General features: G+C 43.8%; 3 protein-coding genes across 3 annotated transcripts; 1 reads left to right on the top strand and 2 right to left on the bottom strand.

The window, feature by feature from the left end:
- Window positions 1–15,000: 15,000 nt before the first annotated feature.
- Window positions 15,001–17,386, bottom strand: LOC100284984 (pectinesterase-1). Its single transcript, NM_001157879.1, is given in 6 exon segments — window positions 15,001–15,389; window positions 15,526–15,699; window positions 15,880–16,067; window positions 16,166–16,243; window positions 16,342–16,446; window positions 16,846–17,386. Coding segments are annotated over 6 exon segments (975 nt in total). The 5' UTR covers window positions 17,113–17,386; the 3' UTR covers window positions 15,001–15,226.
- A 2,736-nt stretch (window positions 17,387–20,122) lies between these two features.
- On the top strand, window positions 20,123–21,152 carry LOC109942150 (uncharacterized). Its single transcript, XM_020543701.1, has 4 exons — window positions 20,123–20,270; window positions 20,347–20,654; window positions 20,753–20,830; window positions 21,042–21,152. Exons 1-4 carry the CDS (start codon window positions 20,132–20,134, stop codon window positions 21,150–21,152), a joined length of 636 nt encoding a protein of 211 aa, XP_020399290.1. The 5' UTR covers window positions 20,123–20,131.
- A 33,273-nt stretch (window positions 21,153–54,425) lies between these two features.
- Window positions 54,426–57,932, bottom strand: LOC100193397 (uncharacterized). The gene is made up of 2 exons (NM_001138522.2): window positions 57,694–57,932; window positions 54,426–56,244 (listed from the first exon to the last, which is right to left on the bottom strand). Exons 1-2 carry the CDS (start codon window positions 57,754–57,756, stop codon window positions 54,994–54,996), a joined length of 1,314 nt encoding a protein of 437 aa, NP_001131994.2. The 5' UTR covers window positions 57,757–57,932; the 3' UTR covers window positions 54,426–54,993.
- Window positions 57,933–72,089: the final 14,157 nt, after the last annotated feature.

The following is a 72,089-nucleotide window of genomic DNA, read 5'->3' as shown; positions in this document are numbered from 1 at the left end:
GCTAGGCTTGAGTCAATTCGTATATTACTTGCCTATGCTACTTACCATGGCTTCAAGCTTTATCAAATGGACGTGAAAAGTGCCTTCCTCAATGGACCAATCAAGGAGGAGGTCTATGTTGAGCAACCTCCCGGCTTTGAAGATAGTGAGTACCCTAACCATTTGTATAAACTCTCTAAGGCGCTTTATGGGCTCAAGCAAGCCCCAAGAGCATGGTATGAATGCCTAAGAGACTTTCTTATCGCTAATGGCTTCAAAGTCGGAAAAGTCGATCCTACTCTCTTTACTAAAACAATTGCTAATGATTTGTTTGTATGCCAAATTTATGTTATTGATATTATATTTGGGTCTACTACCAAATCTACTTGTGAAGAGTTTAGTAGGATAATGGTTCAAAAATTCGAGATGTCAATGATGGGGGAGTTGAAGTATTTCTTAGGATTTCAAGTCAAGCAACTCCAAGAGGGCACCTTCATTAGCCAAACGAAGTACATTCAAGATATTCTTGCCAAGTTTGGGATGAAGGATGCCAAGCCCATCAAGACACCCATGGGAACCAATGGGCATCTCGACCTTGACACGGTAGGTAAATCCGTAGATCAAAAGGTATACCGGTCGATGATAGGATCTCTACTCTATTTATGTGCATCTCGACCGGATATTATGCTTTCCGTATGCATGTATGCAAGATTCCAAGCCGATCCTAAGGAAGTTCACCTTAGGGCCGTAAAACGAATCTTGAGATATTTAGTTTATACTCCTAAGTTTGGCCTTTGGTACCCCAGGGGATCCACATTTGATTTAATTGGTTATTCAGATGCTGATTGGGCAGGGTGTAAGATTGATAGAAAGAGCACATCAGGGACTTGCCAGTTCTTGGGAAGATCTCTGGTGTCTTGGGCTTCTAAGAAACAAAAAAGGGCTTATATTTCACTCACAAGTATCCATTTTTGGTGATTCATGACAAAGGGGGAGAAAGTATTAGCCCAAAGCAAAAGGACTGCACCACCATCAATTTCAAAAATGAAGTCTTTCAAATTTGTGTTAAGAGAAGATTTTTCAATTGGTATCTTATTTTTGATAAAATTTTCAAATTGGTATACCCTCTTCAAAATTAATAACTAAAAACCCTCTTGAACACTAAGAGGAGTATTTCATTGAGGGGGAGTTTTGTTTAGTCAAAGGAAAAGCATTTGAAATAGGGGGAGAAAATTTTATACCTTGAAAATGCTTCTCAAAATCTTATTCATATACCTTTGACTATTTTGCAAAAGACTTTGAAAAGAATTTCCAAAACATTTGCAAAACAAAACAAATGGTGCAAGAGTGGTCCAAAATTTTAAATAAGAAGAAAAACCATCCATGCATATCTTATGAAATAAATATTGGTTTAATTCCAAGAAATCTTTGCACTTACCTTATGCAAACTAGTTCAATTCTGCACTTTTATATTTGCTTTGGTTTGTGTTGGCATCAATCACCAAAAAGGGGGAGATTGAAAGGGAAATAGGGTCAAACCTTTTCCTATATGAATTTTGGTGGTTGAATTGCCCAACACAAATTAATTGGACTAACTAGTTTGCTCTAGATTATGAGTTACACAGGTGCCAAAGGTTCAACACAAACCAATAAAAGTCCAAGAAAGGGTTCAAATAAAAAGAGCAAAAGACAACCCAAAGACAGCCCTGGTCTGGCGCACCGGACTGTCCGGTGTGCCACCGGACAGTGTCCGGTGCACCAGGGAACCCAACTCCAAACTTGCCACCTTCGAGAATTCTGTGAGCCGCTCCGCTATAATTCACCGGACTGTATGGTGTGACAGCGGAGTAACGGCTACACAGCGCCAACGGTCGTCTGCAATGGAACAGTAAAAGTGAACAGTGCGCGCCTGCGCGCGCAGAAGTCAGAGCAGCGCCAGAAGGCGCACCGGACAGTGAATAGTGACTGTCCGGTGGCCCAGTTGTGATAAACCCAATGGGTAGAAGGGTGCCCGATCTTTCGATGAGAGATGATGGAGGTGGAAAACTTGTTGGAGAACGACGTTGGCTACCCGACTACCACAACCAAGATGGTGTGGCGCCTTGAGCGATAGGTACATCGTCTCCTGATAACTACGATTTGGGGTGGAGGTCGACGTTGTGCTATCCGACTACAACAACCACAAGGGTGTTCGCCTTAGCGATAGTTACACCGGCTCCTGTTGTTGTTGCTCTTGCCGTGCCAAGAACAGCCTTGAACCTGTAAGCAATCGAGAACAAGCAAGAATAAGATAAAACGCAGACGCTCACAGATCTGATAGAGTTGAGGTTCTGTTTCAAGTATCTGGGTGGTCTAGCCGACACACGCGTTTACAAGGAAGTAGCAAAGGCTAAACTTACATCAAACAAAAACCCAAGTTCTTTGGTGGCTGCTAGTTGCTTAAATAGAGGAATAGAAAGGAGTTCTAATGGAGAACGAAACTCTCTCGGCAGTTTCTGGACGCCTCGTTTGGTTTCTGTCATTGATTCTTCATGCACCTGAAAGTAGACAAAGAGAGCTTTCCAACAAGTAGTTATTTGCACTAAACAACCTTGGGAGTGGAAAGTTATGCTCCATTTAATTTGGTGCATGCTGCAGTTACGAAATTGACTTGGGTAGAGGAGGAGTTCACTCAGCAGTTTCTGGATGCTTAATGTCTGATCTCTCATTGATTCTTGATCCATTAGAAAGTAGATGAAAATACCTTTCCAACAAGTTCTTATTTGCTTTAAACAACCTTGGGAGTTGAAAGATATGCTCCATTTAATTTAGTGCTTGCAGTTACGAAATCACTCGGGCTGGTGGAGTCATGAAGTTGTCTCGGTCGTTCCTGGACGCCTTCGATGCGTTCTCTCCTTGACTCTTGATCTACTAGAAAGTAGACAAATAGACATTTCCAACAAGTGCTTATTTGCATTAAACAACCTTGGGAGCTGAAAGATATGCCCTCTTAAACTTGCACTTGTTGTAGTTTCGAAATCCCCTCAAGTGGAGCAGCTTTTATTGCCTTGTTGCCTTCTCAAATTCTAGATGGTTCACCTCCCAAACACCTTAGCATAAGAAAGTAATCACAAGGTATTTGTACCTCAATTAAGGAATGATTAGCTTCAACAACAAGGAACGAGTTCACCTGATAATTAAATTTACGTGCACGGACTCGTTTCACTAGTCCATGATTAAATGGTGAAGGGGGTCACTAGTGTGGTGTATTGATGGCAGTGATGTCCTCATCATCCTCCCCTTCTTGTAATAGAGTCGTCCTCGACTCTAGTGTATGCTCCTCACCCAAGTATATCTTTAAATTTGATTATGTGCTTGCTTTGTTGGAAATGTTTGAAATATCATTACTTGGTCCCCAATCAACTTCTTTGTTCCTCAATGTCTTTGTAGCAGGAGCCATTAACATGGTCATATCTGTGCGGGTTATGTTCTCATCATTACCCAATGGGTAGAAGGGTGCTCGATCTTTCGATGAGAGATGATGGAGGTGGAAAACTTGTTGGAGAACAACGTTGGCTGCCCGACTACCACAACCAAGATGGTGTGGCACCTTGAGCGACAGGTACACCGTCTCCTGATAACTACGATTTGGGGTGGAGGTCGACGTTGTGCTATCCGACTACAACAACCACGAGGGTGATGCGCCTTAGCGATAGTTACACCGGCTCCTGTTGTTGCTGCTCTTGCCGTGCCAAGAACAGCCTTGAACCTGCAAGCAATCGAGAACAAGCAAGAACAAGATAAAACGCAGACGCTCACAGATCTGATAGAGTTGGGGTTCTGTTTCAAGTATCCGGTGGTCTAGTCGACACACGCGTTTACAAGGAAGTAGCAAAGTCTAAACTTACATCAAACAAAAACCCAAGTTCTTTGGTGGTTGTTAGTTGCTTAAATAGAGGAATAGAAAGGAGTTCTAATGGAGAACGAAACTCTCTCGGCAGTTTCTGGATGCCTCGTTTGGTTTCTGTCATTGATTCTTGATGCACCTGAAAGTAGACGAAGAGAGCTTTCCAACAAGTAGTTATTTGCATTAAACAACCTTGAGAGTGGAAAGTTACGCTCCATTTAATTTGGTGCATGCTGCAGTTACGAAATTGACTTGGGTAAAGCAGGAGTTCACTCGGCAGTTTCTAGACGCTTAGTGTCTGATCTCTCGTTGATTCTTGATCCACTAGAAATTAGACGAAAAGACCTTTCCAACAAGTGCTTATTTGCTTTAAACAACCTTGGGAGTTGAAAGATATGCTCCATTTAATTTAGTGCTTGCAGTTATGAAATCACTCGGGCTGGTGGAGTCATGAAGTTGTCTCGGTCATTCCTGGATGCCTTGGATGCATTCTCTCCTTGACTCTTGATCTACTAGAAAGTAGACAAAGAGATATTTCCAACAAGTGCTTATTTGCATTAAACAACCTTGGGAGCTGAAAGATATGCCCTCTTAAACTTGCACTTGTTGTAGTTTCGAAATCCCCTCAAGTGGAGCAGCTTTTATTGCCTTGTTGCCTTCTCAAATTCTAGATGGTTCACCTCCCAAACACCTTAGCATAATACAGTAATCACAAGGTATTAGTACCTCATTTAAGGAATGATTAGCTTCAACAACAAGGAACGAGTTCACCTGATAATTAAATTTACGTGCACGGACTCGTTTCACTGGTCCATGATTAAATGGTGAAGGGGGTCGCTGGTGTGGTGTATTGATGGCAGTGATGTCCTCATCATCCTCCCCTTCTTGTAATAGAGTCGTCCTCGACTCTAGTGTATGCTCCTCACCCAAGTATATCTTTAAATTTGATTAAGTGCTTGCTTTGTTGGAAATGTTGGAAATATCATTACTTGATCCCCAATCAACTACTTTATTCCTCAATGTCTTTGTAGCATGAGCCATTAACATGGTCATATTTGTGCGGGTTATGTTCTCATCATTCTCCCCTTCTTGACAGCAAACCGTCCTCGGTTTTGCATCATGATTGATGTTGATGACTAAGCTTTTATTAATGTCTTTCAAATATAAACCTGAAACTTCTACTAAAGTACATGGAAACAAGAGATTCTTTTCTTCTTGAGAACATATCAATATCTTATTTGCACAAAGTGAAGAAACAACATATCTATATGAAATAGAAATTCTATGCACAAGAAATTGTCCTATGTTGTTGTACTTGCCAGCAATATAAAATATAACATGAGAAGGACAAGGTATAGTTGATCTAGCAAATAAAATATTTTCCAAATTACCGAGCTCAAAAAGATCATCAAACTCAATATAGCCCCAAGCATTTAAAGAAGAGAGCAAATTTATTTCTTCAGTTTCGTTTGCAATAAAAATTACATGTTCCTTTTTAGCCAAAATGTTTGGTTCGATAACAGATGTAACATGTTCATTTACTAGTTGTTGCCTTAGTACATGTGAATCATTATCCCACAAATCTTCACTATCACAAGTGTCAGCAATCAATTCTTCTTGTGATGATGGAAAAACAACAACTGGTTTCATTATTTTGTGTTCTTGATCAGCATGTAGAGCAGATGCAAAAGAGGAACTATGGCTGACATGTTCAGTGCTTGTATAATTGTATAATAGAATCTCATTTTTAGCTTTACATGCAAGCAAAAACAAGTGAGAAATGTGTTTGTATGCTTCATGCATGACTATAGTCTGAATTTCAGAATTGAGTCCTTTCATGAACCTAGTCATTACATCTTCCATTCATTCATCTAAACGAGCAAACATGGTACAAATTTTAAAATCATAATAATAATATTTCACAGTCCTAGCACCCTGCTTTAAGGTGTCTAATTTAGAAAGCAAATGATCAACATAGTATGCAGGAATGAATGCATCTCTAAAATGAAGTTTGAAGTCTTCCCAAGATTGTGGAACTTTGTTGTGCCTACAAATGTATTTCCATTCCATCAATGCGTGCTCAGTTAACAAATTAGAGGCAATATAAATCTTTTGTTTTTGAGATAGATCATGCTTATCAAATTCCTTATCCACCTTTAGCTCCCAATCAATGTATGCATGAGGATCGAATTTACCGGTATATTAAGGCAAGTGTCGAATGATGCCTTGAATATAATGTTCGGCTGGCTCAAAAATCTCCATATCACTTGCCATGTTTAGTAAAGACAAGAAAACAATAAAAATATCTTTGCTCCTATAAACTACTAGGAATCATTGTTGTAATCTCTCATTTTCAAACTGGTTAAGCAAGTTCTTACAAATTCTCACCACGCAATACAGAAGGTGCCGACAAACAGCAAGAACAACAACAACGGTGGCAGCTAGCACAACCTGGTGGTGTTGTAGAAAATTTTATGGATTTATAGGTAGCTGCAATTTCAATAGTTCCAAGGAATAGCTAGTACCACGTTAGCCACAACAAGTTAAATAAACGTCCTATAATGGTGTTGTGTTGGTCCTAGTCCAAACCGTAATAGAGACGTGAGCCGTTACACAAATAGTATCACCAAAAGCTCAGAACAGCAATCGGATTTCTGAAACTATAAAAAGAAGGCACACAAACTGCCTTTTGTTTTGTCGCACTTACAAATTTTATCTACCAAAATTCAGAACTGGTTTTTCTCTCTCTCTCTCTCTTTTTTTTGCACGTGTCTTTTTTTGTTTTGCTGATTAGTGCGGCTTTTTTTATGCACTCGCCTTTTGCTTTCTCTTCTTTTTTGGTTGAATTGCAGCAAGAGTTCTAAATAGGTGATTGAAAACAAGGTGGCGCGAACTCGAAACTCTAGCGGTAAGAAAACTTTAGACCAGCAACTCGACCCAAATGCAGCAACCGTGAATTCAATAAGTCGAAACTAAGTAGTAAAGCAAAGCTTAAACTGTTTTTAGGTGAATTTCTGCTCTAAATATATCTTTGGGCAAAAGTGGACTGTAGGTAAATAAAACAAGGAAGATTGAGATCTCTCACCGAGCAACCTGAAATTTGATACCACTTGATAAACCCAATGGGTAGAAGGGTGCCCGATCTTTCGATGAGAGATGATGGAGGTGGAAAACTTGTTGGAGAACGACGTTGGCTGCCCGACTACCACAACCAAGATGGTGTGGCGCCTTGAGCGACAGGTACACCGTCTCCTGATAACTACAATTTAGGGTGGAGGTCGACGTTGTGCTATCCGACTACAACAACCACAAGGGTGCTGCGCCTTAGCGATAGTTACACCGGCTCCTGTTGTTGCTGCTCTTGCCGTGCCAAGAACAGCCTTGAACCTGCAAGCAATCTAGAACAAGATAAAACGCAGACGCTCATGGATCTGATAGAGTTGGGGTTCTGTTTCAAGTATCCGGGTGGTCTAGCCGACACACGCGTTCACAAGGAAGTAGCAAAGGCTAAACTTACATCAAACAAAAACCCAAGTTCTTTGGTGGCTGCTAGTTGCTTAAATAGAGGAATAGAAAGGAGTTCTAATGGAGAACGAAACTCTCTCGGCAGTTTCTGGACGCCTCGTTTGGTTTCTGTCATTGATTCTTGATGCACCTGAAAGTAGACGAAGAGAGCTTTCCAACAAGTAGTTATTTGCACTAAACAACCTTGGGAGTGGAAAGTTATGCTCCATTTAATTTGGTGCATGCTGCAGTTACGAAATTGACTCGGGTAGAGCAGGAGTTCACTCGGCAGTTTCTGGACGCTTAGTGTCTGATCTCTCGTTGATTCTTGATCCACTAGAAAGTAGACGAAAAGACCTTTCCAACAAGTGCTTATTTGCTTTAAACAACCTTTGGAGTTGAAAGATATGCTCCATTTAATTTAGTGCTTGCAGTTACAAAATCACTTGGGCTGGTGGAGTCATGAAGTTGTCTCGGCCGTTCCTGGACGCCTTGGATGCGTTCTCTCCTTGACTCTTGATCTACTAGAAAGTAGACAAAGAGACATTTCCAACAAGTGCTTATTTGCATTAAACAACCTTGGGAGCTGAAAGATATGCCCTCTTAAACTTGCACTTGTTGTAGTTTCGAAATCCCCTCAAGTGGAGCAGCTTTTATTGCCTTGTTGCCTTCTCAAATTCTAGATGGTTCACCTCCCAAACACCACAGCATAATAAAGTAATCACAAGGTATTAGTACCTCATTTAAGGAATGATTAGCTTCAACAACAAGGAACGAGTTCACCTGATAATTAAATTTACGTGCACGGACTCGTTTCACTAGTCCATGATTAAATGGTGAAGGGGGTCGCTGGTGTGGTGTATTGATGGCAGTGATGTCCTCATCAAGTTGTCAGAAGCTCCAACGGTCAGAACCCAACGGCCTGGTGACGTGGCTGGCGCACCGGACAGTGTCCGGTGGCGCACCGGACTGTCCGGTGTGCCATACGACAGAAGCCCTCACCAACGGTTCTTTTGGTGGTTGGGGCTATAAATACCCCCCAACCACCACACTTAAGTGCATCCAAGTTTTCAGCCATCAAACCTCATACAAGAGCTCTAGACTTCATTCAAAGTCACAAACAAGATATCAAATCCTCTCCCAAGTCCAAAGATCATTCCAATCAAATAGTGACTAGTGAGAGAGACATTTGTGTTTATTTGAGCTCTTGCGCTTGGATTGCTTTTCTTCTTCCTTCTTTCTTGTTTCCAACTCAATTGTAATCAAGGCAAGAGACACCAATTGTGTGGTGGTCCTTGTGGTGACTTAGTGTCCCGATTGATTGAGAAGAGAAGCTCACTCGGTCTAGGTGACCGTTTGAGAGAGGGAAAGGGTTGAAAGAGACCCGGTATTTGCGACCACCTCAACGGGGAGTAGGTTTGAAAGAACCGAACCTCGGTAAAACAAATCACCATGTCATCCGCTCTTATTCGCTTGTGATTTGTTTTCACCCTCTCTTTTGGACTCGTTTATATTTCTAACGCTAACCCCGGCTTGTAGTTGTGCTTAAACTTTATAAATTTCATATTTGCCTATTCACCCCCCTCTAGGCGACTTTCAGCGGTTCCCTTAGCTAAGTCACAGCACTCGACCTTGCATTCGTACGCGTGGCGTATCGTGGTGCCCATGATGATGGTGCCTGTGGGGCCTGACATTTTGAGCTTTAGGTAAGTGTAGTTGGGGATGGCCATGAACTTCACGTAACATGGTCACCCAAGCATGGCATGATAAGTTCCCTGAAACCTGACAACTTCGAAGGTGAGGGTCTCGGTCCTGAAGTTGGTCGGTGTCCCAAATGTGACCGTGAGGTCGATTCGCCCAAGCAGGGTCGCCCGCTTTCCCGGGATGACCCCGTGGAAGGGTCCTTCTGTCAGTCGGAGGTGATCTCGGTCTAAGCCCATGGCGTTGAGCGTAGCAGAGTAAAGGATGTTGAGCCCGCTTCCTCCATCCATCAACACCTTCGTAAGTCGTACCGACCCTACGATGGGACTAACAATGAGCGGGTATCGTCTAGGTTGGGGGATATGCTCTATGTTGTCGGCACGATCATAGGTGATGGTTTGGTTGGACTAGTTGAGGAAAACCGGAGACGCTTATCGAGCCTGGAGTTTTTGCTCTGTTCTAACTTCCGATGTCTTCTTGGCGCATAGTAATCTAACCCCCAAAGATCAGCAGACATCTGATCTCGTCCTTTCGCTCGCCTCCCTTCCTGGGTTTCGCTCCTGCCTCGTGCGGTGTTCCTCCACCCAAGAACCTTCTCAACAGCTCGCAGTCCTTGTAGGCATGTCAGACCAGGTAGCAGTAGTTCAGATATGGGGCTTTGAGTAGCTTCTCGAAAAGGTGAGTGGCTTCCTTGGTCGGCGGTCTCTTTCCCTTCTGTCCCACCGCTTCCACTAGCATTTCGTCATGCCTCTGTCTTTATTTCTTTCTTTTATCGGGCCACCCTCCAGGTCCCCCTTGGGATCCTTGTCGCGCTTGGCCTTCTGCCTGCGATGATGAAAGATCACACCCACTGCGTCTTCTCCTGATGTGTGAGTGGTTGCAATGTCCAAGAGCTCATTTGTGGTTTGTGGGCTCTTGCGTCCCAGCTTATGGACCAGAGTTTCGCTCATGGTTCCCAAAAAGAATGCATTGATGATGTCGTCGTCGGCAAGGTTTGTTAGTTGGTTGCCTTGCCATGAGAAGAGTCGGATGTTGTCCCTCAAGGTCTCGTCAGGTTTTTGTCGGTAGTTCTTCAGGTCCCACGGGTTGCCAGGGCAAACATACGTGTCTTGAAAGTTCCCAACAAAAATCTTTTCAAGGTTGGCCCACTTTTGAATGCAGTCGGGCCTCAAGTTTTCTAACCACGCCCCGCTGAGTCTGTCAGGTACAGGGGAGATTGTGGATTATGAAGTCGTCGTGATCCACTCGTCATGCATGGCACGCTAGTCGAAAATCCCCAGCGAGAGACTAGGGTTCGACTCTCCTCAATATTTTGCGGTATTGATGGGCGCCCTATATCGTTGCGGCATTGATGCTCGATGGATAAGACGACTGAAGGCCCGAGGCTCCAGTGGTGGTGGGCTCAGGCCCCGGCTCCCATCGTGGTCCAAATAGCTTCTGTGGCGCTATTTGCACCGATGGGAGTCACCCGACCCATCACATCCCTCCTCGTCCCATGGCCAAGCGTGCTCCGTGCGCTTTGACCTAGCTTTTGGGGCTGACGAGGTGGGACCCATGCCACACTTCCTTCCAGCTCGAGAGGTTGCCATGACATGGCATCATTACCATTGGCGTAGATGCAGTGTAGCGGTTGGTCTCCGGTTCGTGACGCCGGGACATGGAGCTCTCCGCTTGTTGCTGGATAGCAAGACCGAGGAGGTCCCAGATCTCTTTGTGAGTCTTCCAATCGCTTGGTGTTTCTGCTTCGGGTTGCTTGTTCAGAAGCACCGCAGCAGCTACGGTGTTTTGGCTCATCCGAGGGAAACGCGGCGCTGCGCCCCTACCATAAACCAGGCAATGGCATGCTTTTATCGTCGTGGCGTGGTGTTGCCCCATTGCTTGGCATGGTCACCCCGTCCCCCCACAGGCTTCCTTGTTTGTCGTGGGGTGTTGTTTGCTTCGCGAGAGGTTCGGGCGTAACTACAGCTCCTGGGGAGGCAGATTGAGCTGATGCGAGGTGGACATCACGGTGCGCTCCATGATGCTAAGCGAGTTCTCGCTGGGGCTCCTCATGTGGGGAAAATGATCTCCTATGGTGTTGGTTGTAAGGCATTCTTGACCAGGGTCGCAGCTTGCCTTGCTAGGCAGGGACGTGAGTCCGTCTTCTGACCCTGACGAGAGCATATCCAGGAATGCCCGGACACAGTCTAGTACTCCTAGTACGTCAGTATGATCGGGTGGTGGCAAGCCCTGCGACCCATGGTTCTCTTGAGGTGCGTCGAGTTGAAGGTCGCCGAGACTTCCGGTACGTCCGACAAGTTGCTTGCCAAGGGAGACGGGTCTATCGAGTCCCTCATCATCTCTGCCTCTTTGTTGATGACGAAATCCAGACTCCCAAAATAAATGGGCGTCCCAGGGGTCTAGACCACGCCACTGTTGTTACTAGCCATCCGAAGCTTGGATGATCTCATCGCGGAACACACAAGTCCCCTACATGGTGCGCCAATTGTCGGTGTTTCGTACCTCGCTCCGACAATTAAATTTATTGTACACGTTCAAGGGTGTGCGTTGAGGGCGCAAGATTTATACTAGCTCAGGTAGAATGTCCCTACTTTCAGTCATCGGTGTCTTGCGCTACCAGCACAATCGATGATCAAACTCGTAGTAGGGATTACAAGTAGTCGAGAGAGTGAGGAGAGGCTCTCATATCTCTTATCGGGATGGAACTGGAGCTTAGGAGCTGCAAGGTGGAGTCCTAGCGAAGTCTTGGCTTGGCGGGGCTTCAGCCTCCTGGTCCTCGTCGGCGCTCCTCATGTTCGTCCTTGTGGGTTCATCTCTGTCTGAAGGCGTCCAGTTGTGTCCAAGAGCTCCCCCTTGCCCTGAGGTGAACCTCTCCCTTTTATAGGCCGGGAATTGGGGTCGGCCAGCGGTGGCTTCTCTATAAAGGAGCCATAAGGCAGGGGTAAAACCATTGTTTTACCCTAGGTGAGACCAAGTGTACTTATGGGGCTCTGGGCTGCCTAGCTGTTGTGTATTTATCGTGGTAGATGATGTGGGGCAGTGATGGTCCCAGGTGCCATCATTCAGGCTATGACAACCCTTGGCTTTCATAGCTAGGGGCTCGGCGTAGCCCATCGTGTAGTGCCCTGTGGGAGGTCTGTGCATTCAGGCCTAGTCTGGTAGACCATAAGTGTGCCACAGGTCGAGGGGTATGCGGGCCATTAATGCACCGCAGTCGGAGGGCACGTAGGTCATGAGCGTTATGCGGTCTGAGGGGTCCATCGATGAGTGGGAAGCAGACCGACGCCCATGTTGTGGCTCGGTGCTAGGCGTGGTTAATGCGACCAGTCATTTATGGAGGGTCAGTCCAGGGCTGGGCGCGGGATCCACTTGAGTGGTTCCATTTCGACACGCCCATTCTCCCTTGTCAGGCTCCGCCATGCCCGACCTAGGACTTGTTTGTCGCAGGGTTCGATCGAGGGTGTGTCCTTCCAGGGCTAGCACACCTGCCTCTTCCGACTGACTAACGAACCCCAGCAATCAGTACCTCTTTCCTCGGTGCACTCACTGGCCGGTGGGTCCTAGGGACCGGGGATCATTTCCTCGACACTATTCAACACATGATAACTAAGTTTACATTCATGATATGCATAATTTGATGGGTTACCTATTCAAATACACCTAACCTTTCCAATCTTATTCCTTGATCAAACCTAGGTATTGTACTTTACTTTAGTAGGTATGCTATTGCTACAACTTTATCTTTATGCAGACACTCCTATTTATGATATTATTGTTCCAAAGATCATGTTACTATTATCATTGCTATTGTAGATGCCTCATTGATTAAACAAGATCATATGAGTCAATTGGAACATGGAGTGACCACCTAAGAAAATAGTGCAACCATGAAAACTATCATGGCTCTTGTCTTGGCTAAATAACTAGGGAAGTCTTATATTGGGTGATAGTCTTGGTCGATTGGAATGGGGATCTGCCATGCTCTTATTTTCCAGCTCAGGTAGATTGGATACATGCATAGTTTCCATGCTTTAAGGTTAGGTTACATCAGCTGACTCTATGGAGTAGCCATTTCCAACATTCACATATTGAGAACTCTAGGGAAAAGTCTCATAGTGAGACCCTAGCCACTCACCTCGGAAGTGAATACGGGAGTGGCAAACCCGAGCTAGAAGGGAATCGCGAGTCATGGGTAAAGTTGTGCCACCACTGCAGAGTGGTAAAACTAATATACCAGCCACGCTCACAGTTAAGAGCAGTCTGGACCCTCACATGATAATTGAACTTTAAGATGAAAATAAATCGTGTTCTATTGCGTTCAAGTAGTTGAGCTTCATGTTGATGATATTTTGGTTCAAGTGGTTCTGAGCTTTATGCTGATGGTATATATTTATATATACTGATCAATATTGCTTCTGCTTAATATGGGTTTGGTATATACTTATACTTAGGTGTTGATAATAAAATATTGACCAACTAAAATGCTAACCACATTGAACCTTAGACTTACGTTGTTAACCTAGCATTTTCACCCTATTTGCTGACCTCCACCGTAAGTGAGCTCACCCCTTGCTTAATTTTGATTGGAAGTTTGCACATGAATATTTTGATGGTGAACTCGATGGATGCTAGTCTAGTGATTTCGCTGGTTATCTTCCTGTTGAAGCATGCCCGTGTTCTGTTGTACTTTGATAAATAAAGGTTAAGACATTATATCGATTCAAAGTGTTATATGTTATTATAATCTTTATTTACACTTTCATGCATTGTTCCTTTAATATATTACACTTGTGACGTCAACATATGTGTGGAAATAGATACTGGCACACATATGTTATGCATTTGGTTTTCCCTTAGAACCGAGTGTGACAGCTGAGCATCAGGTGCCAAAAGTCCAGAGGAAAGGTTTTAATTCAATGGTGATTCTTGTGGCTTGGGGGCTCTGGAAACATAGAAACGCCCGTCTTTGATGGAGCATCCCCAAGCACTAACACCATCCTCCAACACATCCAAGAAGATGCAATACTGTGGGGATTGGCAGGGGCCAGAGCCCTTAGAAGTTTATGGCCTTAACTATCTGTCAGGCATGGGAGAAGCAACAGTTGTGGGAAAAGCCTGGAGTTGTGGGCCTCTCCTCTTTCATGCAGTCACCATCCTTTGTCTCTTAGCTACTTGATGTAGTGGTGTTTGTGTTTTTGTTCTGGTTATTTTTCTTATTTCTTTGCTCTGGGCCTCCCTAAGGGAAGCTCTTGTATCCGGGTCCATGTTGGACCATTCTTTTTCTTTTTAATATAATGATGCTCAGCTTAACTGCGCGTTCGAGAAAAAAATTATTAGAGAGAGTTGTCTGGTAGACAAGGACTTTGAATTGTGTGACCATGATGAGAATTATGTTCCTGAAGTTGGTGAGACATCTGTTGTCGGTGTATTTAGTCAAGAAATTGCCGCCGGTCCAGTTGAAGGTGAAGAGGACCGCAGTATGAATCAATTCCGAGAATGGATAGCTGATGGTTTGTTTAGTAGAATGTAAAATGCATTTTGTGTAATAAATTTGTGTACAGCTGTGGACCGTTTTAATGTTTGAAACACATTTCTGTTGCTGTGGTATTTCGAATATTTGAAATACATCTGTGTTACAATACTTTGTGTAATAAATTTTGTGGACTGGTGCCGTGCTATTTCGAATACGTAACGTGTACTCAATAATTATTTGTACTGGAAAATATGGTGGCGCCAGTATTTTGCTGATGGCGGGTACGAAATTGGCGCGAGTAGTATAATGTTGTTGGCGGGTATGAACATGGGAATTTCGGTCTTTGTAACACGCAAAACAATTGGCGCCAGTAGTATAATCTGTGGTACCATATACGCTTATAACACGCAAAAAAAAGAAAGAGAAAGTGCTCGAGTTCTGAATGAAACAAAAAAAGTTCATGCAAAATAAAATCTGCATATATTTCAGCCTAGTGCTGGGGTTCGTTACAAGAGAAGCTCTCTCATTCCCTATCCCCACCGCCCACAGTGAGATGAAAGTGGATACTAATTCACCAAACGTTACAAACTTATGCAAATATAATGCATCCTCCAACTTAGTTTATTTAAATAGGCTAGAAAGGAGGCATGAACCATGCAGGACCTGCGGCTGCCGGGATCAAACTATGCTGAGGCTGGTATTCTTATCGCCATCATCTGGAGGAGCCATGGCCTATCGACGTCTGGGTCGATAAAAGTGTGCGCAAGGAACTGCTCTGCTTCAACATCCAGCAACTGTCTACACCATGTGACCCGGTTCGATGGGAGGGCGCCTGGCCCTGAGCACCTGCAGAAAAAAAAGAAGTATACTAGTGTTAGCAGTCTGTGCTATCTCTACATCATCCATCTACAAAGCAGTCTTCGATTTCCACAATTTCAGGATGATGTCACTAGCTGATAGTTACATGGAATTGTCCGGTTACCTGTACTCATAAAAGCAAGCAGTTCGCTCGTTCTCGGATTTGTCCCAGTTGTGCCACCCAGAAGGCTTGATGCATCGATCCATGAAAGTGTACGCAAAGACAACCCTTCCAAAGGGCCCCCATGGCCGACCTAGGAACATGTATCCAGCTTCTCCATGTCCAGTAATAGTACACCTGAAGTGTCAAAACAAATAATAAATGAGCAAAAAAAAGTCACATTAATAATGCCAAAAGTGACATTTTTAGATGCTTGGATAAAACAAATCGAGCAAATAAACTTTTTTTTTAAAAAAAAAGAAATATTTGAGTGTCTTATTAAACAAACTACTTAACTACATACACCACCAGACTCACCTCAAGAACACATAGCCAGTAGATTCTGATGTGGACTTCCGGCTATGAGCAGTGATGTATCCCGCTGCTTTGCAATGGATATGGCAATGCTCCATAAGGGCGACAGAGTTACCAAAGATGAAGTCACAATGGCCTTCAATATAACAGTCTCTTAAGTACTGTTTCCCGTAGTGTAAGTATAATGTGTCCTGTTAAATTTTGATTAGAATTAGAGTTTCCAAATGTTACTAAAAATTATATCTGTGGTTGTTGTTGAGTCAGGAGCTAAGGAGACAGACGTACGTACTTGCCAACCGAGGAACCGGCAGTTGTAGAAAGCACACCTATCTGCGGTTACCCGGACTGCAACGGCCTGCCCAGAGCCCTGTGATCATGACTAGTTAGCAAGCACACATCAACTTCCGATCCCATGATCATCTGTTTCTGTTTGTGCCAGGAGAACAAGAAGCGTAGAACCAGTACCTGGGGAGCTGAGTTCTCAAACGTGATATTCTCTGCAATGAAATCTTCCCCCTCAATGATGAACGTACCACAGCCGAATGTTCCAGTTCCTATAACCCTGGATGACTTTATGAGAGAAAAAGAAAACAGCAGCAGTTCATCGTTATGAGATATGTAAATAAGAATTAGTCAAAATATTAAGCACATTTCGAGGAATGAAATTGGTGAAACCATGCAGGAACAGTTTCTTGGTTGTCTCTATATATATGCATATGCACCAGCAGTATTGTGTCTGCTTTTAATGTGAAGACACATGCATCTTATGATAAAACTCCAAACATCTGCATGACTTTGATCAAACTATGTGGCGGAAGCTAAGAAAGGTTTACGTTAATCAGCTCAGCTAAAATCCGATCCTTGGGACCTACTAATCATAGCGACCGTAGCACATGCACACAAGCCTGTCGGGCATTTCGTCGAGCTGGACGCAGGCAGGCGGAGAAGGGAGCAGACGCCGCGGCGTACCTGCGAGTGCCTGATGCGCGTGGCGGTGTTGTCCCATGACACGACGGTGGCCTCGGGCGAGGCCCCCGCGACGGTGATGAAGTTCTTGGTCTTGGCGACGTAGACAGGCTCCCTGTAGACCCCCGGCGCGAGGCGGATGACGACGCGCGCCCGGTTGCCCAGCGGCACCGCGTCGACCGCCGCCTGCACCGTGGGGAAGGATTCCCCGTCCCCCTTCCCCGGCGGTGCCACCTTCAGAATCCGCCGCACCGGCTGCTGCTGCGCCATAGCAAGCTAAGCAATGGGAAACGGGCGGGGCGGATCGGTGGAAGACGAATTCGGCTTGGCGCGCGTGGTTGGTTGGTGTAAGAATCAGGCAGGCAGGCAGGTGTTGGAGCCGCGTGGACCAGCGCCGACGGGAGAAGAGAAAACCGGCGGGGCAAGGGCTTAAATAAGCGGCCGGTCAGCGGTTTTGAATCCACACGGCCACACACCAAAGAACAGAGGTGCGCTTCTGTGGGCGGTGGGTGCCGTCAGCCAAACTTTGCGAGGAACATTTTCTTCCAGCCGCTTCGTTCCAACAGCTATTAGTTCAAACAAACCGTTGACGGGATCGGCTGACAAGTGGGTCAAATTTTGTTACGAGGAGATCAGCGTGTGAATTCTCGCTAGCCAACAAAAGTGGGAAGAATCCACAAAACAACACTAGTTTGAGACAGTATTTAGAAAATATCGCTCGTTTTCCAGCAATTCAAAAAATAGTACCAGTTTCATTAAATAAATTTAGAAAACTACACTCCATCTATATTATTCATTCTTTTATTTTCACCTCACTAGCAAATGGACCAAATTGCCCCTATTTTCCACCCTTGTTTTTTTTCTATTTTATCCATAAGAACGACATAAATGTATACAAATATATGAGCTCTATTTCTATATTATTAAGCATGGTGTTAAACATACAAATAAATTAAACATAGATATTCTATAAAGGACAACGTCTAGCTTTAACCGTTGAATTTTAAAACTATATTTTGGGATAGAGGGAGTAATTTTTATAGAACATATAAATTTTTTGAATGATACAAATGATTGATGTTTTTGAAAAAAAAACACGTCAAATAAAAAAAGAATGGAGGGAGTACAGTCGAAGACCTTGCTGTGAACCAAGTATGTTTACTTTTAATAGTTTGATGCTGAAGATACCTGTGTTTGAAGTTCAACGGTTAAATCTAAGCTTCTTCCTTCGTAAAAAAATATGTGCCTATTTGTATGTTTAACACTATAAAAATGGAGCTCATATATTTTATCTATTTATGTTTTTCTTATGAACAGAAGAGGTAAAAAATATGGTTGTGAAATGAATAGGGGTAATTTGGTCCATTTGTATGTGGTGTAAGTAATAAAGGAATGCAAAATATAGATGGAGTGTTGTTTTCGAATTAATTTAGTGAAACATGTGTTGTTCTACAAATTGCTTGAAAATAGATGCTATTTCCTGAGGCCTCGTTCGTTTCCAGAGGATCATCCCATTCCAGGCCTTGTTCCGGGTGGAACGAATGGGCCTGGTTTGAAATTTGGTAGAACTTATTTATATTGTTCGTTTCAGCCCGAATTGGAATGGAAACTGACCCGGATTAAAATTTTCCTTCACCTCACGGCCCGGAACCAACCCTTGTGTGGTACCCTCCGGATCGAAGCCTGGACACACGCGACCGACGCGACGGCGGCTTTGACGCGACCGGCACGGCGGCGACGCACAGCCCCGACGACGACCCTCCCTGCTGCCTTCTCCCCGGTGAGGATCTGCTCTCTTCCTTTCCTCTCCTATCCTCTGCTCTCGCTGCCCCAAACTCTCGCCCTCGATCTCGCTCCTCTCCGCTGTCGCACCGCGTTGGTTTTTGCGTGTTCCATCTCCACTGGGAAGGCGCACTGGTGTACACCTGCGACGACCTCCTCACCAAGTGCGCCGCCACCTGCAAGAACTGTGTCCCTGTGTTTTGGTGCATCGGCGACTCCCGAGCCCCCGCGCGCGCTAACATCTCGTGTGGCGGTAGCATCTCCTCGTATTCATCCTCCGCTTCCCCCATCACCATCACCACGGGCGGCTTCTGCAGCCACGCCGCAGGAACGTTGACCGGCAATGATTGCGGCACATACGGCGCCGGTGCCGGCGCCGGGCGGGGAACGACAGGGATCATGCAGGGAGGGGCCGCAGGGGAAGCGGGGAACATCAGGATCATGCGAGAGGGGCCGCAGGAACGTTGGCCGCAGGGGAAGCGAGTCGGATCCTGCAGAGAAGAGGTCGTCCTCGTCAAGCTCGAAGGCCGTAGAGGCCGACTGTTCTACAAGCAGGCAGCCACCAAAACTGATCATAGGGTTCTGATCTGCTCGATGCCCATCGTAGCTGTAGAGGTTGCTTCGTAGAAGTTGTCTCGCGTCCATAGGCTTCTGATAAGCTTGGTCGTCTAAGTACTTGCTTAGCATTTTCATTTTGCCCTGTTGAATGTCCGTTGGAAGTCTGAATAACTGCTTGCCTCAAATGAATACATATCAGATATTACATCCTGAATTGCCTTTCATTTCTGAAGGGAACACTTAGCATAAATGTGATGGTAGCATGTGATTTCGATCTCAGTATCACTTTTGTTTCTAGTGGTTGGGAGGGATCGACTACAAATTCTAGAGTGCTAAGATCAGCTATGAGCAAGGGTTTTCAGTACCTCTAGGAAAATTCTATCTAGTTGATGGTGGGTATGCAAATACTCCATCTTTTCTTGCTCCATACCGAGGAGTTCGGTACCACTTGAAGGAATTTGGGGCTGGACATCGAAGACCACAGAACCCGAAGGAGCTCTTCAACCATCGTCACGCACTTCTGAGGAATTAACCATGTGGAAAGGGCTTTGGGGGTGCTTAAAAAGCGCTTCCCCATTCTCAAAGTTGCCACGTTCCACACACTGGAAAACCAAGTAAAGATACCTATAGCTGCTGCCATCTTCCACAATCTAATCCGATCACTTCATGGTGATGAGGATTGGTTAGATCATCAGCCGGATAATATTGATCCATCAAACTTTGTTGCTCTACCAAGTGGTGATCAAATGAGTGACCCAGGCACTACACAAGGCAATGCTTTAAGAGATACCATCGCCCAAGAAATGTGGGCTCAATACCAACAACATCTAAATTAGTATTTTTGTGGTTGAATAAGTTGTAATAATTTAATTAGTAGTATTGTAACATGTAAAACAACACTTTAAGTTAATAGTATTGTAAAATGTAATAAGCTTTTCTTTAAAAAGCTATGGTTGGAAAAGGCTCCCCAAGGTTCAACATAGGTGGTTCCCCAAAGTTGCGTAGGTTCATTCCTACAACAAGTGCTACTAAAAAGAAGGCTTCTCCTAAATGCAGTGGGGCAAAAAAGAGTGGAAGTTCTCCAAGAGGTATTGTGTTCAATGTTTCTTCATGCTTTCTTGTAAGTTTTATATTACTGATGTGTGACCATTGTTTATGTAGTAGTGAAACAAAGAGCGGATTGGAATCCAGGCCTTGAGAGGTATCTTGTTGACATTCTCCATGAATTTAAAGATAGTGGATATAGAGGTGACAATGGTTGGAACTCCGAAGGGTGGAATAGAATGGTCAAGGAGTTTCATGTGAGGAACAAGTATGTCTCCTTTACAAAGTCTCAAATTCAGGATAAAGAAGGTCAGCTGAAGATAGACTACAAGATGCTCAAAGCAGCAAAGCAACAGAGTGGGTCCACCTGGAATGAGAAAAGGAATATGGTTGAAGGACCACCAGCTTTGTGGGAGAATCTCATGGTGGTAAGTTGATTTCTTGAAATTCAATTATCAAATTAGTTATGTAGGATAACCTTATAATGATAATCTCGTATTTGATCAATGTTTTTTTAATTGTGCAGACATTTCCTAAAATCAAGAAGTTTAACAACAATAAGGCAACCTTCCCGCTCTTTGATGCTTTGGGAGGCTTTATGATGGTAAGTTTCCAAACATCACAAAGCTTACTAGATTTTCTACAAAACATCATAATCCTTATGGGTACAATGTCTGGAGATGAAAATTTGTTAGTAGTCGAGTGCTTTTGTAATGTAACTTCAGCACTAATGTAAAGGAGACTTGGCTGAAGGGACTCGTGCTCTGGGTAGAGACATATTTTTGCTAAGTTTATATTTATTTGTTATTGTGTAGGACACTTGGCTGAAGGGACTTGGAATTGCACTTCTCTTGAGGCACCGCAAGAGGAAGAACCGAATGAGCAACTTCAAGATGCAGAAGATGGACCACAAGGCTTTGATCTGAATGTTGTTCATGATGTAGATGATGAAGTTGATGATGCACTCACTGAAAGGAATGAAGATATGCTTCAAGGAAGGGCTAATACTCTGTCACGAGATGAAGAAAGTGGACAGCGAAGACCTGCTGTGTCAAGAAACAAGCAAGAAAAGGAACCAAAGAAGCCTAGAAAGACTGATAACATAGAAAATATGATGAACAAATACCTAGAAATGAGGAGCAAGCAAGTAGAAGATGAAGCTGCAAGAGAAAAGGAAGCAAGAGAAAAGGAGGCAGCTCAAAGTCAAGATTTCTCCATCAAAAGGTGCATATCAGTTCTGAACACAATGGTAGAAGTGACCAAACTGGAGAAGGCAAAAGCATATTCAGTCTTCACCAAGAGCAAAGAGAATAGCGAGACTTTCATATGTGCATGTGAAGCGGATCAAGAATCAGCTTTGATTTGGCTAAGAAATGAGATGGCTTAGTAGGTATGATATTTGTGTCTTTACCTTCCACTCAACCATATTCACTTGGGCCTTTATCTTCCAATCTAATTGTTCCATTTGTTTGGACAGGTTTGGGTGATCAATTGGTGATGCTTAGCACATCTGGAGGTTTCTTATTTTGAACTGACATGCTTAGTTCTAAAGTGATGTTTCTTCTTAGCACATCTGTTCTATCTATTAGCTGTTGATGATGTCAGTCTATCAAGATTGTTCTTTGCGTTTGTTGGCAAGACTATAATTTGTTTGTTGCTTTGCTGTTTAAAACTATTTGGTTGGTGATTCTTAGCTGTTGCATCTGTTGAACATGTTGCTTTGCTGGTGCATTTAAAACCATTTGGCTCGTATACTTGAACAAGTATGTTGCTTTGTTTTACTGTTGTTGCAAAGTATGTTGCTTTGTTGGAACAACAGCCTTTCAATCTTTATCTGTTGCTGCTGGAAACCATATCTGTTGATTTTAGAAAAATTGTTGCCGAACAGCACACCATTACTAGAAACCATGTCTGTTGCTGCCGAACAGGGCAAAATTGCTGGAGCTGGAAGCGTTCCAGTTGGATTACTTCTTGGGCTGGAAAGAGTGAAAGGCCCGGATGCACTAAATCTTGACCTGGAACAATTACAGCTCTGGAATTAATCCCATGCTGCCGGTCGGCGCCTGAATGTCGTCTCAAACCGGTATTGTTCTGTAGATTCTCCTAGAAAAATCAGACCCTCCCACCTGATCCACGCGCGCCGCTATAGGTACGCGCACACTTTTTCTTGTTCGGATTTTATTGGCCGATTGTTCTTTGGTTTTTTTTAAAAAAATCTGGTTTATAAAAGCCGGAGTGCTTTTAAGGATGCCAGTTTATGTGATGTTTCTAAGAAACAAAAACTTACAAACTTGTTCTTTTCTAATTCCAATCCAATAGTTCACCAGTGACTCTTGCCCTTGCTGGCAGCACCGCCCATCCCATTGTCCCCCTACGCTCGCTCACTAGCATTGCTGCCACGTTGACCTCGCTCACCACCCCTCAACCCATCACTGTCATCGTCGCCTAGCTGACCGCCACATCCACCCGGCCATGGAGGGGCACAAAAACTGAAATACAAATCAATGGTTCTGGTATTGTGGCGACCTCACCACTGGTTGTTCTATCCATCTCCCGCCCCTGCTTCTTCACTCTTCTTTAGTTTTGATAACGTGTTCGTCACTTTAGTTAGCAGCACACACATTCCTAATATAATTTTAGGGGAAATCTCATTCACAGACTACAAAGAAACGTCATAGGTTGAAATATATTTCCCTATGAGTTAATAATCCCAATTATTGCATTTCTACTAACTACGAGTGTCGTCTCCGAGAGTTTTCAAAACCTATTATCAGTTCACAAAGACAAGGTTGATATGTGCGCTTGTAGTTCAGGTTGTGATGAGCCATTGTCGACAATAGTAGCATCTTGAGTTGAGTTGTGTGGACTAACCGAGATGTGAGTGTATTTGTGCAACATGTCTCTTGGCTTGTGGTGCACAATTGTAGAGTCCAAAGATGGTGGTCAATGACAATGGTGAATGTGTCATGCGAGTTCATATTGATGGAACATGAGCGGCGAAGGATGAGAGCTAGGTCTTGACCGAGGGACTAGAGAAGTCGAGTGAATAGCCATGGTGGTTGACACCTAGGGACATCGACTGGCACAAGAACATGGTGGAGCAGATCATGTTGCCGGTGTGATTGTGGACTGACGGGACATGTGTCTAGGACGTGGGCGGCACATATGGAGTACGCTACCCACGACAGTTTCCATGGTTGAGCCTCAAAACCACCATGTGATAGTTTGTTGGTGTCGCCGAGTTGGGGCCCCAATACCTAGCGACACAATTTTGAAGATAGAGGTGGCACCCTACGATATTATGGTGCATGCTCATCTAGAGAGGCCTCAAGATCATGCACCCTACGATAGTACTAGACGATGGGGTCAGGATACATAGGCGGACTCTTGTTGTCACCAAGAGGGGCTACCAACCATAGTTGTGTGGATCTAATGGCACATTATAATAGTGTTCAAGTGGAGCTTAAACATTGAAGCGCCTCCTAGATCATAGGGTTATAGCTAGCTAGCCTAGTAACTAGAGCTAGGTGTGGCTTTTACCACTAGCAAGCCTAACGAGATCTGATTAACAACAACGTAACACAATCATAAACTTTGAGTTAAAGTGTTCCTATACTACCACAACAATAGCTAAGAGAGGTAAAGTAAAATGACACTCCTAGTTCGACGACTGTTGGATCATAAACCATAGGGGCCAATGCCTCCAAAAAACTGATGGGAGAGCAACCACTAGCATCACATTAGTTGGACGCCCTTCGTTGGATTAAAACGCATAGTTCGATGCCCTATTCCTAGACACACAGGTTGTCTGACAGTGGGACCGCCTTGGTAAATAATACACCCATATAGTCCAACACCCCCTTTTTCTCAACCATCGGACTAAAGCACTTGGATCTGATGTTTTTTCCAAAAATAACTAGAGAATGCCTAGTGCTTGTAAGGCAGGTCCAATGCATGTCATTAGACCAAGTCACATGGTCTGACACCCTTCATAAATTGACCAGAGAAAAACTAGGATTCTTGGATTGGTTTGATGCCATCCGCTAGACAATATCATAAGGTTCAATGACCAATCTGATCAATTACTAGGGTTAACCATCAGACTAGTATTGTTCTAGTCCAATGCCCATGTCAATTAGGGTCCAACACATGCTTTAGGCATCCTTTAGTCCCATTTCTTCCAACCTTTGCATATGTCTTAACTCTAATGTGTCCCAAACACTAGAGATTATAAGTTATCCTTTGTCAGTGGTGTCTAAGGTGAAAATTCACTAGGTCTATTGTATATGCATGAGTTTATATCTCTTTGACAACATCTGTATCATACCAAAATAAGCTTCCATGCGCCCCTATACCTTTGCATGATCAATCTATCACATAGTGGCACCTAAATAACCATCTTGAACTTTGAGTTCCCCTCTTTATAGTACAACTACTTATCCTAAATTCAATCACACACTCTATTGCATCTTGATTGGTAAAAAGAAAATGCCTTAGCATATATTTTTTCCTTTAGCCATTGTATTTTATTTTTCTCCTTCCATGTTGAGCACTTGTTCATCTTGTGGCCATCATCATCCTTATCATGGTAGCTATCTTGGTCAACCTTTGGGTGTGGGTCAAACCTATCTCACTCATAACACTTAGAGTAAAAGGTTAGTACACTAGTTGTCTCAATTACCAAAACCATACACACAACTTCAAGTTGGTTCAACAAGAATCTAGCTTTATTGTTTGTGGGTGCTACTTTTCTATCAAATAAGAGTTGATGCTATTGCTTTCATTTGACTCTGGTCCGTCATAGTTGACTAGGCTGGCTTTAGGTGTCGGCCAGACCGACTTTGTTCTATTCGATGTAGATGTGCCCAACCCAGCCATGCTGACATCCAATGGTGGCAAAGGTGGCTTTCTCAACCTAGCTAGGCTGGCAACAGAAGTTTGCTAGGTCAACTTTCTCCATGAAGACCCAAATTGGCTTATTTTGAATTCTAATCATGTTGAAGACAATTTGGATGATTAGAGAGCTCCCATAGTAAAGTATTTATGTGATCCAAGTGCTAAACTTGAAAAGAGTGTTCGGTTGAGTGAATTAAAGTTTATGTTGCACAATGATGAGTACATAGAAGGACTATCGAGGACTTGTTATTAAAGCATCTAGGATTTAATCAATCAATGATAGCTATTTGTGGTACACATCAATTAGCTCAAAAGATGAAGAAGTTATTTCATAGAGCTAGTTTTATTAGCATACTTTGATGGCTGATTGTTTTTATTACTACAAAGGTTGTAAAGAGTGCCAATGTTTTGGAAATATTTACCTTGTGCCAACTACTATGCTTCATCCTATTATCAAACTATGGCTTTTTCATGGCTGGGGATTAGACTTCATTGGCCAAATTCATCCCCCATCATCAAAGGGACATCACATGTCTTGGTTGCTACAAATTACTTGAATAATTGGACTAAAGTTGTTCCATTGAAGAATAAAACACATAAGTGTCGGATCAAGAACACCGGCTAGAGCGGGTGAATAGATGGGTTTAACTAAAATCAAAGACACTAGGAAAATTTAATTAGAGACACAAGATAATCAAATCATGTAGCCTATGTTGAGCTAAACTTGGTTAGCAACCTAGAATGAACAAGTGATCAAGGTTGCTAGTAATGAAAGGTTGCACAAATAAAACACAAGTAATAGCTATGAAATAATGTGATCAACACACAAGACACCAGGTTTTTACTATGGTATCGGTGACTTGTCGTTCACCCCTAATCCATGTTGAGGTGGATTTAGAGCACTCAACTGCTCCTCTATCAAGACTCTGCTTGATCTCTTTAGCCAAAAGCCAATGAATCATATCACTCGTACCTCGGTTCCACTAGAGTTACTTTTCACCACTCTAGTGAGGCAAGCACAAGTCCTCTCATAATCTTCCACCGTGGCTTCTTTAGAATCTTCTTGAAAAGCTCGATGGGGATCCTTCACCAAGCCATCTAGGAGGCGACAACCTCCAAGAATAACAAGTCGATTATGCTTGTTTGATGAACTTCCTAGTGCCTCAATGATCAACAACTTGATATAATGCACTAGAGTTGTCTTTAATTCACTAGAATGCAATCCCAAGCAATGTGTATGAGTGAGTGGAAGGAAGACTTGAATGTGCTTGAAAGGGAAATGGGTCTTAAAACCATTTCTACACGTGTTTTGATGATTGACAACCATCATAATAGAATTGAAGTCCCTGTCTCACAATAGCCTAAACACCTTGTACCAAAGATAACTAGTGAAGTTCTAAGAGTAAAGCAACCAGAAATAGAACAGTGAGACAGTGGCATCGAGATTTATCTCGTAGTTCGACCAAGCCTGAAATGCTTGCCTACATCCACGTTGGAGTTAGCCACTTGGCTTGGAGTCTATTTCAACTCCTTCCTTCATTTGCTCATATTCGCCACTAGGTGGTGGACTGAGTCTTCCACTATATGTAGATGAGGGTTACAACATGGTCATGGCTATTTACAACGTCTTGAAAGCACTCTGGTAGAGTAACACTCCTTGCTTGTTCAAGATCTTGCTCGCAGTAAATCCCAGCAGCGCTCCTCTCTTTTGGCTTATAACTGCGCCAATACTAGATCTAGAGAGAAATTCACAAGAGAGGGAGTATAGAATAATTCTACACTTTGTATACTACTTGGGAGTGCTTGGTATTCAGAAGGAGGACGCCTATGGGGTCCTTTTATAGCCCAAGGAGCCCCCATGGCCGTTGCCCCTTCCTTCTAAGACTTGCTAAAAATCTGCTTCCTGCGGGGGCATTGGACCAGTCTGGAGCACCTCCGGACCGGGTGCCACATCAGCTAGCCATTGGCTAGCATGTGCCCGCGTGAAGTAGTCGTTGGAGGTTAGTCTGGTGCACCACCGGACTGGGACTATTGATGGTCCGATGAATTTTATAATAAATTTCCTGAGACCTCGAAGTTCGGCAGTATAGGCGGTCCGGTGCACCACGCTGCTCGAGGGCAAGTCTAGCCCCACTGCCTAGTCGGTCCGGTGCATCACCGGACCGACATGTTGGCGGTCCAGTGCGCCCACCTCCAATCTATTTCTTTTTGACTTGAACTCTTTGGAGGACTTTGTTGTGACTTAGACAAACATAGTTATAGTAGAATCTAATTGACTAAGTCCTAGAAAGTTACCTCTTCCCTAGTCTCTCCACAACTTTTCTATTTCTCCTCAAACAGAGCCCGGAATAGCACTTTATATACAAGTCGATTTAGAGAGCAAACCAAAGTACCAAACACATAGGAAAAGGAGCATGAAACATGTTTGAACTCTCAAACCTCTCATACTTAACATTTTCCACCATTTTGCTCCTTTTAGCCTATTTAAGGTTGGGGTTGGACTCCAAACCCTGAAGTTGTCTTGACTTGATCTTGATTGCTATCCATGAGCTCCAACACCCTACAATGGTCACATTGAACATTTCCAAATACAAGAATAACCCAAACTAAAGGTCAGAGTGAACTTAGCTCTTTGTGTCACTTCTAGGTTCTGACTTTGATACTTCTCCTCTTTCTAATGAACTTGTCCAACTGCTTGAGCTAGGATATTGAGCCTTATGACTTAAACCATAAACCATAGGTCTTATCTAAATGGTTCTAAGTCATGTCCTTATGTAGCGATCCTCAATGCACCATGACCTTCCTCAACTGATCAACCTTGACTTCTGTAGAGCCTCTTCTTCACCTTGGCTTTAGGTACCTCAGTCATCTTGATCTTCTCCCTTGCTCTAGTACCTTGAAGATCTATGTGCCTCTGTCCTTGGTTCAACCAGTTGACTCCAAGTCATGCACATTGATTCTCACATAATCAATGCCCATTCTTCATCTTGACTTGTGATGTCCACAAACATGGTCAACGCAGCCTATTGGACCATCACACATGATCTCATATGTTGAACCCTATAAGCTTTGCACTAAGCACATGTTCAACAATAAACACACTAGTTATACCTTTAATTGTGTTGGCATCCAAACCACGAAAAATCACAAGGGAGCTTTCAGTATAGTCTTATGTGACACTCATGAGAGCAAGTGCAAAGGTTTATTGAAAATAGTTTAAAAAATTCTAACTAGGCCCTAACTTATTTGGCAAAATATTTAAGAGTTAGCTCACTTAAGAATAGAGAAAAATGCTCTTGGTGTTAATTTTCAAAGAATACCAGACATGTCCTAGAGTAAAACTAGGGCAAGTAAACATTTCTGCATATTCAAACATATTGGATCTAGTTATAACTTTAAGTTTTGTAGAATAATTTTTATAGGTAATTCACTCCCCCTCTAGCCATCTATGTCCTATCACCGAGCATACAATAAGAAAGTTAAAAGTAAGCCATTTTAAATTGGAGATCTAGTGTAGAAAACCATACTACTAATTGGATTGAAGAGCAACAAGTTTGGCAAATGGGTACCAAGTTGGGGGTTCTTATAAATTGATCAAAGCAATATTTGGAAATTTGTATATATTAGAGATGTTGCAAGGTAATAGTCTCCCTAGAGCAATCAATAAAAAGTACTTCAAAAAATCCAAGAGTTTGGCAAGAAGTATAGAGTGCTTTCCAAATAATGTCGGTACATGTAATGACCTTAGCATGAATATGGCCAATACATACATCACACTTAGATGTTGGATAGAGATGAAATAGATATGATCACTATTTAATGCTTTTATATTTTTATGTTCACATATTATTTTTCTAAAAATAGGGACATATGTTGATTTGCTAAAATGTTCGGCATGAAAATACAACATAAGCTAGAGTCAGTTATGTCAGCGCTAAACTTGGCAAAGCCACCCCCAAACTTGACCCGACCAACTTTGTATTGCAATGCTAGACTTTTGCTTTGGATTCCAAACAGATTCATGTCCAAATTGGTCACTGATCTAAGAAACTTGGAGAACGAATTGGAGTTATATCCTATTGGAATAAGACCATCCCCTCTATATATGAAAGGATCATGGTGGATTGAGGTACCCAACATCCAATCGATCAAAAATACATCTACTATCTTTTTTCCTCTCTGTTTTGTTGTTTGTCTTGTCTTTCGACAAGATTTCATGGTGTTTTATGTGACATTACCAGTCCTAGGACAATCTCTACATGGCCCTCTTCAATAGGTCTTCTCTTTTCGAGAGGTGTTTAAGAATCTACATGATAAAAAATATAATCAACATCGGCTTAACCAGTCTCTACTAGATCGATTTTTTCAATTCACTATATTCCTCGCTGATATATGACCCAGATATTTTCTAGCGTTAACACTAACTAGGTGTATGCTCGTGCCTTGCTATGGAGTGAACATGTAATGATAAGATACATTGAGATGTAAAAGCACTACTTATCATTATATGCTCTCATTATTAAAATCTTAGTGCATAATGATTACATGGAGATGAACAACACATAATTTATCATACACCTCAATATCTTACATTATTTGGCGAGAAGAGATAAATTATAACCGTGCACATTGAAATCTGATTATTCAACAGCAATGGATTCTAGTTGCATGTCAATTATATTAATCATATGATGATGCCCAATATTCATCACAAGAAAGAAAATGGGTGCGACAATGGTTAGCTTCTTATACTGCTCCATCATGTTGTTGTAGTCCTCCAGGTATGAAACGGAGATGAGAAAATTGAGATCCTCCTGGGGAGCTGAATTGAACAACTTTGGTACCTTGAGAACTCAAAGCACAGCTACTGCCAGAGAAGACCAAGCCAAGCTGAACGCTGATATATTCCCTCCCACGTACAAAGCATCCCATAGACCTTCTCCCAGTGAGACTCCTGTGGTAGCTGCTAAACCTAGAGATGGGGCACAAATAGTATTAGCACTGTGGTTCACAAGGCTTTATATATATAGTATGTATATTACAAGCCTAGGCTTCCAAAAGCTAGGGGAAGCCCTGGCCTAGTATTTCTATCAGGTTGAACCGCACCAGGTCCAGGGCATCTATAAAAGAGCCCCAAACCGCCAGGGTTCAATTTTTGACGCACCCACCACGATGCACAAGCGACGGGCGTGCGAGGCGGTTCCATGAGAGTGTGAGGCAGCAACGGACTCTGATCGCGCGACCGGCGGTGGATCCCAAATCGAGAGGCACGGCGGTGGCAGATCCCCAATCCGAAGGCGTGATGGCGATGGCTCTCCGATCCGTAGGCACGACAAATAGTGGCTCCCTGATTTGGAGGCATAGTGGCGCAATGGCAGTGGTACCTCGATCCGAATGCGCAACGACGACGGTTGCCCGATCCGGTGCACAGCAGCGGTAGTTCCTTGATCCGGAGGTGCGGCGACAATGGCTCCCTGATCTAGTGGTACAACGTTGATGGCTTCCTAGAGGCGCGGCGACGGTAGCTCCCTAGAGGCGCATGGGCTTCGCCATCCGCATAGTGGGCCCCGTGACAACCTCCGATCCTACACGCTTCGAGCATCCTCCGGCGAGCGGTGGCAGATCCCAGAGGCAAGGTGGCGGTTCCGCGAGTGGGGGCCCTGTTTTTATGCTACTTTGTATACATATTTTATGCTAACATCAATAGGTGTTTACGGCATATATTTCAGTTCATGGCTCCCCTTCCATATATTGTCTGTTTATGATATTTCTATTCATATTTTATAAAAACGTTTATTGATTTTTTACATTATCTCATTACCTAACCCAATGAGTATATTGGGTTCCTACCATTTACGGATTACGACATATGTATAAGATATTTACGACACACTCGTTTACGCAACAAAACTAAAATTCACAAAAAAGGTAACTGCTCCCGGAAATAAAGGCCATTTGCCCCCATTTCATTAAATCACGCGCATGCAATCACTTGATTTATAATGTCCACTACTGCCATAAAAATATATTCCCTAATCAATCCACCTCATTAAATCCCCTAATTAACTATTCTAATCAAATCCCTTGATTTATGGTGGACGCATGAACGTGAGGGTTGTTGATTCGAACCACATGCTAGATTTTTTACGCATTGTACTACATTACATAAATACCTACACTGTGTAGCATAATTAGTACCAATATATATTATAAACTGGTTCAAACAAGGCTAGTTGCATGGTTGTTGGAGAGATCATATATTTATGGAGAAAATAAAGCATTCAAATCAAATCAAGCGCATGTAGTGGAATAAAAATGACACCCAAAATTATCGCGCATGCAATGGAAACTCACACGATCTGCCATAATTATCGGATCTACCATAAAAATAGGATATGCATGCATGCGCCTGCTCGTGGGACTTGATCCAACTGGCCGGGGTTTTATGCTATCTCTATTAACTATTTATGCTATTTCTATGAATTGTTTATGGTATTTACACAAAAAAAACCCGCAAATTATGACGTGCATCCCATGTCGGGGTTGAGTGTTGAACTCGGGGGTTGGCTGGAGCCCGTGGGGAGATTTGACCTGATGCACTGATCGACTAGGGGGTGGCTAGGCTTCCTCGGTCAATATTGGAAGCCTAGGGCTCCCAATATCCTATTCCTATATATATATGCAACACGATCCTTGGCTATACCGACAGTCAGCTTGGCAGTTACAGAACGCGGAACGTTGTAAGTGATCTGCAGTGCTTAAGCATAAGACAGCTTCCAGCTTCAGTCCATTAAGAAAATGTGATGAGTCTTGTTTTGATACATACAGAGAGTGGAATCCAATAAGAGAGGAAACAATGAATATTGTGATCTTGACTTTTTAATTGCCGATGATGTGATGAAGTTTGCTTAAGTATAGACCAGAAGAGATCAAACTTAGGCCCCCTTCGGTAGGGCTCTCTCGGTGGCTCTTTTTCTAGCTCTTCGTGAAGCCGTACAAAACGGTCTTAAAAAACGCTCCTCACCGAGAGCCATCAAAGAGCCAGAGCCGTTTTGCTATTGGGAGCCGAAGCACGAGAAAACAAGCTTCTACCGGCTCCTTCTATCCGGCACACAATAATGTTTCACGAAATTACAGTCTCTGCCACTGTCTCCTCGTGAGAAGCTGTTTTGCCAAATGAACTATAAAACGGCTCTGGCTCCTCTAGAGAAGCTAAGAAGCCAGAGGAGGCGTTAGAAGCCCTGCCAAAGGGGGCCTATCGTTGTAGCCATCAGAACTGACCACAAACCCTAAACCATTCCAACAACAACAATTAGAGACAACAGATCAGTTGCAACACCTAAAATGAGAATGTCGTTAATTAACATTGATAGGCGTATTATTAATTTAATGCAGCTTAGTCAATTAAATGGCAACAAAACATTGTCGGTGTAAGTTTGAATTAAAAGAAAATCGTATACAAGCAAATAGATGGATAACATGAGAATAAGGAAAGGGGAAAATGACGTTTAGAAAAATAAGTAAAGAAGGATTATTGGGGGAGATATATTTGATTACCTACAAGATTAGTGTTGGCATTGGATCGGGCAACGACAAAGGTAACCCCTTTACTGGCGTCGGATATGTCCACGCCAATAGTAGAACTTAGTAAAAATGTACAAATAAAAATGTTCAGTTGCCATATACAAATAAAAATGTACAAGCTTTTATCGGAAAAGCTTTTATCAGAAACGGGACACTATTATGCTATATACATCTAGGATGATTAGTTGAACCACATTACATGAGAATGAGAAAACAAAAAATGTTCAGAACTTAGTATAACTGGGGAATCTTTCATGAGGTGCTACTTTCCTGTCTCTCACAATTACAAACTCACTTGCAATTTACTGTCCAGCAATGCCTACATGGTGCAAAAATGCTTTATATTGGCATGCTAGAATAGAATGAGCAAAGAACTACATCTCCTCACTTAGTTTATAGAGCAAGAACGTCATCTATTTCTCATGAGCAAAGAGACTACCTTGATTTATGGCTTATTATTTCTGGTAACAAAGGTTATGGCATGATAGAAAAAGAAACTAACTTCCTAACATGCTGTCATGTACTTGAAAATGGCATAATGACTCTCAGGTTTTCCTGTAATTGTCAAGTATGCAACATTCTTTTTATTTTCACTTGATATGTAACATGCTCATAATTAAATGTGAGGAAGAGTATCGTGTATCAGTAACAGTTGGGCCTAGTGTAAAGATGTAATATGTAATCATGCTCCGAAACTACAACATATGACTAATCAGTTACATGGAAAGCAAGCTTCTCAACAAGAGCAAAATGGTCCACTGCAAGGAATGAGAAGAGACTCATTGATTAGTTTCTTACCACCCGACGATGAAAATAGAACCAGAGATGTTTACCTGCAAAACAAAATAAAGAGAATAATTAACAAAAGAATAAGTTAGCAATACAATTATATAAAGAAGAAGAACAAAATATTTCCCAAGAACGATTAGAACCTGGATGATCCTGCATGCAACAAATGCGAGGGGAGGAACAAGATAAAAAAGAACATAAGAAAAACATTAAGGACTAGTTTGGGAACTCAATTTTCTCATGGGATTTTTATTTTCCCAAGGGAAAATGAACTAATTTCCCTTGGGAAAATAGAAATCTCTTGGGAAAATAGGGTTCCCAAACTAGCCTTAAACGTTAGAAATATAACTTGTAAAAAAGAGTTAAGCAACAGATAAATTGAGCTATATAAGAACAGATCATAAATGATTCAAGCTTGATTAAGAACTTGACGAGCAAAACATTAGTAACAATTGTACAAAAACTTCAGTCAGCAAAAGCAGGTCAATTCCTTGTGCCTAGATTACAGTGCCAAAAATCTTTCACATATTTGCATTGATGGACAAATGTACACCTCAATTATATTAAATTGCATCAAATAATCAAAATTAGAAGGAAACTTAGTTGAACATAAAGTAAAACACACAAAATAACTAAATTGGAAGTGTGAAAAAAAGAAGCAGAGAATGATTTTTTGAACATATTACTAAACAGAATAGACGCTCAATCATGTCTATTCTAAACATTCCTTTAGCCTAAGTCTACACTAGACAATTTCCTCGGTACTATTTCAGACATATAAAAATGATTCTCCTTTATAAAATAGTTCCAACCTTGGGGTGTTGTGGTAGTAGAAAATAGTCCATTAGATGAATCAAATAGTTCCAACCTTGGGGTTACGTGCTCAACAGTAACCACTTCAGAAGCTCCAAACATCGGCCTTTGTTTTATAGTTAGTGACCATGTGAATTCTTTCAAAGATAAATACTTCCCAGTGGATACTGATTCAAGTGATATCAGGGTTACTGATGACCTTCTTAAAGTGAGGGCACTCTGTCCAAAGTTGTATACTATATTTGAGAATGTCAAAACAAAAGCAAAAGAGAAATCGAAAGCTATAAGCACTAATTTTTTGGACATCCCAATTGATGTTGAAGAACAATTAGACAAATTAGTATCTGAAATGCTCTCTGAGATTAGCAGTAAACTGGGGAACTCACGCTTTGGTGGCGACGTAGACAGAATAGAGCGAATATGAAGGCACATCAGAGGTGGCACCGGAGTGTTGTTGACAATGGCGTCGTACATCCTCTCAATTCTCGACCATACCTAGCAGCATAGCCTGCTTGAACCCCATGATGCCCTCGACGTTGACCTAGATCAAGCTACACATCAGCTCCTCGTCCGCCTCGTTGAGGTAGCACAGGTACAGATAAGACAACCTGTCGTGGCCCTAGATGGAGTCTTGAGCGCCTCGACGTCGGCCATGAGCTCCTGGAGATCCTTGCCGGAGCGCGGACGTCGAGGAGGAGGCGAAGGTGAGGGAGGGGACCAGGGGCTGTCGCGGTGGGGCAGGGGACCAGGGAGGCAGGGGCAACACGCGGGGTAGGCGCAAGCAGGGGTCGGAGTGGAGGGAGGCGAGAATGGTGGGCGTCTAGCGCGGGCGCGGAGGAGGCGAAGAGCGCGGGATGTGCGGCGGTGCGTGAAGCATAGGGCTTGCAGCCGATGATAGCGCGGAGGGGAGGCGTTTGTATAGATGGTCAAATGGATCGTGCCTAGCAGGCCGCCCCGATGCACAACCCGTTTTATAGTGTCCTGACCCGGCCCGACACTATTAAAATGGGGCACGTGTTGGCCCGACCCGAGAGACGTGCCATGCTTGGGCCGTTGTTTCAGCCCATAGTGCCGGCGTGGCCTGGCATGATTATTTTTATTATTATTTTGAAAACCCAGTCGAACTTGCTTGGGCTCAAGTGTCTAGCAGAGCCTAACTGTGTCGTCCGCTAGCTTACCAAGGTGCACGAGTTTGATCCCCTCCTTAGCACAATAATTTTAGACGATTTTACTATAGGCGTCAGGGCGAGGGCATAGTTTTACCCGTGGTCTGCACTATCGTCTTAATAGGTAGTAGAGAATATGATTTTTTTACTTTATCTAGGGAAACATGTGGTTAGGTTTCTCATTTGGCACTAATGGTACAGCGCTAATGCTTCCCCGCTTTGGACGCTAACGGTTCTGTGTGGAGCTCGGCCTGCTGTCTCGCGCTTGCCGGCCAGGTTGCTCAACTCTTTTGCTGCACTGGGAGACACAGAAACGGCACAAGCCTCCGTGACTGAGTGCTTGTTCAACACAAATGGGAATATGGGGAAAAAGCAGGCACGCAAATGCCTTGCGTTAGGTTCACGCTGTCTCTTTATGCATCTGATCGATTTCCTTTTTTTTTCATCCGTCCATATCCTTCAATTGACAATCTTTTCTGTGCAGGACGGACGCCGAAGATCACACAGCTCAGGAAAAGGGTGCATCGCTGCCAACGAGTAAAGGAGAGCACACATCAAAAGCAGCTACCTGATTCCTCACCCTACCCTGCCTAGCACTCTAGCAGGCGGCCATCCATTCCACGGTATTGGAATCCTATACCGCACGGTGGCATTATTCACCTGCTAATAAGCTAATGCTAAGACAGGATAGACCTGGGCCTCGCATTTCAATGTCTTCACATATCATGTTGAAAGGATCAAATATAACCTGTACTATGCATGGTTAGTTGTATCTTCGAGACAACATGACCAATTCTTAACTAAAGATGGTAAGAGCATCTGCCAAGTGGAAAGAACAATAAATGTAGGCAGGCACAAAAACAACTAAGTGCTCTGTTTTTATATGAATGCTGAAATGATATATACCTTCATGACTTATGCATACAAATTTTGCACCATAAATTCTAACTAGCCATTACAGACTTCTTATGCTCACCATCCAACGTCGATGCATCGTACCCATAGCCCTAGGTCTAATAACACTCAACGATCATAGTGGCCTCACTACATCAGATATAGTCGTTGGAGGAACATGTTGTAGGTATAGTTTGACTACACCCATCGGACAAGTCCAACACACACGATTCCACTATCAAATCTCCCTAGAAGGCACCGGACCTAGGCATAATGGTCCAATGCTATGGGTCTAACACCATATAGAGCAAACCTTAGCTATTACAAGCGGGGCATCTGGTTCGACGTGTGAAAATCCTCTCTAGAATGTTTCTAGGCTGCGTTGGACCGGGACGCTATGGCCCGATGACCATGATTCATAAGCTCCGATGATCTAGCCTTCTCAAACACCCCACATGTTAGTGTCAAACCATACTCAGTGTTCCAATGATCCTATTTCTTAGGTTTCGATGCCCACAAACCTAGTCAAATCACTTCCAGTTCATCGTAGTCAAGATACAAGTTTATACCGCATTTACAGTACAACCAAAGTGTTGGCGCCGATATGGGCACCAATCATTGCGATGCGTACCGGCGGCAGTACTCTCTGTGGCAACGCGGACAGTCCACGCCAGAGGGTCAGACGATCCGCGACCTGGCACAATACCATCAGGAAATAATCTAAGTGTTAATCCACCTTTTACTAAATCCTAGTTATGCCACTAAGATGCCACTTCTTGAAAGTTTAACTCAATGAAAGTAGACTCTCACTTTCGCCAAGTAACTTAGTATTACGTATTATACCCCCTTCAATAAGATTTTACATATCATAGCATACATATATCTTATACATTGCATTCATTAGATTGCAATCTTGTGGACGGAGAGTACGTGCTGATTCCGGAGCAAAGAGTTGAACAAGAAGAAGTCCAGGAGCCAGCTCTCGATCCCGCCATTGAAGAACTCCCCGATGCACCCGCACCTAAAGGCAAGCCCCTGTTTTATGCATAACCCTTAATACGTTATTTTATTACATCTATTGTTTGCAGGCTTGTACTGTGCACTAAGTATAGGAGTTGTCTGAAAACACTAGTTGCATGAACTCAAGATTCCTTTATGAGATGAATACTACTATTGAAAGGAAAATGTGCCCTTGGGCCATTTCTATAAATGTTTTGGTGATTAGATGTCCAACACATATTGTTTTAGTTCATATGTGCTAAGTGGTTGAGAAGTGCAAAGAAAGAATAAAGGTATGTCACTAGCCCTAGTAAATTGTTTTTGGATACTAACATATCTCTCTAAGTGCTAGGGACACTGCCAAGAAAAGTGGAAATGAATTGGAGAAGTTTTGGCTGAGTTCAGCCAAACCAGCACCAGCCTGTGGTGCACCGGACTGTCCGGTGCCCAAGCTGGCCCCGCGACGAACTCGTCGCTCTCGGGAAAAAGAAATGGCGTTGCGACTAAAATTCACCGGACTGTCCGGTGTGCACCGGATTGTCCGGTGAGTCAACGGCGCCCGCAGCCAACGGTCGACAGCGCAATCAGCGGGCGACGCGTGGCTCGCGCCAACGGTCGGTTGGTCACACCGGACTGTCCGGTGTGCACCGGACAGTGTCCGGTGCGCCAACGGGACCAAAGGTCCAACGATCAACTGTGCTTGATAAGGAAGGAGATCGAACACCGGACTGCTAATGTTCATGTCCGGTGGTGCACCGGACTGTCCGGTGCGCCACCCAACAGAACGCAGAATTGCCTTCCAATTGGAACTTCAACGGCTCCTAGCTGCCTTGGGGTTATAAAAGGGACCCCTAGGCGCATGGAGCACTACACCAAGCATTCACTAAACATCCTAAGACACCTAGACTCCACAATCACGCAATCGGTTCATCGTGTTAGAGATTTGAGCACCGTTTGAGTTGTAAACTCCATGCGCCGTGTTTTGTGCTCACATCTTGGCTTGTGTGCGTGTGTTTGTTGCGAATTGAGTCTTGCGTGTGTTGCTTTCCCTCCCTTACTCTTGTGTTTCTCTTGTGATCGGCATTGTAAGGGCGAGAGGCTCCAACTTGTGGAGATTCCTCGCAAACGGGAAAAGAACTCTAAAGAAAAGGACTGTGGTATTCAAGTTGATCATTGGATCACTTGAAAGGGGTTGAGTGCAACCCTCGTCCATTGGGACGCCACAACGTGGAAGTAGGCAAGTGTTACTTGGTCGAACCACAGGATAAAACACTGTGCCTCTTGTGTTTCTTTTCTCTGTGATTGATTTCTTCTCAAAGAGCTCACTCCATAGCAACTTGGTTTAATCTAACTAACATTTTATAAACCAAGTTTGTGCTATTAATGTTAAATATTGCAGGATCGCCTATTCACCCCCTCTAGGTGTTCTCAACTGGTATCAGAACCGTACTCTTCATCTAAGGGATTAACTGCCCGAAGAGATGGATCCTAAGGGCAAGGGGATGGTGACCAATGATAAGGAGAAGGAAGCCCTCCTCAACGAGCCTAGAGAGGACAAGCCCACTGACTCAGGCTCGAGTCACAAGAAGAGGCGCATCAAGAAGATTATCAACTATGACAGCGACGCCTCCTCTTCTTCACCAAGGGATGACGACGACGACTCCTTGTCCAAAAAGAAAACGGTTAATCAAAACTACTCCTTTGATTATTCCCGTATTCCATACAATTCAAATGCTCATTTACTTTCTATTCCACTTGGACAACCCCCACACTTCGATGGAGAGGATTACTCATTTTGGAGCCATAAAATGCGTAGTCACCTATTTTCCCTCCATCCTAGCATTTGGGAAATTATAGAAAGTGGAATGCATTTTGATAGTACTGATAACCATGTGTTTATCAATGAACAAATTCATAAGAATGCCCAAGCCACTACTATTTTGCTAGCATCTCTATGCAGGGATGAATACAACAAGGTCAGCGGCTTGGACAACGCTAAACAAATATGGGACACCCTCAAGATTTCTCACGAGGGGAATGATGCCACCATGATCTCCAAAATGGAACTGGTGGAAGGCGAGCTGGGGAGATTCGTGATGATAAGGGGAGAAGAGCCAACACAGACATACAACAGGCTAAAGACCCTTGTCAACAAATTCCGAATCTACGGGAGTACAAGATGGACGGATCATGACGTCGTCCGACTCATGCTTAGGTCATTTACGGTTATTGACCCCCATCTTGTAAATCTTATTCGTGAAAACCCCATGTACACCAAGATGACGCCCGAGGAAATCCTCGGAAAATTCGTAAGCGGACGCATGATGGTAAATTAGGCAAGATATGTGGATGACGCCTTGAACGGTCCACTTCCTGTCTACGAGTCGTAGACCGTTGCTCTCAAAGCAACCAGCAGCAGGGAGGCGCTACCTAGCAAGGTAGCACAAGTGGAGGCTGTCGGGCTCAATGAGGATGAGATGGCGCTCATCATCAAGCGCTTCAAGACCGCACTAAAAGAACGCAAGGAGTACCCCAACAAGAACAAGTTAAGGGGAAAACGCTCCTGCTTCAAATGCGGTAAGACTGGTCATTTTATAGCTCAATGCCCCGATAATGATAGTGACCAGGCACAAGAAAAGCATGGGAAGAGGGAAAAGAAAAAGAACTACAGGAAGGTCAAGGGTGAGGCGCACATCAGGAAGGAATGGGACTCCGACTGTTCCTCATTCGACTCCGAAGATGAAGGACCAGTTGCCTTGGCCTTCAACAAGTCTTCACTCTTCCCCAACGAACGACACACATGCCTTATGGCGAAGGAGAAGAAGGTACATATTCGAGATACTCCTAAGTATTCTTCTTCTAGCGATGAGGAATCTTCCGATGATGAGATAGATTATAGTGATTTATTTAAAGGACTAGATAGATCTAAAGTAGATAAGATAAATGAACTAATTGATGCTATTAATGAAAAAGATAGACTTTTAGAAAAGCAAGAAGATATACTCTATGAGGAACATGATAAGTTTGTTAGTGTTCAAAAATCTCTAAGAAGAATGAACTGCTGCCTTCCGAGTTGTCTACCTGTCATGAATCTATTTCTAGCTTAAAGAATTTAAATGATGATTTGAATGCTAAGCTAGAGAAAGTAAATGAAACTAGTTCATGTGTAGAGCATGTTGTTATTTGCAATAGATGTAAAGACCTTGATGTTGATGCTTGTAATGAACATGCCTCTACTATTGCTAAGTTAAACAATGATGTTGCAAGTCTTAATGCTCAACTTAAGACTTGCATGGATAATTATGAGAAACTTAAATTTGCAAGGGATGCCTACACTGTTGGTAGACACCCCTTAATTAAGGATGGACTTGGTTTTCGAAAGGAAACCAAGAATTTAACAAGCCAAAGGACTTCTGGTCTCAACAAGGAGAAAGGGAAGGCTCCTATGGCCAGTAGTTCTTCACATGATCAAAAGAACCATGCTTATCTTTATGCTCATGTCAAGCAAGTTTCTCATCATGATAAATGTTATAATCATGATGTTTTACCTACTTATCATGATTCACATGCTATGTTTGCTTCTAGTTCCACATATGTTTATGATAAGAGTAGGCCTAGGCGCAATCATACTATTTCTCGTGTGCCTAGGAAAGTTTACACTGGTCCAACTACTATGTATCAAACATGTAATGCTTCTTTTGTATTGTTATGCAAAAATGCCAAAGTAGTTGCTAGAAAATTGGGATCTAAATGCAAGGGAGACCAAACTTGCATTTGGGTTCCAAAAATTGTTGTAACTAACCTTGTAGGACCCAACAAGAGTTGGGTACCTAAAACCCAAGCTTAATTGCCTTGCAAGTTTATGCATCCGGGGGCTCAAGCTAGATTATCGACAGCGGATGCACAAACCACATGACGGGGGAGAAGAAAATGTTCACCTCCTATGTCAAGAACAGGGATTCCCAAGACACCATCATTTTTGGAGATGGGAATCAAGGCAAGGTTAAAGGATTGGGCAAGATAGCCATCACAACCGAGCACTTAATATCAAATGTGTTTTTAGTAGAGTCGCTTGGGTATAATTTATTGTCTGTAAGTCAATTGTGTCATATGGGCTACAATTGTTTATTTACAAATATTGATGTATTTGTCTTTAGAAGGAGTGATGGTTCATTAGCTTTTAAGAGTGTATTAGACGGCAAGCTTTATTTGGTTGATTTCTCAAAGGAGAATGCCGATCTAGATGCATGCTTAATCGCTAAGACTAATATGGGCTGGCTTTGGCATTGCCGTCTAGCACATGTTGGGATGAAGAACCTTCATAAACTTCTAAAGGGAGATCATGTGTTAGGACAAACTGATGTCTATTTTGAGAAAGACAGACCTTGTGCAGCATGCCAGGCAGGAAAGCAGGTGGAAAGCACTCATCACAGCAAGAATGTGATGACGACATCAAGACCACTGGAACTCCTACACATGGATCTCTTCGGCCCCGTTGCCTATCTCAGCATCGGGGGAAGTAAGTATGGTCTTGTTATAGTTGATGATTTTCCCCGCTTCACTTGGGTATTCTTTTTGCAGGATAAATCTGAAACCCAAGGAAACCTAAAGCGCTTCTTAAGGAGAGCTCAAAATGAGTTTGAGCTAAAGGTGAAGAAGATAAGAAGCGATAATGGGTCTGAGTTCAAGAATCTACAAGTTGAATAATATCTTGAGGAGGAAGACATCAAGCACGAGTTCTCCGCTCCCTACACACCACAGCAAAACAGCGTGGTAGAGAGGAAGAACAGGTCGCTAATTGATATGGCAAGGATGATGCTCACGGAATACAGGACGCTTGAGCGGTTTTGGTCGGAAGCTGTGAACACATCTTGCCATGCCATAAACCGGCTCTATCTGCACCGCCTCCTCAAGAAGACCTCCTATGAACTCTTAACTGGTAACAAACCTAATGTTTCCTATTTTCATGTATTTGGGAGCAAATGCTACATTTTGGTAAAGAAAGGTAGGCATTCAAAGTTTGCTCCCAAAGTTGTAGAAGGTTTTTTACTAGGATATGACGCAAATACAAAGGTGTATAGGGTCTTCAACAAATCATCAGGATTAGTTGAAGTCTCTAGCGACGTTGTATTTTATGAGATGAATGGCTCTCCAAGAGAGCAAGTTGATCTTGATGATGTAGATGAAGATGAGATTCTGATGGTCGCCATGCAAACGATGGCAATAGGTGATGTGCGACCACATGAATTACAGGAACAAGATCAACCCTCTTCCTCTACGATGGTGCAACCCCCAACTCAAGATGATGAACAGGTACCTCAAGAAGAGGGGCAGGATCAAGGAGGGCACAGGAAGATCAGGTTATGGAGGAAGAAGCATAATGGGCCCCTCCAACTCAAGTTCGAGCGACGATCCAAAGAAATCACCCAGTGGATCAGATTCTGTGTGACATCAGCAAGGGAGTAACAACTCGCTCACGATTAGCTAACTTTTGTGAGCATTACTCGTTTGTTTCTTTTATTGAGCCTTTCAGGGTAGAAGAAGCCTTACAGGATCCGGACTGGGTGTTGGCCATGCAGGAAGAGCTCAACAACTTCAAAAGAAATGAAGTCTGGAGCCTGGTGCCACGTCCAAAGCAAAATGTTGTGGGAACCAAGTGGGTGTTCCACAACAAGCAAGATGAGCACGAAGTGGTGACAAGAAACAAGGCTCGACTTGTGGCACAAGGTTATGCCCAAGTCGCAGGTTTGGATTTTGAGGAGACTTTTGCTCCTGTGGCTAGATTAGAATCAATTCGGATTTCATTAGCTTATGTTGCTCATCATTCCTTTAAGTTGTTCCAAATGGACATGAAGAGCGCTTTCTTCAATGGACCAATCAAGGAGGAGGTATACGTGGGACAACCTCTGGCTTTGAGGATGACAGGTATCCCGACCACGTCTACAAGCTCTCTAAGGCGCTCTATGGACTTAAGCAAGCCCTAAGAGCATGGTATGAATGCCTATATTTTCTTATTGCTAATGCTTTCAAGGTTGGGAAAGCTGATCCTACTCATTCACAAAGACTTGTGATGGTGATCTTTTTGTTTGCCAAATATATGTCGATGACATAATATTTGGTTCTACTAATCAAAAGTCTTGTGAGGAGTTTAGTAGGGTAATGATGCAAAAGTTTGAGATGTAGATGATGGGTGAGTTGAACTACTTCCTTGGATTTCAAGTGAAGCAACTCAAGGAAGGCACCTTCATCTCCCAAATGAAGTACACTCAAGATCTTCTCAAGAGGTTTGGGATGAAGGATGCTAAGCCCGCGAAGACACCGATGGGAACTGACGGACATCTTGACCTCAACAAAGGAGGCAAGTCTGTTGATCAAAAGGCATACCGGTCAATGATAGGTTCATTACTTTATCTTTGTGCTAGTAGACCGGACATTCTGCTTAGTGTATGCATGTGTGCTAGATTTCAATCCGACCCCAAGGAGTGTCACCTTGTGGCCGTTAAGCGAACTCTTAGATATTTAGTTTCTAAGCCTTGCTTCGGGATCTGGTATCCAAAGGGGTCTACCTTTGACTTAATCAGATACTCAGATTCTGACTATGCCGGGTGCAAGGTTGATAGGAAGAGCACATCAGGGACGTGCCAGTTTCTAGGAAGGTCCCTGGTGTTCTAGAGCTCCAAGAAACAAACATATGTTGCCCTTTCCACCGCTGAGGCCGAGTACGTTGCCGCAGGACAGTGTTGCGCGCAACTGCTTTGGATGAGGCAAACCCTCTGGTACTTTGGCTACAATCTGAGCAAAGCCCCACTCCTATGTGACAATGAGAGTGCAATCCGCTTGGCGGATAATCCTGTTGAACACAGTTGCACTAAGCACATAGACATCTGGCATCACTTACTGAGAGACCAGCAGCAAAGGGGAGATATCGACATTTACCATATTAGCACCGAGAACCAGCTACTGATATCTTCACCAAGCCTTTAGATGAGAAAAGGTTTTGCAGGTTGCGTAGTGAGCTAAATGTCTTAGATTCGTGTAACTTGGATTGATCTACATCATACATGTGTTTTATGCCTTTGATCATGATACTTTGAGCTTTACTGTCTCATTTGCTTATATTTGGTGCTCAAGTTATACAAGTCATCCCCGGACCTCACAAGTCCCTATGCAAAAAATGCACATGTTTAGGGGGAGATGTGCTACAACTTGACTCCTTTGAGACTAACATGCTTTTTTGAGTGCACTTGAAGTAGTCTCGAAGGACCATTGAAAGGGAAAGTGAACTTGGATAAGGAACGAGCTTCCACTGCATTCCGGTAAAATGTATCTTGTCCTAAGTTCCTTTTGTGCTCTCATTGCCTTTTTCGCTTCAATTTGACATATTGGTGAGGCAATGGGGTTAAAGGGCCAAAAGTTATCCCGTTTTGGTGCCTAATGCCAAAGGGGGAGAAAATTAAGGCCAAAGCAAATGGATCAGCCAACCACTTGTGAACTTTGAAAATAGTAGAGTTAGAATTTGTATTTTGTCCAAAATACTCTTATTGCAAAATTTGGTCTCTTATGGGGGAGAATTTTGATTATGCGAAAAAGGGGGAGTTTTTGCCACTTGATCAAAATAACTCTTGAAACATCTCTCTATTTGCCCGAACAAGTGAGTTTGACTTAGAGATAGGAAAAAGAATTTGATTTGCGAAAATAAACCAAGTGGTGGCAAAAGTGATCCAAATATGCCAAATCACAAGTGAGAAAATTTGGTCTTCAAATCTGCACTGTTGAGAATGAAGTTGCACTTTTAGTTGCGTTTTAATGTGTTGGCATAAATCACCAAAAAGGGGAAGATTGAAAGGGAAATGTGCCCTTGGGCCATTTCTATAAATATTTTGGTGATTAGATGCCCAACACATATTATTTTAGTTCATACATGCTAAGTGGTTGAGAAGTGCAAATCAAGAATAAAGGTATGTCTCTAGCCCTAGTAAATTGTTTTTGGATACTAACATATCTCTCTAAGTGCTAGGGACACTGCAAAGAAAAGTGGAAATGAATTGGAGAAGTTTTGGCTGAGTTCAGCCAAACCAGCCTGTAGTGCACCGAACTGTCTGGTGGTGCACCGGACAGTGTCCGGTGCCTAGGCTGGCCCGGCGACGAACTCGTCGCTCTCAGGAAAAAGAAATGGCGTCGCGGCTAAAATTCACCGGACTGTCCGGTGAGTCAACGACGCCCGCGGCCAACGGTCGGCAGCGTAATCAGCGGGCGAAGTGTGGCCCGCACCAACGGTCGGTTGGTCACACCGGACTGTCTGGTGCGCCAATGGGACCAGAGGTCCAACGGTCAGCTGCGCCTGATAAGGAAGGAGACCGGGCACCGGACTGCTACTGTTCATGTCTGGTGGTGCACCGAACTGTCGGGTGCGCCACCCGACAGAAAGCAAGAATTGCCTTCCAATTGGAACTTCAACGGCTCCTAGTTGCCTTGGGGTTATAAAAGGGACCCCTAGGCGCATAGAGCACTACACCAAGCATTCACTAAACATCCTAAGACGCCTAGACTCCGCAATCACACAATTGGTTCATCGTGTTAGAGATTTCAGCACCGTTTGAGGTGTAAACTCCTTGCGCCGTGTTTTGTGCTCACGTCTTGGCTTGTGTGTGTGTGTGTTTGTTGCAAATTGAGTCTTGCGTGTGTTGCTTTCCCTCCTTTACTCTTGTGTTTCTCTTGCGATCGACATTGTAAGGGCGAGAGGCTCCAACTTGTGGAAATTCCTCGCAAATGGGAAAAGAACTCTAAAGAAAAGGACTGTGGTATTCAAGTTGATCATTGGATCATTTGAAAGGGGTTGAGTGCAACCCTCGTCCATTGGGACGCCACAACGTGGAAGTAGGCAAGTGTTACTTGGCCGAACCACGGGATAAAACATCGTGCCTCTTGTGTTGCTTTTCTCTGTGATTGATTTCTTCTCAAAGAGCTCGCTCCATAGCAACTTGGTTTAATCTAACTAACATTTTATAAACCAAGTTTGTGCTATCAGTGTTAAATATTGCAGGATCACCTATTCACCCCTCCCCCCTCTAGGTGCTCTCAACTATGCTAGGTCGAGTAGCTGCTATGCTAATTAAGGATCTCGATAGAAGTAGAGTGATTTTTCTAGCACTCGCGTGAGGTTAGGAATTGGTTGCATCCATTTGATAACTGAATTATGTTTATCTATGGACACAGATCCATGGGGAGGCCCTGTCCATGAGACAGAAATGGGAATAAGGATTAACATTGTGGCTAATTGAGTCAGCGTTTGAATGCACTAAACATATGTCGGGAAATATGGTAACCGATAAGTATAGTACCTGAGTGAACCTGCCCGTAGACTTTACTCCTCATTGGTCCTGAGATAGAGTCTCCCATGCTAGCTATGGTGGGTACAAGTGTGGTCATTGCACAGCGTCAACCCAGGTCAGTAGAGCATTGTATGCCAAGGTCGTGAGCCATGTTCTGTTTCCAGGTAATCGATGGGGACAGTTGATGTGTGTGGGGACGGAGTGCCCTGACATGTTGTGTGTTTAGGTTTACCATGCAAGGTTAAAACTCGATTTGAATCGTCTACTTCTCGCAGCTAATGAGACTGCTTAACCCATTGTACTGCATTGAGTAAGAAGTGAAACAGATTTCATGAGCTTAAGTGTTGACTGCATGCTTGATACAATATATGCTTAGAAGGATGCCAACCTAGTTTGAGGAATATCATAGAGCTTGGAAAAGCTAAAACTTGACATAGACTTAGCTAGTGCTTTTGGCAAACCAAACCCCTCAGCCAAACATCTTCATGGTCTAGAGGTAGAGGAGTAGACTCCTCACACCAGGTAAGTTTAGATGAGTATTAGTATACTCAATATTTCATGTGGCATAATTTTACAGGTTTGTTGCAATATATGGTTGATGGTGTGACTTGGCCAGCCATCCAGCCACCGGGTTGGACGGTAGAGTGGGATGCTACCTTAGCAAGAGAGGATCAGGAGGAGTAGTGGGCCAGGCTTCGCTCTACTCCCCATTTATCATCGTTAGTTGTTATCCACTGCACTAAAACAATGTTTCTTAATGTTGAACTTTGATGTATGTAATAACTCCAGTACTCCTTTATTCTGTGGTTTCGTGCTTCATTGTATTTCTCTATGTATCACCTTTGTGTGAGTAAGTGGTACTCGATCCTTGTTAGTGGTTTTATCATACTAGATCTGACGGACTGGTAGTTTATTCCGATTTAAGTGTATGGTTGCCCTATGGCGATGCTTGAGCACTTAAGCTGGAATAATCTGGATGGTTCCGCCACAACAGTCATGTCGTTTGGCTTAACGAATGCACCATTCTACTTCATGAACTTGATGAATAAGGTGTTCATGGAATATCTTGACAAATTTGTTGTGGTATTCATCGACGACATTTTGGTCTATTACAAGAGTAATGAAGAGCATGAGGCATATCTTAGGTTAGTTTTATAGAAGTTGTGACATAACCAGTTGTACGCCAAGTTCACCAAGTGTGAGTTCTGGTTGGATAAGGTGGCTTTTCTTGGACACGTTATCACTAATGGAGGAATTGTTGTAGATCCATCCAAGGTGAAAGAAGTATTGGAATGGAAGCCACCTCGGTCGGTTAAAGAAATCCAGAGTTTTCCTGGACTCGCTGGATATTATTGACGCTTTATTGAGGGATCCTCCAAGATTGTGAAGCCCATTACCTCACTGTTAGAAAAGGGAAAGGAGTTTAATTGGACTCAGGCTTGCCAAGATAGTTTTGAAGAGTTGAGATTAAGATTGACAACAACCCCAATGTTAGTGATGCCAGACTTATAAAAGGGTTTTGACATATAATGTGATGCGTCTTGTCAAGGATTGGGGTGTGTTCTTATGCAAGAAGGACATGTCATCGCCTACGCATCTAGTCAGTTGAGGAAGCACGAGTTGAACTACCCCACTCATGACCTAGAACTTGCATCAGTCATGCATGCCTTAAAAATTTGGAGACATTATGTAATGGGGACAAAATGCCAGATCTATATAGACCACAAAATCCTAAAGTATATCTTCACCTAGAAAGACCTAAACCTTAGGCAGTGTCGTTAGTTGGAACTCATCAAGGATTATGACTTGGAGATTCATTATCACCCTAGCAAGGCAAATCTGGTTCTGGATGCCTTGATTCAGAAACTCCAAGTTCATGCAGTTGTAGCTACCTAGTTACCCGAGGAATTGGCAAAGGATTTGGATAGGCTTAACTTGGGAATAGTAGCCCATACAGAAGGAGTTACCATAGAAGTGGAACCTACTCTAGAGCAAGAAATTCGAAAGGGTTAGATTGGAGATACCAAGATACAAGAAATCAGAAATATGATGACAGAAGGGAGAGGTCCAAACTTCACGAAGGATGGTCAGGGCACAATCTGGTTCAAAAACAGAATAGGTGTCCCCGAGATAGACAGTCTCCGAGAAACTATACTGAAGGCGGCCCATGACTCAGCCTATTATATTCACCTTGGTAGTACCAAAATGTACCAAGATCTGAAGCAGAAATATTGATGGTACAGTATGAAGAAGGATGTTGCCGCATATGTGGCACATTGTGATATCTGTCAGAGGGTGAAAGCTGAACATCAAAGACCTACCGGGTTGCTGCAACCACTACAGGTACCCGAATGGAAGTAGGAAGAAATCGACATGGACTCCATTGTCGGTCTACCCCACACCCCAAACGGTTACGACTCAATTTGGGTGATCATCGACAGATTGACAAAGGTAGCCCACTTTATTCTAGTAAAGACCAATTACACGAGAGCTAAGTTAGCTGAGTTGTATATCTCCCGAATAGTCTGCCTACACGGTGTACCTAAAAAGATCGTGTCTGACAGAGGGTCACAGTTCACCTTCCGATTCTGGCAGAAGTTACACGAGTGTATGGACACAAAACTGAACTTTAGCGCAACCTAGCATCCCCAAACAAATGGCCTAACCAAAAGGACCAATCAAGTGTTGGAAGATATGTTGAGAGCTTGTGCTCTTAAACATGGTGGCAGTTGGGAAAGAGTTTACCCTACGTAAAGTTTTTTATAATAATAGTTACCAAGCCAATTTGAAGATGTCCCCATTTGAGGCATTGTACGGAAGGAAGTGTAGAACCCCGTTGTATTAGGATTAGACTGATGAAATATAGTTCTTTGGGCCAGAACTCATCCAAGAATCGGAGGAACATGTTTGGATAATCAGGGATAACCTAAGGAAAACATAGTCTAGACAGAAAAGTTATGCTGACACCCACCGAAGATAGTTAGAGTTTGAAGAGGGTGATCATGTGTACCTGAAAGTGTCACCAATCATGGGTATGTGGAGATTCAAAGTCAAAGGAAAGTTGTCCCCTCACTTTATTGGACCCTTTAAGATCCTGAAGCGAGTTGGGCAAGTAGCTTACTAACTAGAGTTACCTAATCACTTGGCTGATGTGCATGATGTGTTTAATGTATCCTAGTTGAAGAAATGCCTCAGAGTCCTAGAGGAGCAACTACCAATGGATGAACTCAGTGATTTGACCTATACGGAGTACCCTATCAAGATCATCGATACCCTGACCCGAGCTACCAGAAACAAAATGATCAAGATGTGCAAGGTGCAGTGGAGTCACCACGTAGAAGATGAAGCCACCTGGGAGCGAGAAGATGAATTGCAAACGGAATTTCCCCACCTTTTCCCAAGTTCTTCTTAATCTCAAGGTCGAGATTCTTTTTAGGGGTAGGATTTGTAATGCCCAAATATTTGAGAAAATAAATTAACCCTGGTAGCATAGTGTTTATGTGATGGTGTTTATTTTTGTTAGCATCTCAACAAATAGAGGACCTAATTAAAGTAACTAGTAATCAAAGAAGATAAAGAAAACATGCACCATGCTGATATTTCTGGTTGTTGCATTTCATCTAAACTTGGGATCATAATATACTTGAATTTGAGTTCAATTGTTAACAAAGAAAAAGAGGATAGAAAATAAGATAAAAACAAGAAAGATAAAAGAAACCAAAAAAATAAAAAGAAAGGAACCCTGGTTGGGCCAAAATCCTCGTTCTGGCCTAGTAGGGATTTCACGACCGCACACCGGCGAGCTCATGCAACCACCGCATGCCTGAGTGCGCCGACAAGTGGGGCCACATGGGAAGTGGCCCATTCACGTGCCCTCTCTTGTGTTGCTGACTTCCCGGGCCTGTTCGCCAGCCAAATGCCCAATCGCACGCTCCTCTCACAGCAGCGCTCGCGTAGCGCCTTCCTCCGCCAAGTGGGGCCCATCTGTCAGCATTGTCATTCCCGCCCTCGTCACGCCCGTGTATCCTAATAGAATCGCATCCGCTGTGATTTCTGGACAGACGTTGCAACCACCTTTGGGCTATAAAACGAGGAGCCCAGCGACCCCTCTCTCTCTACAAACGCCGAGAGCCCCCTTCGCCATAGAGCCACCACCATCACCGTGTGGAAGAGAGTGCAGAGAGATAGAGAGAGTTGCCGCCATCGTCAATTGCCCACACACCGCCCAGGGTCGAACAAGAGGGCAGGAATGTTCATCGAGCGCCATTGTAGCCGCTCGTGGCAGCGGAGAGAGGGAAGGGTCTCGAGATTCACGGGATTCGCCACCGGAGTTAATTTTCTCCGTTGGGCCGCCCCGCACCTTGGACCGGTTCAGTATTCACCATAACCACCGGTAAGGCACCACCTTATCTCACTTTCGTGCCAACGATCGTGCGAAGAATTGATGTTGCTCCACGCGTCTCGCTGACTATTGATGGCATGGCACATGTCTTGACCCGAATGAGTGAGGGGAGAAGATGGTTCACCGCCTTGGTGAGGATCTGTTGATAGCCTTCCGCGTCCACGGTACGGGGTAGGCCTTTGGCGATTTGATCCAGAACCCCGTCGACTTCACTCGGCATGTGCAGGGCTTGAACAAAGTCGGATAGCAGGTTCCAGGGAAGGAGCGAGTTGTCATGTCGGTGCCTGGCATCGTGTTACGCTCGTTCCCGCTCACGCTCCTGGGCGTGGCGACAATCACAGCGTCGAGAATTGCGGCGCTCGTGGGACGCTCTATCGTTAGGAGTCTCTCCTGCTTCAGATGCCTCGTCCCAAGATACGGACTGAGCGGGGTCCTGTTCTCCAACCTCGTGATGATGTCGAACGTTACTATGCCTATTCCAACGTTCTTATGCCTCTCGCTGTCGGGGCTCCTCCCCTGGTATAGTGGGCTCGTCATTGGAGATGGGAGTGTCCTCTACTCTTCCCTGGATAAATGGGACATCTGGGATGAAAGAGCTTGGGGTCGTGTCCCACGTTCCGGCCATCTCCCATGTGAGTAGATCAACCGGGATAATTGTCGGTCTCATTCTCGTGGCCACGCCGGTGCCGGGGTTGTCCAATCTTGTTCGCCGAGTGATCTAGGTCCACATCCGGGTGGGTGACATGGACAGAGGAGTTCGGCACGACAAGGGTACTGCCTCAGTCGACCGGGCCACAGGTGCTGCTATGGTCCTGGGCCCGCCCAACGCGGGTGCAATCCTGTGCGGGGCGGAGGTTGATTGACGTCTTCGCGCTTCGGAGTTTGTCAAAGTAGTTCTTGCTGAGGTCAGGTGGGTGAGCCTGCCTCCGCGATCGATGCCATTAGAGAATATCTCTTCTCGGATGGATCCGCGATGCGGTGCAGGACGCCTTTTCGATCTGTGATGTGGGAGAGGGATCCAAAGCGGAAAACCTCCCCAGCATTGAAGATGGTCGGGGTGTTGAATACGATATCCATTGAGTCGTCGTGAATCAACATTGCACCCCCTACCTGGCGCGCCAGCCAGCTGTCGGTGTTTATGACCTGACTGCGCACCATGGTGTGTCCCACGTGATGCTTTTTGGGCAGGTCGACGTCGTTGATCGCGACTTGATGGTATGTGTGGATGCACGTCGGAACACAAGAGAGTTTGTACAGGTTCGGGCCGCTGGAATGCGTAATACCCTACGTCCTGTTGATGCTAAGTATTGAGAATTACTGGTGCTCACGGGTTATAGATGAGCTGCGGGCGGTGAGGGATGAATTCTTCTATCGATCTAGTAGTGGTGTAGTTGCTATGAGAGGACTAATGAGCTATGAGATGGCGATCGTTTTGTAGGGGTACCCCCTCAGCCTTATATAGGTGACCAGAGGGATATCCTTTTACAAGTCGTGATGCCTATCTAACTATATCTAAATCTATCTTTAACGCGGCAGACACTCCTGCTTATCTGGAGTTCTGTCGCCTTTCATCTGGGTTATCTCCCGAGTATCTAGCTCTTCGGGTACACGCAATCTGCCTGCGCGAGGCATCAACGCTCCTTCTGTGTTAGCTGCGCATAACTTAGTTGTCTCGGTCTTCGTATCCCTTGGTCGAACTCATCTAGCCTGGTTGTGGTCCAATGATATGCCTTGCTAGGCAAACCATCGGAGGCCCATCAAGCATCCCATGGAATGTTTCTATGTTCATAAGGACTCGGTGGATATCTATCTCCCACAGATACTTATGAGCATTGTTGAATGGTTGCATTGTTACATTTATTGAAGAGAATTCTTCTTGCAAGCCAAAGATAAAAACATCACCACTCGAAATATGAAGGATCAAAATTTTTGTCTTGTAATAGAACATTCCTTATCATTTAGATATTTATTATTCATTATATATTTCTAATGTTTGCTCTTATAATTAGTATTGAAGAATTACAATTGCTCATCTAAGACTTGATTTTGTTTAATATATATCATAAAATGTTGTTATGTAATATATTTAGTATTATACATACCAAATTGTTATGCATTATATGGTATGATACATACAAAAAAAATTATCGCTCAACAATTTCGAATACCCATCTTTCAAATGTTGGGCCTGCCACTGCCTACGAGGCTTATTAATAGTCAACCCCTTGCACTCCTCGTTATTGTTGTATGCTACATATTTTTTACGAAACCCATTAATGCCTAACAAATTGTAGTGGATGGAGTATTTACCTGAATTCTTTAAGACCTCGTGTGGATCTTTAGAATTAAATTCTATTTTAATAATTATAATTTAGACATAGAACAATTAAGCAAATATGGTTTTATATAGAATATATTTGTATACTACAATTGAGCATATGATGGAAATATTTATGTGCTACATTTCTACTATAGAAGAGCGAGTCGAAGAGCGTGTCATAAGTTGTAGAGCGGAAACATAGGGTAGTGATATATAAAATCAATTTCCACCCCTCATGCTATGAATTTGAGATAGGTTTATGCATCTAAACTTTGGAAAGTGGTGGAATGTCAAATTCCAAACCAAATAGCATACTTTATTAAGTAAATTTCAATTCATTTTCCTTCAAAATGAAAGGATCCAAATGGCCCCTAACTGAAAACTTCAAAATTACTTCAAAACTTCATTGGGTAGTTTTGGGTTTAGGAGGTAAGATGTCTAATTTTAAAATTTAAGGTTCAAAAGGGTGAAATAGACCCCTTTTTCAAAAATAAGGTTTAACCCCAACTGAACGGAGGCCAGATTAGAACCAAACAGACTTGGGCCCTGGAAGCATCAAAAGTACAAAGCCCGTGTTTGATCAAGCGCATATTTCGGTACACCGTCGAAGTTACAAAGGTGACAACCATGTTAGAATGATGTGATACTCTCCATGAAACATCAACGAGAACTCTTCAACCATCTCGACACCACGTGCCTTCTTTTGATGGGGTCATCGACTCATAGCTAAAACTAAGTTGGAAAACAACGGCGTGTGTTTCAACTATAGCATGAAAAAACATCAGATTCTCTTGCATTTATCCAGCACCCACATAGATAAGGTATACTGCCTCCGTTCGAAGATATATGACACCGTTGAATTTTTTCAAAAACTTTGACCACTCACTTTATTTAAAATATTTATTCAAAAATGTAAAATTTGAAGTCAAATACAAAGAACCTTAAGTGATAAAATAAATCAAAAAAATAAATGATAACTTATTATTTTTTGAATAAGACGAGTGGTCAATCTTTTTAAAAAAGCCCACGGTATCACATATTTATTAACACATATTTATTAACGGAGGATATCAGGCATTCCAACAAAAAATTGAAGCATAATAGGCATAATCCTGACTACTCTAATCCTGGAGTCTAGCTAGTCCGCCGCTACAATATACACCAACATTACACAGTAAGATGCCACATATTACACAATGCAAAGATAGATAAATATGATAAGAGACCAATATATCCACCAAACACATTTCCCAGCCTGCCAGCAAGGGGAAAATGTCATTACACTAGGGAAGTTCCTAGTCACTTTCTGGTTTGCACTCAAAATCTGAAAAAACCTTATCCATGAATGATAAGAGTCTTCAAATGTTGCCAGAAAGTAATTGGAATTTTCAGTTCTGGAAGAGAGCAAATAACTATTTGGGACTTTGGGGGCAGCAGTGGCACGCCAATGACCTTTTTCCCCGCGATTCTGCAATGAAACCTTACTACCTTCGAAATGGAGGGTTCTGTCACTGATCTGAACCTTTTGCTTCTTAAAAAACTTGATCATGTTCCCACTAACAAAACCTGACCTCAAACTTGCAGCACATGGCAATGGATAATGTGACTCTTTAAGTTCCGTCCTGCAATGCTCGACCATAAGTTCGCCACAAACGACCTGTGCTGGCCCTTCCGAACAACAGTTTCCCACATGCGCGCACTATCTGTCTCGACACTCATTGTTGGGTTGGAGACATCAACAAGAGTTATGCTCATGTTGTTCCTGATGACACAGAGTTTCCCATTTAGTGACACCAAAGCTGCAGCTTCAAAGGCACGTGAGCTGCCCAAGTGGTGCTTGCTGTCCATGAACCTTGTCCATGTTCCTGTGTTCTCATCATAGACTCTAAGCTTGCAGCCATCCCGGCAGTCAGCTGAATAGAGACGGCCATTGAAAGAAATACTTGGGTTCCGCCAGCCTGTGACCATCTCATCATCAATTGCTGACCATGTATTGGATGATGGTAAGTAGACCTCACTAGTTACTTGGCGATGGGAATCTAGCCCCTTTAAGAACCACTTGCCATCATATACAACTCCAATGAAAGGCACCATCCCATTGTTCATTTCAGTAACACAGGCCCATCTGTTCCTATTTGGATCATAAACTTCTGCAGACTGCAGCGTCCTCTGTATTCCTTCACACTCTCCTCCAGCAACATAGAGACAATTGTTTATTACACAAGAACCAAAAAAGTGACGTTTCCTCATCATATCCGGAGCCCGGTGCCATTTGTTTGTACGAGCATTGTAGAATACAACACGCCTCATAGAACCCCTCAAAGGATCTTTCCCGCCAAACAAGTACAGATAGCAACCACTCAGAACGGCACACCCAAAGCCCAATGCTTCTGAATACTCTTGTGGAACTGGTGGGAGTGACTTCCATAGCTGGTGGAGTGGATCAAAGGCATACCAGGATATCTTCCCTTCACGGTCCCTTTTAAAGACATATACCCATTCTTCTGCCACTCCAATTTTCTTACGCAAGGAGTAAAAGTAATTCCCAGACAAAAGACGGTTCCATCTTTTGCAAACCATCCTGAGTTTGGGCTGTTCAAGTCGAGGAACTCGTATAAGGCAGGCAATAGCAAGATCATCAGGAAGGCCAGGTAAAAGTGGTGCTTGAGTCCTGCACCTTTCCTTTTTTGAGCCCCTTGACTTGCGCTTGTTTTGTTTGACTTCAGGTTGCATGCACATTTTCGCGCCAGGAACAAACTTCCTGGCCTCAACAACAGTTTTAAGGCCTGTATCTAATCTGCAGTAGCAGGAGACAGACTCCACCTGGCAGCCAATAATATAATGTTTAGAAGTTGTATTGGCAGACAAGAATGATACATAAATAATGGTAAATAAATAAATAAATAAATAAATAAAACACCAAAATATTATTAGGAACTTCAACTCTAGGCACAAACCAATCACATGAGCAATAAAACCTAAATGAAGCTTCAGGGATGCATAGCAGCATCGATAACTTTGTTTCTTTACATCTAGAATTTCTTTTTGTTCAAATTTTTCAAATAAATGTTACCATCAAGAATCAGCTCCCCAAGATGATTTGCAATTGTAGCATATTTCGATTGCAGAAAAAATTGTAAACTGTGTTACTTACAAATTACAGTTCCATAATGTATCAATTAGATTTGAGCATTAATGCATGTCATGCGAAATCATGAACAAGGGAATTACTTAACTTTGCCAAAAAAATATGTGTCAGTTTATCATGGATCAGATCTCCCAAATCAAGAATTTTAAATTCATGGAACTAACTTCAATATTAATACATGTAAGTTCATCAACATAGGACCTGAAAGGCTGAAACAATGTCCCCAACAGGGCTAGCTCAGTTCTGGAATTCTACACAACTGAAAGATTATGCAGTTGGACAGTTGGTTCGAAAAACATGGACCAATGTCCTAGGTAGGCTGAACGAGTGTGTAAGCAGTTTAAAGACAGCCATCAACTGAACTACTGTTGAACTTATTCATGAAATGGAACAGGAAAGGTTCATTATCTCTGGTTTTATCAGTTAGACCAAAATTGTTATAAAACCTCCTTCAAATGAACAGAACATAAGCAGATAATCTGTGGAATGTTCGAAAATTAATGAACATATCACAACACTCGAGCTGGAAATATGTGAAATGAAATCCCAGTTCGTCAATTAGGAGCAGACAATGGACCGCTGCAGCATGACGCAAGTTCATGCAATTTACGGTGACTGTACTTAAAAGATGAACAATCACAACTAGAGAAAACGAAACTTAAGCATGCGCACTATGCAAACCCCATATGGTAGTACTTCTGTACTTAACAGGGATCAGCAGCATCCACGTATTAGAACTACCATCGACGGAATCCGCTGTATAAATCAAAAGAAGACTATAGGAGATAAGACAGCTTCCCCGGTTCTTTCCTACAACTAGCAGCGATTCCCTCGTGGCCCTGAAGCGCAAAAACACCACAAAAAAACTAAGCGAACAAGAGCCCCAGCCCCAAGTAGGCAAGCACCCAGATCCAGACCGTCAACCGATACGGGATCGATCAAAGCCCTCAATCCGTACAACAAAATCCTCATCCCCGACCACAAAAGATCGAAGCTTCCAGCACAAAGCCGGCAGCTTTACTCCTAACACCCCGTATAACAAATCCGGCCTAAAAGACGCGTCTTTGAGCCACTAACAAGAAAAAAAGGGAACGGAGGCGGAGAGGAGCGGAGTGGAGCTTCACCAGCGGGGCGCGGACGCGGACCCCTGTTCCGTGGGGCGGAGGCGGCCTGGACGCGGCGTCCATCGCCGGATCGGGTGGGGGTCTCTCGCCTCAACAAAGGAGAGGCCAGCTGGTCGCCGGGAGAGGAAGGGGTAGAGGAGCAGGGAGGGGAGGGGAGGGACTGTTGTTGTTTTTTTTTTTTTTTGACAAAACCTCGGTCACGGTGGGATCATCAGCGAAAAAAGCGTGGACCAAAGGAGTAGACAGCTCTGTGGACGCGCGTAGTCAGTCAGGTCTCCTACACCAGTCACCCGTCGCGGCCCACGTCCACCTTTTCTTCGTAGCTGGTTTGACATTTGCGTGTCTGACTCAAGCCGTGTTCAACAATTCGGTTGCCTTTCCGTCTTTATGTATTATGCTTAGATTATTTAAAAATTATATTTTTCATGATTACTATCTCTAAAATTTTTAATATTAACATTATTTTCTATAGATTTTGTTAAACTTTCAATATATCACAAACCTACACTTACATTCCTTTTGTGAACACTGGAATGGACAAAAGAGATGGTTCGTTGGATATGTTCGTGTTGGTTCGAACGGTTGCAATCTTACATGTGGGCACAAGCGCTCGGAAGCACGTGAGACACAAAGCATAACAAAATAGATGGCTTAAGGTTCAAATGCTTTGGACGGGTATTTATAGCGTAATCAGGGTCCTGAGACATAAATTAGTGCGCTCATTTTCCTAGTTATCTGCTACATTCCTAGAGTATATTGTACAACAGGTAATTATAGTCCAGTGCTTCCTTATTCCCTGTTACACAACATATTACACCCTTCCTGGGAGCGACAGGAGGGGCAGTGCGGCCCACCCTATATCTGGGGTCGATTCTCCACGTAGCGAGCCTTTGCACAGGTAGTCTTCACTCTCATCTTGGTCAAAGGTTGCCGGTGTCGAGGGGTCGGTGTCCGCTATGACTCGACCCCACGAGGGGGTCGGCTACCTACGAGCCCTGTCCAACACCCACTCGGAGTATATGTGCCTTTGCTTGATGTTCAGGGGCCATCGGGGTAGACCAGCCCTCGTGTGCCTTTGGTAGTCATGTCGCCTTCTTCCGAAGGGGCCACTTCAATACATGTTTGTGACCAAGTTCTCCAGCTGTTAAGAGTGATCAAGGTCTAGATTGGCCCTCGTCCCAATAGTAGCCCCCGAGAGAGTGGCTCAACTTGATGAGCTGGTCCCAAAGTCCTTCTAAAAGAGGGAACGAATGCTGCCATAGATCACAAGTTGGGCTACACTTTGGGGCGGTGCATAAGTGACCATTGAAATTTGGTGACGTGATTGGTGTGACGTTTCACTGTGCGCTTTTCTGAGTTCTGATGCGGGCTTGGAATATAAAAATGTTGCACAATCATTTTTATGGTTTTCTTTTACGCTTTCCTCGTTTTCTTTGTGACCGTCGCCATCCACACCGATGTTGTTGGTCTTGTGCTTGTTCACGCGCTGCCGCTCGCCATAGGTGATGGCTCGTGTCAAACAGAATGCTTGTCGCTATCGTCGGTACGTGATGTCGCCTTCTTAATCGTCATCGCCTAGCAAGGCCACATCGACAAAATCGTCATCGACGAAGAACACGTTGAGCATGTCGCCATCGTCGCCAGCGGAATCTCGTGCTCACCTTATGGCGGGCGATGAGTCTATGGAGTTTGGGCGCTTAAGGATCTCCTCAGGGCATGTGAATGAGTTCCAGCAACTTGGGTACTTTGGATCGGGGACTGGGCGTGTCTTGAGGTCAGAGACAACTCTGGCTCCAAAGGGGGAGGTAGTAGTGTTCGATGTGTTTTTCGATGCGGGCCTTCGTCTGCCATGTCACTGTTTGGTGGTATAAGTCTTGGACCACTTCAAGGTACATCCGCATCATCTTACTCCTAATGCCATTGTGGCTTTGGCAAAGTTTGTGTGGGTGACAACGACGCACAGAGGCCAACCTTCGATTAAAGTCTTCGCAAAGCACTACAACACTGGCAAAAGAGGACCATGGGGGATAAAGTGACGTAGTTTGGCAGTGGTACATTCACATCGAAGACTAAACATACTTCAAGTGAAGCGGTGGAGCTTGTGTCGTCTGCCAAGAACAGGTGGGTGGTTGGATATACTTATGGTTTTATCTCTATAGGAAAATGTTTAAAGAATGTCGGCCAAGAACTGACGTTCTTACTCTAATAGGTTGATGTACTTAGGTTAAATACGTTGATTAACCCATGTAACTGTTCTGACGTACTTAAGCCTATAAATACATCGGTGCCAATGTTCTTAATATAAGTATGACAATTTAGAATTGCATGCATACTTATTGTATTAAGTATGTCGATGTTTGTGCAGCCGACATACTTTAAAATCGTCACTCGGCAGCCAGCACAAGCTTCCGTGACAAGCCACGTGGAAGTAAATACATAGGGGCACTTACATACTTCATACAATAAGTGTGTCGGGGCACTGACCGACATACTTATTGGCTTTTCCCATGGGTCTCCGGCTGTGCCACGTGTAAATAAGTATGTCGATCGGCCGACGTAATTAATCCATGTGGCTTTAACTCTGTCGATTTAACCGATGTTCTTGACTGGATTATGAAAAAAATATAAAACATGTTTTGGCTCCCTCCCTAGATAGAAAGCCTCTAGAACAGGTTTTATAGTTTTTCAAACCTGCATCATTACATACATACAATACTTCATACGACAACCATCACAAACATCATCACATATAATCTAAACAAAGTCTACATGTCCACAAGTCCAAACATCACATACACAAGTCCATAAGACACAAGTCCAGAAATCTAAACAACACATCCATAAGTCCAAACAACATTGGCCACTCACATATGAATCATATTTGTCGATACATCACACTTGAGGTGGATATTTGGGAGGCTCGTTGCTCGTGTTAAAGATCTGGTTGAGGAAGTTCGTAGCATCGTCCGTAGCTGGACACGAACCCTACAAAGAGATATAGTACATATGTTACCATCAATATTAAGCTTGAATTAATACATTTTCCTTAATTAAAGCTCAAAGTACTCAAAATAGACTTAGCTTATCACACTAGGTGATGGAGGTGGCTATGTCGGCAATGGAGCATATCCCCTAGGTATTTGTAAATGTCCCACAAGAGGATATCCCCAAGGTATCGAGGGGGCGGTATCAGTGGTGGCACATGTGGAGTCATCTGTGGCGTCATCTGAGGCAATCATGGAGCAAATCCCCATGGCATCCATAGTGGCATCAATTGTCGTGGGAACCTATCATAGAACCCTATAAAAAGAGAATCAGTTTTAGGTTCATGATTTAGAACTTTAACTTGATCAAGTTACACAAGTTTACTTATGATGCATCACCATGTGAAGGCGAGGGGTCTGCTGGTGGAGTCGGAGTCGTGTCGTACTGAGGTCTGCCACTACCCTATGCCTGCAAGTAAATTAATCAAAACTTGTGCATTTAGAATTAATCAAAAACCTGACAAATGACTAAATTGTAGTCAAGCTATTACCTGCTGCTGCATGCACATATTATGCATCATTTATTGCGATTTCATCCAATGTATCTATTGTTACATTTCTTTCATCTGCTCCTGCATCTTTTGTTGTTGCTCAAGTAGCTCATCCACTCGTGCAGATGACCGACGAGGTCGACTAATCCCGATAGAGGAGGACTGCCTACTATAACTTCAACGATCCAAAACGACATTACCAATAGGAAACCTACACAGAGTGTTACAATATATACAATATATAGAATCACAATTATCTAAATGAAATGAAATTGTAGTATCAATAATTAAATGACACAATATAAATTACCTCCTATAAGGCACACCTCCACCAGCCGCATAAGCTGTCGCCATGTTAAAGTTAGCAGTCATCCAATCCATGTCTTCACCATGTTTCTCTTGCAATGTCTCACTATAGCGAGTTAGCGACCCTGCAAAACATTAATTTCAATTGAAAAGGCAAAATACATTAATTCCAGCATAGAGAGAGAAAAACATTAAAATTAGAGACTTGAGTCAATATTCGGACTTTCCAACTTTTGTGTCGCATTCTCATCACACAGAATCTCTGGAAGATCTGGATCTGTAACTTATTCCCCTCGACAAAAACTTTGACAACTAAAGGGTCGACGTCATCTCAGGAAGCCTGCAATACAAGATTACATATCCACAGATTTGTTTAAGAAGTAAAATTGACAATAATTGAACATACTAGGCGTTTAGTCTTGCTAGCGTGACCATCAGCCCCAAAGTGATGGATACCAGTCTTACTTAACTGGTTGTCACGGTTTCTATCAGATCTGTCTTTGAACTCATCTGAAACCCAATAGTCACAAAACCACAACCAAGCATCCTGATGCTGGCTTAGCCAATCCACCTCACTCTCCTTATACTGCGTAGCTATGTGGTGTATCTCCTTACCCGCCTCTCTAGTTATATTGGTCTTTTGGCGCTTGTGCCACACGACCACCGCCTTGACCTGTACATCATACATCATGCCCTTCACAACTCTTTGGGCTGTGACATTAAACACATCTCGCACGTATTGATTGTCAAGGCTTATATTATCAGGAAAGCAATATTGTTCCTACAATATAAATAAAATATGATATTGTACCATCAAAACAAAATACAATAAAATTGAAGATGCGAGATAAACTAACCCAAAAGCCGTCCCACACGGCTTCTATTGGGTTCTGCTGGGGTCGTAGGGCTTTTGGCTTTAGTGAATCTAGATATGAGCCACGACAGCCCCACCAACCTTGGTGACCATCATAGGGTAGAAGTAGTGACACCAGATCCCAATCACGGTGATTAATGGTGTACGGTGGCCTTGTCCATCCCAGTGCACCTCTTCCCAATACCTAGTCCCCGATGGCTTAATAATTTGCCACTGATCGTTTTCCTTCCAAGGCTTCAACGTCAGGGACTAACGAAGCCTGCAAAATCAAAAGTTGTTATTTGAAAACGAAACTAATATTAATGTATAATTAAAAGCTGCTAATTAATTATAAAATACCTAATGTTGCCACGTATTGCATCTACTACCTCTTTTGCCTCTGCCTCATGTTCTGCCGCTTCAGCTTCTGCCTCATCATATGCGATATTCTAATCTGCTACTGCCTCAACTTCCACAACAATAGCATACTTTGTCACAGTGGACTCTGTCGGAGCAACTGTGTGATCAGACGACTGCTGCTAGTCTGAAAGTGGAGAAATAATTTGCTCTTGCATCTGCCTGCTAGATGTGGTGCCCTACGAATAGAAACAACATTAAGGTAAAAATGAAATGGCACAATATAAAGTACTATTGATCAAATTTAAATGAAATAAAATAAGATCTAGTACCATAAACAAGGAAGTGGTGTGTACAGCAGCATCGGGCTCCCTCATCGAATTGGAACGAGTAGACCTGGAGGAGCCTGCACTATTTCTCTTCCCTTTTCCCTTTTGTAAACATCCTGAACATCTACACAATTTCCACACAATAGTTAGTATAAACAAGAGTACGACATCAATTCTAGTAATAAAAAATGTAAAACAAGCTCTGGTAAATGTATAATAACATACATAAATTGCAGTAATAAAAATTGTAGGCGTCAGAATCATCTTGGCTGACATGTGCATTAATAAGTTGTTGAAGTCATTGTTGTCTTTCAAGAAGAATTGTTGACTTTCGTCATTTTGCATTTGAAGGACCTGGTTCTTCGGTTCTATGGGTCGAGAAACTAATTCATTAAGGTCTATCCCTTCAGATATAATATCATCCTCTTCATCATCATTTCTTTGATCACCGCCTTGTTGATAGAAATAAAAAATACAATCATTTATGATGCTTACGTTGTAGTTATCATACCAATCAAGGTGGACTTCTGGATTAACTTTGTAGAAAACCCACTAAGCCTTCAAGCTTGGGTGAAGATAACTTAAGTAGTACACCTGAATTGCTTGATAGGCAAGCACAATATTGTTTTACTCATTACCTTTGAACCGTGATGTGTGCTTTACCTCGACAGCCCCAAACTCGTCAACTCACGTGCTAGCTCGAGAATCAAACCATATACAATCAAAGGTCACAAACATCAAAGGCTTACGACATATAAATGTATACTCGATTATATCTTCAAGAATACCATAATAGTCAAGGAGTTCATTATCAACATTATATGCACTTACTGCAACTCCGATGTTTTTTATGGCTGCAAGTGGGTAGTTTGATTCAAGTTTTCTATTCGAAAACCGTACCCATTAATAATCAAATTTCGATGTTGAAGTCTCTGAGGACTTACTGCAACTCCGATGTTGAAGTCTCTGAGGACTTGCTATAAATATTGCATGGTACCCATTAATAACCAGACTTCGGAATAAAATTTTTCACTCAATGCAGTGGCTTTGGTTGAAGGGTTCTTAATGTCATTGGCTGAGACCGAAAATTCTGGCTGAACTACAACCTTGGCATGCTCGCAACCAACCTTCTCAAGGAGTGACACAGCTCCGCGGGCGCCGGCGAAGGCGCAGTAATCTCCTCTATCACTGAGAATTTTGTCAAAAGCTTCGGTCTCACAGCCGATCCACCGAATAACCCCATCGGGATCGCCACAGATAAAATTTTGCTCCGTAGAGAATGCGCCAACTTTGGCAAAGCTATTTTCCAATTTATTACAACATTCCATCGCAACATTGTAGCATTCCTCTTTTGCTCGACGAAGCTCCTCGACATTTTTCTGAACTCTTAGCCGTTCAGTGTCAGATATTTCGCGTTTTGTTTGTTCGACATTAAAATTTTCACTCACTTCATCGAGTTTCTTCTCCAATCCCTGCACTTCGGATCTATGCAATTCCACTTGAACAGATAGTGCATACTCTAAGTCAGCAATACGCTTCGCATCTTTCTATTGCTTTCTTCAAACTCCTTCATCTTCTGCTCTGCTTCGGAAAGGCTTGGCAACCTAGCTTCACTAGATTTTAATCTCTCTACCAAAGAGACCAGGATTTTATCCTTCTCGAGAGCTTCGTTTCTCAGCGTTATGACTTTCGAACGAAGGTTTCCAATTGCTATCTGATTGCTCGCATCTTCTGCATCATTATGAGCCTTTAAAGCTTTGCTAAGAATTAGACCCTGACAAACAAAAAAATATACAAATAACAATAATAAGAATCACCACAAAATCGTTCATCACAACAAAAATTACCAAATGCAAAGACAAAATATACAAACCTTTAGGCTGTTATAAGCGAGGCTGTCTGCAAGTTGGTCCTTCGTCATTGCAGATAGACCAAGCTCAAGCTTTAGGTATCCATTGTTGTCCATCATTTCCCGACAAACATTAATCTCCTTGTTGTCTGGTAGACAGTAAAGAAAGTCATCTTCGTCGCTCCCTCCATAACCTAAGGATCCCCGGGGGTATTTCAGATCCCTTGCATAATGTTGCACTTCGGCAACTTGTTCTTCGGATAGTTGTTTCCCCGAAGCATGACGAACAATATATTCTAACAACTTGAGAAGCTGCTTTGGGAGCAAGCAATGTTGGCTTTTCATGAAGACCTTCCTTCGTTAGTTCTGCTGGCTTAGCCCCCGAAGTTTCAGCTTAAGGGTGAGTGGGAGAAGCGCTTGCAGTGGATACTTCCCTCAGATCTTCAGCTTTGTCCTTGGGAGCTTCAGTAGAAGCAGGAGTCGGTATCTTTGTAGATTTTAAAACAGCATCCAAAACACTGGCCATCCTCCTTTTCTTAGGAGTCATTGTTGCAGCAGTTGTTAGCTTTGGCAACCCCGTTGTGGTTGGGAGACTCAGCAGTTTCAAATGCTCTTCTGCCTGTGAGCTCTTTGTTTCTGATTCTTTTGCTGGACCTACACTAGCTTCGACCGTTACAGCAGGAATTGTCTCCAAAGCCGAGGGAATAGCTTTGGTCTGTTCAGCAATCTCTATCCTCTTTGTATCAAGTATTGTAGCTGTCCTTTCTAAAGAATGAGGCTTTAGCCTATGTGTCAAAACCTTAGCTCTCTTCAGCTTAGGTGCGGTAGAAGAAGATAAAGTTGCCATTTTTCTCTTCAACCTTTGTTTTCGGACAGGAAAGCAGTAATCGGATAAAAAATCCAATCACATAAAAAACTCTATTCAACCTCCTCTTTCCGCGATCGCCGAAGGCAGTGGTCATGGCTTCATCCTCTGCCTTTGTGTTAGCTCCCAGCAGCTCGTCACTGGTAGCTTCGACAACCTCAAGCTAGTCATCATTCGGCTCATCAAACTGATTTTTGTAGCAATAGGTGTATCTCAGGTAAACCAGACCACCTTCGCTAGAACCAGTAGCAGTCTCCTTCGGCATCTTCCAGTCATTAATGAGCGGCCACACCTTTTAAGCAATATGCTCCTGAACCAAATCCCTAGTACTGATGTAAGTACACAGCATGTTGAAAGCCATCAAACACGCTTGCACTTTGTTCCCACTTGCAGTCGACGACCTATTGATGCCGAAGTGTGACCATATGGGGCGCTGGATTATACCCCTCACATCTTCCCTCTTGCTCAAATCATTTTTGACATAAAACCATTGTTTAATCCAAGAGCCCGACCATTTCTTTTGGAACGTTGGCATGGGACACCTCACATCAGAGCGGTGCACAAAGTTGTAGCACCCGAAGTTGTTATGATACTGCTCCTTCCCAATTGCCTTCATCTGGTAGGATAATTCAGAATATTGTAGAATTATTTGGCATCTATCTCTAGCCCTTGGCTCCTCTGAAGCGTCCCGATCCTTTGAGACTCAAATGTGATACAATTACTAGTCCCAGGAGGCTAGTAAACACATTCCTTTCTTCAAATAGTACAGAGTTTAAATAAGAGTTATTACAATACGGGGGGTACAAGCTCGAGAGAGCCAGAAGATAAAGCGCAGTAGGAAATATACTAGCCCAAGCCACAGGCAGAACTGGGTGCAGACACAGCCCTCTCAATCAAGCATAGCAGAAAAGAAGTCTTCGGCTGCTGAAAAACATAAATAAATCTGGGTGAATACACTAGGTATTCCGCAAGCCCACCCCGCTCCCGTAAAGAGACCTATATCATACATGCTGTATTTGGTGGGGTTGAAGTCACTCTTCATTTTCTTAGAGAAAGGCAGTTGTTGTAAGGTTTTTCCCAAAGACTTAAAAGTAACAAAAATATTCAACCACCACTGAGCTTCCCGCTCCCGTGGCCTTGTTTTCTTTTTCAGTAGGCACTTACCCACACATTTCCCTGTTCACGGAGGTTATAGAAAATCTCTAATTGTCATACCACACCAGACTCGTCCATACTAGTGGACACAGACTATTTGAATAGGTTTCAACTCTGCGTAGAGGGGTACACTTTACCCACTAGCCTGATTTCTGCGATCTCACCGTCGCGAGACCTGAATGCCGGATCTCTTTCCTTCCTCGCACGTCCTAACCTTAACGGTTATCCGGAAGGAGTCAGGCCACCGCCATGTCCAAACCGGACAAAACATTCCCCCTCCTTATCCTCCCGGTGCTCCCCAGCCTTCATAACCCTGGGGTTGGACCGCATGAGTTCAGATTGAGTGACTGCCCACACAGTCTCGAGTGGTTGTACTATTAAAGAGTACAGGTAGTGAAGATAACAAACTGGTCCTTATATGAGGGGACAATCCTTCTGCTCACGCCTAAACCAGCTGAGCCAACCCCTTAGGCCCTCCCCTAAACCAGGGAGTCCCTGAGCATCCCACTCTTAAGGTGATGAGGGTGAATACCCTTCATCACACATTCTTTTTTTTAAAAGAAACCTTATTTAAAGTAACACATTGTCCTCTTTCCCACATCTCGTAGCCAAAAGACATATGTTAATGCGGGCTATCTCTTTGCTCACAATGCAAGTATCCCACCCTGAAATCCCGGCTTAGGTAGTGGTAGAAAGAATAGGTAATTTATGCATCAAGGGAAGGATGGACTTGCCTTCATCGAAGCTTTCCTGGCACAAAAGATCTACTTCCGGGAGATCGGGCTCCGGCCCTTCTTCCGGGGCTACGGGTTCCGGATCAACGGTCCCCGCTTCTTCTAGTAAAAACAGTCAATAAAACAATACATCAATAGTGGTTTACCAATTGTAGTGTGTCATTTTCTAACATTATTATTACATGTGACTTTAGGAATCATTTTGATAATTTTTGGTGCATAAAATATTGAGAAATACTAATTAAATGAGAAAAGGTTGGAAAAGGAAAAAGAGAAGGGATTCCTTCGCTGGTGGGCCGGGGGGGGAGATTTTTGGCCCAGCCAGGCGCAGCGCGCGTGCGCGCGAGGACACCGGCCCAGCTGTGGCCCAAGGCGATGTGATGGCGCGGGCGCGTGAGGAGAGGACGCCGTCACCACGGGCCCACATGCCAGCGAGAGCGGAGGGGGAAACGGCGCCACAGGTCGACGGCGCGGGCGAACCGGCCGTCCGCGGGGGAAGAAACCCGGCCGCCGGTGGGCTCGGCGGCGATTCGCCACCGGTGGCCCGGTTCTTGGACAATGGGTAGGTGCCTTAGCACGGGGAGGGGCTGGCGAACCTAGAGGTGGGCTCAATTTGGCTAGAGGGGGCCGGGAGGGGGCTGTCCGTGGGGAGGTGGCGGAGGGGGCTGTCCGTGGGGAGGTGGCTAGAGTCGCCGTCGGTGAGCTTCAGGCGAGGGACTGGGGTGGGGGAGTGGTGTTCTGAGATCATGGCGATGTGATGAAGCTGGTAGGCCAACTTAATTGCTTGCTGGACCAACAGAGAGGAAGGGAGAAGAGGGGGGGCGTCTTACCGGAGAGGAAGACGACGGCGGCGCTTCCGCGAAATTGGGCTCGGGCGGGGGAGGAGGGTGGTGGCTGAGGCCGGTGCGGGGAAGGAGGTGCCTGGGGCAACCTTTTTATAGGCGCCCGAGGGAAGGGGAGCGGCGGAGCTCGGCGGGCGCCGGTGAGGTGCACAGCGCCGGCATTAATGCCGCACAACGGCGACGACGAGACCTCACGGCGGGGGCGGTACCGGGCAAGGATGGGGTCAAGCGGCGAGGACGGGGCGGTGCCAAACTCTCCTGTGCGGCGAGGGGATGGGCGAGGGGACGGTGATGGAGGGGACGACGGTGAGTCGTACGCGAGGAGGACGACGAAGCGGCTGACCGGTGGGGCCGGTCGGCCAGCGAGAGGGAGTGGCTGACAGGTGGGGCCGGCTCGTCAGCGAGAGAAAGGGAGGGGAGTGGGGTGGCTGCGGGCGCGGGGGAGCAGGCCGGCAATGGGCCGTAAGGGGGGAGTGCGGGCGCGAGGGGGGGGGGGGGGAAGGTGGCCGCGGCATGGGCTGAATCCAGCCCTGCAAGGGGGGGAGGGTTTTCTCTTTTTCTTTTTATTTTCCAAATCCTATTTCCCATTTTTGTATCTTTTTCTTTTGAACAATTTATTTAGTAGGTAATCTAGGTGCTGAAAAATAAAATCTAAGTGAGGTATTCATATTTAAACAAGGTGTATGCATATGATGGGAAAAATCTAAGGGAGTTTTGGAATAGGTAATAAGAAGGGAAGGGGTTAGATTAGTGTAAAGCCCAAAATGTGTATAAGGAAAAATAATAAAATAAATAAATACATGTGTTTTTCATGAAAGTGTTTTTTAAAATTATTTAATTTCCTTTTTGTGCATACTCACTTAAGAGAAGTAAAGTAGTCAAATAACAAATAAATAAATATAGAAAAATGCATATCATGCTGGAATTCTTGTATTGGTGCAATCGTACTCAAATTTTGAGACAAGTTAAGTTTTAAAAGTAGAGTTTGAAAATAGAAAAAGGAAAAAAAGAATATACACTATATATATATTATAAATAAATAATAGGCGTTATCTTCATATGAGGATTTTTATTGAATATTGGGAAACCTTAAGTTCAAACAGAATTTGAATTGGAGTCTTAAATTTGGAAAGGAAAATAAAATCAGAAAAAAGAGAACAAACGAAACAACCACCTGGGCCGGTTTTCCTCTGCTCGGCCCACTTACCACCCCGCCAACCCCGGTTCTGCTCCCTGGTCTGTCTATGCTCGGTGGGCCCCACTGACAGGCACTCATCCTCGCGCGCCTGTGTTTCCCTGGGATGCTGTCGCGTGTGCCGTTGTTGGCACGGATCCGCGCTCGGGGCCCAACTGCTTCATCCAGTCGTGGCCCAATATGCGAAGTGGACGCTTGAGCACCGAGCGGTGGCCCCCGCGTTGTCAGCTTCGCCTACCTCCTAACAGCCTTGCGCGCATGCCGGTGTGACCCGCCTCCGCCGATTCCGCGGGTTGCGCGCACCTCGCAATAACCTCAACGCTCCTCTGCCGTATTAAAAGCCGACCGAGCCCCCCCCACTTCATCCTCTCGGATCATTGCGCCGAGAGCCACATCGTTGCCGTGAACCGAGAAATAGAGAACATCGCCGTCGAGTATTGCAGTGGGAGCCGCTGTCAGCGTCTTTCGTGGATACCATCGTCGAGCCCTTGATGATCGCTCGTTGGGGTTCGCTGGGATCCAGGGAGGGCACTCATGAACTATCCAGTGCCGGGCGACATGGCTGGATCGACCGGTTGCTCGCCGTGGGACAAATCCCGCCGTGGTGCGTAGTCGCGATGGTCTGTGTCATAACTACAGGTAAGAAGCTACCCGATTGGTCCGCTATCGTATCTAGTTCGCGTGGGACCGATTAGTTGTGAGCTTGGAGTTCTAGCTCGACGGGAGGGCCTACGCCGGCGATGGTCCACCGGCGGATGCCTGTGCGCCGCCGCTCTGGTGACCGGGTGTAGAAGGAGCGCTCTGCGACGTTGGATCTAGATGTAGGGCCAGGATTAGATCCAGAGGAGGGTGAGCAACTGGCCGTTAGATCGGGATCGTGGGGACTAGGTCACGCGCAGACTGAAGCTAACTTGGGGGATCGTGGGCCGTCGATCTCGGATCGTGCGGCCCGGGTTGAATACCGTTTCACCTAAGACCCGATCTAATCCGTGCCCTCAGCTGTTGATCCAACGACCTAGATTGAGTGATACCCCTTCGCCCTGGCTTTCTTTCTAAAGAGCCCCTCAGTTTTGTTATAATAAACCCGCCGTCCATGCGGGTGTGGTTCTGAGTGTTGAGAACATTTGCGCAGGGGCCCCGGTACTTTACAGAATTTGATGTGCGGTCCAGAGAGACAGAAAAATCAGAAGAATAAATTTAGAAGTTGATTTTAATGTGAAAATAAATGCTAGAAACTTGTATAATTCATATTTAATTCGTTTTAGCTCCAAATTGAGTCATTCCAGTTGTAATAATTTTTTATTAACATTTTCTAACAACTAGTAACATTGTTTAGTCATGAAACTTGAATTAAAAATTTTCATTTGGATTAATCTATTCTAAGCGCTAAATAATTTTAGAAATTCATAACTTAATAGTCGTAGCTCCGAATTTAGTGGTTCTTGTTTCTACGATCTCATTAGAATGCGTAGAATATTCTTATATAGTTTGTTCTTATGTTTGGTTTGATGTAAATTTTGCCTATACCATGCTTGTTTGTATTGCTACGACTAGCGCGAGGTTACGAGTCACCTGAAGATCATCCTGGTACCTGGAGTCTCAAGTCCCAGGCAAGTTGTGCCCTTGATCACTTCTTTTTACCCAGTCATGTTCTGATTAATCATAATGATCTGCATAGGTTAATTTTGATGGGACCCAACAGGTTACCCTAGTTTGATTATCTTTATACCTTGACTCCACTAAACTTTTTGGGTAGTACCTGCTATTGCTTTTATGTGGTTTTGGGTATGAAGATTACACTATTCATGATTACACTTTTATTATCAGTTGTTATTTATTGTTCATGTTAAGATCATTATGTTAATTGGAACATGGAGAACCACCCGGGAAAACAGTGCTACCACAAGGGTTTATGGACGCCCTTGGCTGATTAACTAGGAAAGCTAGTGGATGATTACCTTACCCGAAAGGGGCAAGGGCAGTAGGGGAGTGGTCAATGTAGGGAGGTCCTTGGTTGATTTTGCTGCGATGGCGGTCAGCTGAGGGATTCCTACACTGGAGCTTCCTATAAACTGTAGCAGGTTTTCTGAAGCTAGTGGAACTTTGTAAAGGCCTCGTAGTGTTACCCTGCCTCGCCTCCTCGGTAGAGGTGTATGGGATTGGTCGTCTCTTGGTAGATGGGTAACATGACTTGTGGGTAAAGATGTGCAACCTCTGCAGAGTGTAAAGCTGGTATACTAGTCGTGCTCACGGTCATGAGCAGCTCGGACACTCACAAGATTAAATTATGGAACCTAAACTCAATTTGTCATGCATTGCATCGCAGGTGAGGTTGTTACTTTTGTTCTGCTACTTAATTGGGTTGGTATTTACTTA

This window comes from Zea mays, chromosome 1 (genome assembly GCF_902167145.1).
Source record: "Zea mays cultivar B73 chromosome 1, Zm-B73-REFERENCE-NAM-5.0, whole genome shotgun sequence".
NCBI classification, from domain to species: Eukaryota; Viridiplantae; Streptophyta; class Magnoliopsida; order Poales; family Poaceae; genus Zea; species Zea mays.
The sequence above is the reverse complement of the archived record's forward strand: the minus strand, read 5'-3'. Positions and strand labels throughout refer to the sequence as shown.

Coding starts and splice junctions, on each gene's coding strand:
- LOC109942150 (XM_020543701.1), top strand. CDS start 20,132: ATGGTTGGAAAAGGCTCCCCAAGGTTCAACATAGGTGGTTCCCCAAAG. Junction 20,271..20,346: donor GAGTGGAAGTTCTCCAAGAG/GTATTGTGTTCA, acceptor TTTATGTAGTAG/TGAAACAAAGAGCGGATTGG. Junction 20,831..21,041: donor CTTTGGGAGGCTTTATGATG/GTAAGTTTCCAA, acceptor GTTATTGTGTAG/GACACTTGGCTGAAGGGACT.
- LOC100193397 (NM_001138522.2), bottom strand. CDS start 57,756: ATGGACGCCGCGTCCAGGCCGCCTCCGCCCCACGGAACAGGGGTCCGC. Junction 56,245..57,693: donor TCCGCGTCCGCGCCCCGCTG/GTGAAGCTCCAC, acceptor ATTGGCTGCCAG/GTGGAGTCTGTCTCCTGCTA.